Source organism: Heteronotia binoei, chromosome 1 (genome assembly GCF_032191835.1).
Source record: "Heteronotia binoei isolate CCM8104 ecotype False Entrance Well chromosome 1, APGP_CSIRO_Hbin_v1, whole genome shotgun sequence".
Classification (NCBI taxonomy): Eukaryota; Metazoa; Chordata; class Lepidosauria; order Squamata; family Gekkonidae; genus Heteronotia; species Heteronotia binoei.
Window position 1 is genome coordinate 24,996,927 of NC_083223.1, and position 72,089 is coordinate 25,069,015.

General features: G+C 45.2%; 1 protein-coding gene across 1 annotated transcript; it reads right to left on the reverse strand.

The window, feature by feature from the left end:
- Positions 1-24,898: 24,898 nt before the first annotated feature.
- Positions 24,899-36,206, reverse strand: BMP2 (bone morphogenetic protein 2). Its single transcript, XM_060232655.1, has 3 exons — positions 36,061-36,206; positions 33,311-33,666; positions 24,899-26,644 (listed from the first exon to the last, which is right to left on the reverse strand). Exons 2-3 carry the CDS (start codon positions 33,654-33,656, stop codon positions 25,800-25,802), a joined length of 1,191 nt encoding a protein of 396 aa, XP_060088638.1. The 5' UTR covers positions 33,657-33,666; positions 36,061-36,206; the 3' UTR covers positions 24,899-25,799.
- Between the last annotated feature and the right edge of the window lie 35,883 nt (positions 36,207-72,089).

Consider the following 72,089-nt stretch of genomic DNA (forward strand, 5'->3'; position numbering starts at 1 on the left):
ATTTGGGGATGGAGCCTGGAAATACCAGGGTTTGGGGAAGGGAGGGACTTCAGCAGAATAGAATGCCACAGAGTTCATTCTCCAAAGCAGCCATTTTCTCCAGAGATGTTGATCTCTGTCTTCTGAAGGTCCATCATAATTCTAGGAGATCTCCAAGCCCAACCTGGAGAATGGCAGCCCAAGTTCCCATTGAGAACAGTGGGGTATAAATATCTAAACAAGTAAATATAGTCTAGGTAATTTAAAAATTAGCACTCTTTTTTCCTTTATCCAATCACCAAGTCCGAATGAATGTACAATCCCTGTATCCGGCAGATGTTAAAAGTATTTAAGGAAGGATTTACCACTGTAAATCAAAAGCTCACTCTTTGTGTGATAACATCACTTCCAGATGATGTCATCATGCTGGGCACCTCACAGTGTGCTGGTGCTCTTGAGGGGCAGAGCTCCCCCACTGGCCATGGCAGTGGGATGGAGGCCCTGAAATCGGGTAAACCCCCAGTGGGAAGCCAGGAACCCGAGCAGGACTCAGCCACAATTCAGTATAGTAATTGGGAGTAACACCATGTACAGCCAAAGGCAGAGGTGGCATAAGGTATTCCTAATTACAAAATTTGTTAATATGATGAGACCACTGCTCAGTGAACATTGCAGTCTTTGCTCCTTACCTAGTATGATTCATGACCTTATTTTTGAGCAGGAATGCAAAGGAACGCAGTTCCAGCTGGCTTAGCATCATGGGGTATGGCCTAATATGCAAATGAGCTCCTTCTGGGCTTTTTTTTTTTGCAAAAAAAGGCCCTGGTATGATTGATTGGCAATGGTTGTTGTACGGAGAGGACAGTTGTTTAGCCTGCTTTAGGACCCCTTCAGAGACAAAATTGGGACTGTGAAGAATTAAAACTTGCAAGTTACATACAAAGAAGCTGGAGTTCAGTTAACAAGGGATGCTGGACAAGTAAAGGATTATGTAGGTGAGACCTTGCCTCTTGCCAGGGTCTTATTCAAATCAGGCCCAGCTGCTGGGTTGCTACCACTGTGTGGAAAGGATGTAGGAGTAATGGCAGCCACTGAGTAAAACACGCATTTCTGACTGCTGTGTGGACGTTACAGAAAGATGATTTTTGTGGCTCTAGTCTGAGCCTTCTGAAATCTCTTCAGGATGAAACCCCTTTTGAAGTTAGCCACACCGGAGCTTTGCTTGGGCTGTGGATAATCGCTGTGAGTTAACCTAAAGCTGTCAGTGACCTGAAGTGCTCCGTCATGCACAAACCCATAACAAGACGCTCTGACAACTGGCTGAATTTTCCCGTGCAGCAAGAATGTGGGTAGCTCAACTGCCTAAACTGTCCCACCTTGCCTCTTTTCTCTAAATATGTTAATTTAAGGAAAATTGTCGCCCGAGGCAATGCACCTGAATGTTTCCCCCTCTGAAACCACCGACCATGTAATTCACAGTTACATTCATTCTTTTCCTTTTATAGCCCCCCCCTAATTAGTTGGAACTGCAATTAACAAGAAGATTGGGTTTACCTTTGCATGATACACCTGTGAATACCAGCAGTTTATGTAGTCTCTTGTAAGGTATGCGTGAAGGGAGGGGGGAGTGAGTGGTACAAGAGGAAAAGGATTTGGGTGGGAGTTAGTTCTCTCTCAGAGGATTCTTTAAATTGCAGGTGGCAGGAGATACCCTGTGTTGGACCCTGAGAGCAGGAATCTAGTTGCCTGATATTCAGCAGCTGCTGTGTTTGATAGACCTCTTTGTGGGGAGGGGAGGGGCAAAGGATTGCTTTTGCATTGGGCTGATTTCTGCTATCAAGAGCTTATGCAAATGTCAGAGTTAACTCTCTCAAAAAGAAGACTGCAGATTTATACCCCGCCTTTCTCTCTGAATCAGAGACTCAGAGCGACTTACAATCTCCTATATCTTCTCCCCCACAACAGACACCCTGTGAGGAGGATGGGGCTGAGAGGGCTGTCACAGCAGCTGTCCTTTCAAGGACAACTCCTGTGATAGCTATGGCTAACCCAAGGCCATTCCAGCAGGTGCAAATGGAGGAGTGGGGAATCAAACCCAGTTCTCCTAGATAAGAGTCCGCACACTTAACCACTACACCAAACTGGCTCTCTACTACTCCAAACTGACTCTGTATTGCACACTTAAGAGTCCGCACACTTAACCACTACACCAAACCGTATTGCACACTTAAGAGTCCACACACTTAACCACTATACCAAACTGGCTCTCTACTACGCCAAGCTGCCTGTATTGCCTTTTAATCTGTTCATGTGTTTGAAACGGTTTGGCAAGAGACACCTGAGCAGTCCTGCGATGTTTGGAAAAAACTTTCCTTGAAGTGTGCTGACTTAGCATTGATGTAAGATCATCACTCTCTGCATGAACATCTTTTGTAATTAGGAATACCTCAGGCCACCTCTGCCTTTGGCTGTACATGGTGTCCGTCCTGATTCCTACATTGAATTGTGGCTGAGCCCTGCAGAGCCTGCCTCACCAGCCTTTCCCAGAAGTAGGATGACTTGGACAAATCCCCCCTCCCAATGTAACAAAAGTCAGTCTCACCCCTCAGGATCTTAGCAAGCTCTGAGCCCCCCCTCTGGTTTCTGAACCTCACATTCCTTCTTGCTTCTGTAGTATCGCTTGTCACTTGTGGTCAGGATTAGGGTACTCTTATGTTTTCGGGTTCATACAGTGGAGATGGGTATGCTTGAAACAGCATCTGTTTATTACCAAAGGAGATCTAAGGCCCCAAGGCCCTGGTTTCAGAACAAGGGAGCTCAGGCAGCCTCAATTTCCAGCTGACAAGCAGAACAAACTTGTGAGACTAAAGCAACTCACACAAATATCGGGGGGTCAGGGAGGTGGAATCAGACTATTCCATGGTTATCTCTGTAATAAATATGCCGTAGCTACGACTGCATTATAGATGTTTCTCTGCACCAGACATATTCTAAATACCAGCAATGTGATGAACCACTGCCGGTGGGGGGCGGGGGGAGTGGTCAGACCTCCTCCCTCCACCCCTTAGTGGCTACAGATGCCATCTGCTCCCCTTTTACCCTCCCAAGTGCTTGCAACTGTAACATATGAAGCTGCCTTATATTGAATCAGACCCTCAGCCCATCAAAGTCAGTATTGTCTTCTCAGACTGGTAGTGGCTCTCCAGGGTCTCAAGCTGAGGTTTTTCACATCTACTTGCCTGGACCCTTTTTAGCTGGAGATGCCAGGGATTGAACCTGGGACCTTCTGCTTACCAAGCAGATGCTCTACCACTGAGCCACCATCCCTCCCCTTTCTTTGCCTTTGTTCCTTCTGTAATGTTCTTACAACTGCTGAAATATGTCTGATTCTTCAGTGTCTGTTGCATAGATATTTGAAACATTATTTTTTTTTTAAAAAGTCAATAAAATAACTTATCTTGCTCTATCTGAGAGAATCCACAAGGCCATCAGAACACCAGACTTCTCTGTTTGGAATTTCTTCTAGAGTGCAGCTTGAGTTTGAGGCAGTTTCTGTCAATCAGATAATGCCCCCTAAGCTGGCATCATAGTGAGTGCCATAAGTCTGTGATTGGTCATCCACATCGCTAAGGCGCCACAACCATGGACCTGCTTTTTCTAAGCCCTATGGTGTGTGTACAGAAGCAGACAAGCGCACATGCACACCTGGCTGAGTTCCACAGAGGTGCTGAAGGAAGGAAAGGACATGCTGGAAACCAAGTAGAGCAATTACACTGCTCATGCGTTTCCATGGCATGCCCAGGTCATCAGACACCTAGAAACCTGCCATGGAAGCACTTTGTCAAGGCAGCCATTGACATTTGCCAGCAGCTATTCAATCCATGTGGGAGTCATTTCAGCACAAGGTAAGGGTGAGTGAGGCAAGGGAGCCATTTGATCCTGAGGGGAGGGGTGGCTGTGTTGGCTATGCTTGTGTGATTGCACCCATAGACCCAGGGCTTTTTTTGTAGCAGGAACTCCTTTGCCTGTTAGGCCACACACCCCTGATATATCCAGTCCTCCAAGAGCTTAGAAGGCTCTTAGTACAGGGCCTTCTGTAAGCTCCAGGAGGACTGGCTACATCAGAGGGTGTGGCCTAATAGGCAAAGGAGTTCCTGCTACAAAAAAATGCCCTGGTTATAACCAAATCCCAGATTTGTACTAGCAGTGCTCCTGTTACAGGATGACTTTCTGCTATTTTCTGTGCAGCCACAAGACACACTAATAGTCTTCTCATTAGGATAGTCAACTTTGGCATGGGAAATTCCTGGAGATTTTTTTTTTCTTGGAGGGAGGCAAGTTTGGAGAGGAGAAGGAGTTCAGAGGGGATTATCTAGAACTTTCATTTCTGCTGTTGCCTCCAAGGGAACTGGTCTCTGCAGTCTGGAGGTCAGTGATAATTCCAGGAGAATTTGAGACCCCACCTTGAGGCTGGTAAACAATCCTCTCATAGTTTGTTTCCACATGGACTATGGGAACCTGCCCCCACCCCAGCAACTGCTGCTAAATCTGGAGAGCAGTCACACAGAGAACAGTAAACTACTGAAAATAAACTGAGACAAAATTACTAAGCACTCTGTATCATAAACTTACAATGAAAAACTTCATATACTCATGTACCAAAGCCATGCAGAAACAGCCTCAAACAAGTCCAACCCCAGTAGCAGCAAGCAGCATGGAAGTGGGTAGGAACATGTTCTAGGGATGCCAGCCTCCAGGTGGAACCTGGAGATGCCCTGGAATTACAGCTCATCTCCAGGCTACAGAGATCAGCTCCCCTGGAGAAAATGGATCCTTTGGAGGAAGGATTCTATGGGATTGTATTCCACTGAGGTCCTTGATCTCCCCAAGCTCCATCCCCAAATGTCCCAGAGTTTCTCCACCTATATCTGGCAACCGTAGGCCGCCCCCCCATCCCCTGCCGGTGGTCAGGATGGCCTGGCAACCTTAGTATGTTCCCATTCTCACTCCTTCCCTTTCCCCAGTCATGTCTACACAAAGCACAGACATGACGGTCAGCAGCCATCAGGGCTTTTTTTGTAGCAGGAATTTCTTTGCATATTAGGCCACACACCCCTGATGTAGCCAGTCCTCCTGGAACTTACAGTAAGCCCTGTACTAAGAGCCCTGTAAGCTCCTGGAGGATTGGCTACAGCAGGGGTGTGTGAACTAATAGGCAAAGGAGTGGCAGCTACAAAAAAAGCCCTGGCTGGAACTCTCAGTGATCCTGACCACCCCCCTTCTCTTTGCCTTCTGTCTTTCTGCTGAGCTGTATTGTAATGCTACAACATGGCTTGGTGGGGGGAAGCCCTTCGGATAGGAGGAGGGGAAAGGTACAAGGCAACGAGCTGCCGCTCCCCTACACTATTTTAAATGTGGAACTTTGCTCCAGCCATGGAAGCCACATGGATATTCCCCCTCAGCCACTCTGAGGATTCCCCTTTGAACTGAGGAAAGACAGCTCAAAGGGAAAAGCCCTGAGAAGGAACATGGGCTGTGATCACATGCACTAAATAATGCACTTTCAATCCACTTTCAATGCACTTTCCAATTGGATTTTGCCAGTTCACACAGTATATGACTCCAAAAAAATTAGCAAAGATGAACAATAAGATGCCAGATAGGTGCTGGAAATGTAAAAAGCATGAAGGTTCTTTCTACCATATGTGGTGGACTTGTGAAAGAGCTAAAATGTTTTGGCAAATGATTCAACAAGAGATATCTAAGATCCTGGGATATGAATTCAATAAAGAGGCAGAGACTTTTCTGCTGGGATTACAAATGGAAAAATTTCCAAAAGAAGATAGAACATTAATATGGTACTTGCTCTCAGCTGCTAGGACATTGTATGCGCAGTTGTGGAAGCAAGAAAAAATACCAGAAAAATGGGACTGGATTATGAAAGTTATGTCATGGAGTGAAATGGATAAATTAACAAGAAAATTAAGAGACTGTGATTTAGAACTTTTTAACCAAGAGTGGAAGAAATTCAGAAGATATGTAGAGAAAGAGTGGAAAATAAAAGGACATTGGACAATTTTTGAGGATTAAGATTTTTAAGATAACAATATAACTCTTGAAGGGGGTTCTTCTTCCCTATGTTTCTTTTTTGTTTCGTTTTTTTTTCTTGATAGTTAAGGGTACCTTTAATATCTGTTTTTTTAAAGAAAATAACACTGGCGGGGGTCAAGTAATTGGGGGAGGGGTGGGAGAAAGTAAGATGTGGGGTAGAATGATGGTCTTTTTCTTAATATATATTAAGCTTTTTATAAGTTGTAGTTATAGTTCTACTACCATATGTTACTAATAAAATTGTTTATTCTGGAAAGTGCATTATTTAGTGTGTGTGATCACAGCATATGTCGTGCCTGGAAGAACCATAATATCAAGAATTTATATGTTTCCCTTTGATTCAGAGTTTGAGAGCCAGTGTGATGTAGTAGTATCTGGGAGACTCAGATATGAATCCCCACACATGCCACAGAAGCTCGCTGGGTGACCTTGGGCCAGTCACACTCTTTGTCAAACCTCACAGGGTGGTTGTTGTGAGGATCAAATGCAAGAGAGAACAGGGCAAGCTGCTTTGGGTCCCCACTGGAAAGAAAGACAGGGTACAAATGAAGTAAGTAAATACATAAATTGTGAGTGTCCCCTGTGTGGAAGCATCCACAGGATCTTCTTCATGGTCTCTGTGCAGTCCCACACATGGGTTATCCGCCAGGATCGAACCCGACCTCGGAGAAGTCAAAGCAATCTTTGAGCATTAATTTAGGTGCGCACTTCCTCTCGTCCCAGGGAGCCATCCATCGCGCATGCCCAGACGAGAGGGAGGCGCTTCACCCACCCAGTTTCTTCTTTACCGCCGCCCGGGATACACCGGGATACACCTACCTCGTTGCGTCTCCTCTCTTCATAGCGATCTTCATCCTTCTCCTGCAATTCCTCACTGTTTTTCCTCACGTTCATCTTCTTCCTCTTCAACACATTGGTATCATAAAAAAAAAAAATCTTACTATCTTCTCTTCTATTTCAGCTTCCTCCCTCTCCTTCCCCTCCCCCCTCCCCCCTGGGCAGATGGAAGGAAAAGACAAAATCACTTTTAAAAAGTGTGTTTGCTGCACCTCTAAAATCCCATCTACCGATGGACATTCTTTATGCCTTTTCTGTCTGGGTGAGGCCCATCGTACCAACTCTTGCCTGCATTGTAGCCAGTTTGGGAAGCAAGCAAGAAAAAACCGCGCAGCTAGACTCAGAAGTCACCTGTTAGAGTCCTCACTGCACCCTACAATGTCCCATACTTCGGGATCCCAAACCTTGCCATCTTCCCTATCTACTCAAAAGGGAGTGGCTCCACCAGCAGCTTCCATGTCCTCGGTTCCCAGCAAGCTTAAGTCCGGGAAACATTAGAAGAAGTCTGACGATTCTAGGAAGAGACACTGCACAGAATCGAAAGACCCTTTGACTTCGAAATCACCAAAAAAAATTATTATTATTATTATTATTATTAAAAAGTCTAAAACCAGCCATAGACCCTCGGAATCGAAGTCTCCAACAACGACTTCTGCATCGCACCCGACTATTGACACTGTGACCTCGGTACAGACAGCACCAACTCCATTGGAACCCTCGGTGCCCATCAATACCGTACCTCTCGAGGTCGTACATATTCCTTCACGGTCCCCTTCAGTTCATGGATCTTTACCAGACAAGATCCTCGACACCGAATCTCCAGATTCCAGCAGAAGTCAGCGCACAAACATTCTCAGCACACACTCATTCTGGGAGGTCTCGATTCCTACCAAACAGCAGATTCTGGCACCTGCATCTCCACTCCTAAGAGAACCCTCGACACCGAGCGAGCTATCCACTCGAGTTCGAGTCGAGAAATCTCAAAGTCGCCATAGGGAACGCTATTATTATTATAGCCTGTCAAGGTCCAGGTCACCATCTCCTTGCAGGTACCGAAGATATTACAGGTCCCCATCTTTGGATTCCCATCGATATCGATACCATGAAGACTCTCGGTACCGTGAGGTACTTTACCATCCCTCACATCGGGATCAGGCATATCGAGATAAACACCCTCGGTACCGTGAAACTTCTTCACATCCAGAGCAGGCATACTGTGAGGATCGTCCTCGATACCGTGAAAGTCCCTATCGTCACCCTAAACACTACTCTATGGTGTCAAAGCCACTGTCTCCAACCAAATCAACTTTGGTGTGTTCAGTCTCTCCTAAACAACCACAACAGCCTCCTCTGCTGACCAAACAAACTGCTACTGCTACTATAACCAAGCCTCTTGAGACACCTATCGACACCCAGGAAGAGTCCGAAGCTGAGCAATCCGACTCATCACACTCCACAGCCTCAGCTCCTGCTTCACCGGCATCTGACATCATCAAACCTGCTGACCTTTCACCCTCAGAGGGCTCCAAATCCTATCTGGATCTATTATCTAACATGGCTAATTCCCTTAACGTCAAGCTGACTACGGACGCACCTAGAGTTTCGGATGTAGTCCACGATTTAGTACACGCAGACATGCCAGCAGGATCTTTTCTTCCAATGCTCCCAGTTCACCTGGAAACCTTGAAAGAGGCTTGGGACAAACCTGCTTCAGTGGCACCCACATCGAAACGAGTTGAATCCTTTTACAAAATTCATGCCCCTGAATCTAAATTTCTTTTCAATCATCCCACTCCAAATTCCATGATAGTGCATTCGTCCTCCAAATCAAAACAAACAAGGCACCGAGTTCCACCGGAAAAGGAAGTCAAAAGACTGGATACTCTGGGAAGGAAGATCTATTCCCTTACCACTGCCATCACAAAAATCCACAATTATATGGCCTATTTCTCAGCATATGCTTTCAACCTCACCTCCAAACTTAACACCTTGGTTCCTTCCTTACCGGATGCAGCACAGAAGCAGGCTTCCCACCTCCTCCAAGAACTTACTAGGGTCAGCAAGCAACAAATCAACACAGTGCATCATGCTGTGGCATGTTCTTCTAGAACTATGGCCTCTTCAATTGCCCTACGCTGGCATGCATGGCTTAGGTCCTTATCACTGCAGCCTGACATCAAATTCAAAATAGAGGACTTACCTTTTGATGGTCATGGCCTTTTTAATGCCACCACGGATGACATTTTGACCACAGTCGACGACAGTAGGAAACGAGCGAAAAGATTGGGAGTTACTCAACCACAATCCCAGCTTATTCGGCAGAGAACCTGGAAGCCTTCGCTTTACAAACGTTCTCGATCCCCCCGACAAGCTGAATTCTGGAAACATAAGGCTCCTCCGGCAAAAAGCCTTTTCAGCAGAGAGCATGTCCACAAACCTCAAAAAAGTCAGCACTGACCCCAAAGCAGTCTCTTTGACTTCTTCCCTCTACCCCTCGACCATCCAGACACCACCACCAGACTACAACCATTCTACCCCATGCGGGAATCCATAACATCGGATTCATGGGTCCTGGCGATCATCCACAGGGGTTACACCATAGAGTTCGATTCGACTCCAAAATTCCACAGGTTCATACCTACACCCCCTCTCCTCCTCTACAATCAAAAATTGCCACCTTGCTGGACAAGGGAGCTATAGAACCAGTTCCACCGCAGTTCCATCACACGGGATTCTACTCCCATTATTTTCTGGTCCGCCCTATACTGGATCTTTGAACACTCAACCTTCATATCCGCTACAAGAAATTCCGCATGATTACTCTGCAATCTATTCTACCACTGATTCCAGAGCAGGCCTGGATGGCGTCGATAGACCTACAAGATGCCTACTTCCATCTCACCATCAGTCACCATCACAGAAGATTCCTCAGGTTTGCTGTCGGAGATCAGCACTATCAATTCTGTTCTCTCCCCTTCGGTCTCTCTACAGCACCGAGAGTCTTCACGAAATGTATGGCTGTGGTGGCAGCAGCACTCCGACAACAACAGGTGTCCATTTACCCTTATATAGACGATTGGCTGGTCGTATCCCAAACAAAGGAACAACTTCAGAAGGACATTTCATCTACCCTGTCCCTCCTGTCTGCACTAGGTCTTCAGGTCAATCATGCAAAATCCAACCTGAACCCCACTCAGAATATACAATTTATAGGAGCATGCCTGTCAACGATATCTCACAAGGCCTTTCTCCCAGCAGACAGAGTGCAACACATCCGATCCCTAGCCAATACGATCATGACACATCGTTCCCAAACTGCCCTCATCTTTCAAAGGATGTTAGGCCTTATGGCAGCCACCACCGCCATCCTCTGCTTTGCAAGGCTTCACATGCGCTCTCTTCAACTGTGGTTTGTCCGGACATTCCATCCACATCTGCAGCACCAAAAGCCCTTGCTTACGGTTCCATCTCACATTATCCCATCTCTAAGGTGGTGGACGGTGGATCATCATCTCCTGGCAGGAATGCCGTTCGTATGAACACCGCCCTCTGTGATTGTCATGACCGATGCTTCCAAGTGGGGATGGGGAGCCCACTTGGGAACACTGACAGTTCAGGGACAATGGCCCAATTACAAGAGGTCCCTTCACATCAATTGTCTAGAGCTTCTGGCGGTCCACAGAGCCCTGAGATCCTTTCTTCCATCTCTTCACAACCACCACATTCAGGTCACCTCTGACAATGTAGTCACCGTCTTCTACATCAATTGGCAGGGAGGCACAGCTTCTATTTGACTATGCAAATGAGCCCTATCCTTATGGCACTGGAGTATTGCCCACGGCATTTTCCTGACAGCAGTGCATCTACCAGGAGTCCAAAACGTCCAAGCAGACACACTGAGTCGCCATCTAGTCAACGACCACAAATGGGCCCTCAACCGTCGTTACCTGCACGCAGTGTTCCAGACCTTCGGAACTCCGACAGTAGATGTATTTGCATCTCCAGACAATGCACAGTGCCCTCACTTTTACACTCGAGGCCCTCCATCCCTACTATCGGCAGGGGACGCCTTCCTCCAGCAATGGTCAGGGACATTACCTATTCCCACCAATCCCTCTCATCACGAGGGTATTACAAAAGATAAGGTTAGATCAGACCAATTGCATCCTAATTACACCATGGTGGCCTCGTCAACCTTGGTTCACCACTCTTCTCCTATCAGACAACACATCCCTTTGACTTTGTCAAGTTCAGGACTTGATTTCACAATAAGAAGGCAAGGTTTTACACCACAACCCGGCACTTCTGCGACTGACTGCCTGGAAAATCGATTTCTGAATTTCCCTCCGGACGTTCGGCATGTCTTACTTAGCGCCAAAAAACCTGCTACCAGGTAATCTTATTCCTTGAAATGGAAACGTTTTTTGGCATATGCTGTTCTCCATAACTTTAAACCTGAACTCTCCACCATCACTCAGATCTTAACCTACACCTTATCTCTTTCTAACTCAGGACTTTCGTACTCTTCTCTAAAAGTCCACTTAGCAGCCATCTCTGCATTTCATCCGCATATTGGCTGCACTGTCTTCTCCCACTATGCTACTAAAGCCTTTCTGAAAGGAATCCTCCACCTTCATCCTCCAGTCCGCCAGATTCATCCCACATGGAGCTTGTCACTTGTACTGAGTCAGTTAATGAAGCCACCCTTTGAGCCCATGGTATCCATTCCTTTACACCTCTTGTCCTGGAAGACAGCTTTACTGGTAGCACTTACTTCTGGCAGGAGAGCTAGCTACATCTGCGCTTTCAGAGCAGACCCGCCATACACCATTTTCCATCATGACAGAGTCATTTTATGCCCTGACCCCTCTTTTCTACCAAAGGTGGTTTCAGCGTTTCATCTGGGAAAACCTTCGAGTTTACCTGCCTTTTTCCAATGCCCTACCAATACAGGTCAACGAACTTTACATAACCTGGATGTACGTAGAGCCCTTGCCTTTTACATCGAAAGGACATGCCAGTTCCAAAAAGACACTAGACTCTTTGTAGCATACGCAACCCACAATCAAGGCATCAAAATCTCAATGCAGAGATTTTCCAAATGGATTGTGGCTGCTATTACATTATGCTATAGACTGGCAAAACAGCCTATACCTGAACATTTACGAGCTCACTCTACTAGAGCCGTTGCAACCTCAACAGCCTTCTGTAGGGGTGTTTCAATGGAAGACATATGTGCCGCTGCGGTCTGGTCATCTCCATCTCCATTCGCCTCGCACTACACCTTAGATGTCCATGCCCGGCATGACACGTCCTTCGGACAGGCTGTCCTACAATCCATCTTCAACTGATGCTCCCAGTCGTCTACACTGTAAGTACAGTTTTGCTTTTTAGATGCATAACTAATCTTGTCCTTTGGTTATAGATCCAACACTCACCTCCGGACAGAATAGCTTGCCAGTCAGTTTGCCAGTCACCCATGTGTGGGACTGCACAGAGACCACGAAGAAGATAAACAGGTTTCTTACCTGTAACTGATGATCTTCGAGTGGTCATCTGTGCAGTCACACACACCCGCCCATCCTTCCCGCTGCTGGTTTCTTGTTCCTGAAGAAAAAATTTTCCACCTATGCGGCGGCGGGAAGAAACTGGGTGGGTGAAGTGCCTCCCTCTCGTCTGGGCATGCGCGATGGATGCCTCCTCCCTGGAACGAGAGGAAGTGTGCGCCTAAATTGACGCTCAAAGATTGCTTTTAATTCTCCGAGGTCGGGTTCGATCCTGGCAGATAACCCATGTGTGTGACCGCACAGATGACCACTTGAAGATCATCAGTTACAGGTAAGAAACCTGTTTTTTCTACAAACGCTCTGGATATGCTCCTTTGCAACAGATAGCATCACCAACATGCTCAGCAGGTCCTCCATTATGGTTCTGAGCAAAAAAAAAAAGAGTCGACTCCACTGTAGGCATGGGTGTGGTGACTATGATGAGCAGGCAGTCTCTGAAAGAGTGCCCTGGCTGATGTTTCTGGAGAAAAATGTCCTGGTGTATTATTTCCTCCCATCTTTCAAGAGGTGCGTGATCTTCAGGTCTGGCTGATCCAGCCCTTTTGCCTTCAAGTTCTCTTGAATGTTCCAGGACCAGGTTCTTGTTTTGTTGACAGATGGTTGTTGTTGGATCGTTCTGGAGGGGGTGGTTTCTGGTGCTATGGAGGGGAGGCGGAGGCACACATTCAAATCAAGGTTGTCAGGTCCCCCCCCCCCAGCCACCAGCAGGGGATGGGGGTAGATTGCCAGATCCAGGTTGAGAAACTCCTGGAGGGGTGGAGCCCAGGGAGGATAGAAACCTCAGTGGGTACACACCACCATAGAGTCCATCCTCCAAGACATCCATTTTCTCTAGGGAGATGAGCTGTAATTCTGGAGGGTCCCCAGGTTCCACTTGGAGGCTAGAATCCCTAATTCCAGTGTTCAAAACTCCAATGTTCAAAACCACATCTTGGTTCAAAACCAAGAGCCAGCATGTAGTTGGTTAAAAGTAGTGGATTCTAATCTGGAGAACCAGGTTTGATTCCCTTCTCCTCCTCTATATGAATTTCCTGCATTGTGCAGGGGATTGGACTAGATGGCCCTGGAGGTCCCTTCCAACTCTATGATTCTATGAAGCCTGCTGGGTGGTCTTGGGCCAATCACAGTTCTCTCAGGACCCTCTCAGCCCCATCTACCTCACGTGGTGCCTGTTCTGAGGGGAAGAAGGGAAGGTGATTGTAAGCTGCTTTGAGACTCCTTAGGACAGAGAAAAGTAGAGTATAAAACCCAACTCTTTTTTCTTTTTGTTATAGCAACACCTGGATACAGCAGGCATCTGAAATCTTCTTCCAGTGTTACTGGTACACTAACCTACCTTGCCCCATGTTAGATATTCCTTTTCTAAACGGGGCAAAGGACACTTTGGGCCTTGCACAGCCTGGCATGTGTTGACCTGTCATTATCTAGTCAATAGTTAGAGGTAGGAGTTAGAAGCTGTGAAAGTGGGGTAAAAGTAGGGTTGCCAGTGGACCTGGACGGGGTGGGGAAGCCCTGTCCCTTTAACAGACGATAAATAAGATGTTCTTTATCAAGTGATGTCATTTACTTTCCTGCCACCAAAAGCTTTCAATGTCCGTTTTCACACATTAAGCCTCTGTTAAAGGGAAGGGCCAATGTTGTCCAGGCCAACAGGCAACCTTAGGTTTGAGAGAGGGGATATGTCTGTTTGTTTATTTATGTACTTACTTATTTACTTCATTTATACCCTTCTCTCTTCCCAGTAGCAGCCTGAATAGCCCAGTTTAGACCAAGCTCATCAGAACTGGGAAGCTAAGCAGGGTCAACTACAGTTAGTACTTAGATGAAAAACAGGGTCGCCAACCTCCTGCAATCTCCAGACAATCCAGATCAACTCCCTTGGAGAAAATGGCTGCTTTGGAGGGTGGACTCTATCATGTAGGTTGCCAGCCTCCAGAGATCTCCCGCTTTTACAACTGATCTTCAACTGGCAAAGATCAGCTCCCCTGGAGAAAATGGCTGCTTTGAAGGGTGGACTCTGTGGCATTGTACCATGCTGAGGCTCCTCCCCTACCCAAATCCCGCCCTCTCCCAGATCCACCCCAAAGTCTCCAGGTGTTTTCCAACACAGACTTGGCAACCCTAACTCTGTGGCATTGTACCCTGCTGAGGTCCCTCCTCTCCCTTCCCCTGGCTTCACACCCAAAATATCCAGGTATTCTCAACCCAGAGCTGGCAGCCCTAATGGGAGACCACCAAGGAAGACTGGGGTTGCTATGCAGAGGAAGGCAATGGCAAACTACCTCTGCTTGTCTCTTGCCCACAATGCCCCATGGATGCCATGAGTCGGTTGCAACTCAACGGTAGTTTCTTCTTCTTCCTCCCCAATGGGGATCCAAGGTTGTTTACATCCTTCTCTTGTGCATTTTATCCTCACAACCACCCTGTGAAGGAGGTAAGGCTGAAAGTGGGTACCTGGTCCAGCGTCATCAGGCAGAATTCCATGGGCAAGTGGGGATTTGAACCTGGGCCTCTTTGATCCTAATCCAGCACTCTAAATAGGGTTGCCAATCCGCAGGTGCGGGCAGGGGACCCCCCAGTTTGGAGGCCCTCCTCCTGCTTCAAGGTCATCAGAAAGCAGGGTGGGGGTAGGGGAGGGAAATGTCTGCTGGGACCTCCATTATGCCCTATGGAGGCCAATTCCCATAGGGTATAATGGAGAATTGATCCAAGTTTCAAAAGGAGTCCAATTCTATGAGCCCCAGAAGACAGTGCCCCTATCCTTCATTATTTCCAAATGGAGGGAAGGCATTTAAAAGGTGCATGATCCCTTTAAATGTGATGGCCAGAACACCCTTTGGAGTTCAATCATGGTTGTCACATCCTTGCTCCTGGCTCTACCCCCCAAATCCCCAGATATTTCTTGAGCTGGACTTGGCAACTCTGACTCTAAAGCCCAACAAATCTGTTCCACAGGGGGGTGTTTGATAGACCGTGGGCACAGAAGGATCCATCCACCAGGCTACATCATTCACCTCTAAGTCAATTAACTCAGAATGACTAACAGGGTTCCAATTCTATATGCACAATCCTTAATGCAGATGAGAATCCCTGTACTGCCCACAAGTATGCATTGAATGGATTGGTTGGAGGGAGAACCCTCTTTACCGGGACAGGTTTGCTTGCAGGGTGTTGGGAGGGCAGTTGCTAAAGCCCATGATTTTGTGGCAGAATGGGGCCAATTCCTGGCCCTCCGGATGCAAATCCGGCTCCACCGCTCACACCTGTTCATGTGCCTTTGCAAACCCAAGCCCTTCCTTGCAATTCCTTGCCCTCCCCTCCCCCGCCCTGAAATGAAAGGGAGCTGAAACACCCAAGCCTTCAAAGGAAATGCTGCTCCTTCCAAATCTTGATTGAGTTTTGCCCTCATCACTTCCCTGAAATATCAGCACCTGTTCCTCCCTCCTCACTGACGGGAACTCAGGGAGAGTGCTTGCCTGGGGTTACACAAATGCGCACTGCTTTTCTCGCCTGGTGCCTGCATTATTGGAGGCACTTGTTGTGAGAACCTGGGAGCTGCCTGCGCTCAACCCTGTGGATCCTGCCTGGCTTTGACTCCAGGGGGCCTTCTGGCTTGCCCCAGGGCCAGGCCACCCAAGGAATTCCAGGGGAGGGGGGGAGTGCAGCGATCTTTTATCATTTAAAGAGCCAACCTGTGTCTAGATTCAGAGGAAGAAAGAGCCAGTAGAAGAGAATCCATTTGCATAACTGAAAGGTGTACAACTTCACCTTACTTCTAATTGACATGTTGATGAATAAATCCCTGAAGTCTCTGCAGCTCAAATGTGTGTGTGGGGGGTGGGGATGTCATTGCAAGACCCTTAACCCGGAGACGAAAGCATCTTTCGGCAGCACCCTGAACGACCAAGCAGCCTTATCTAGGGACAGCACTGCTTGCTCCACACGGAGAGGGGCCTAGAAAAGGTGGCCTAAACAAAGCTCGTCTCCCCCACCCCAGTTGGCTAGCCGCGGTCAACGGGCATCCTTACTTGCGGTCGAAAAATAACAACAAAGAAAAGGCATGCACCTGCCTCACAGGACCAACGCTAAATCAGACTTTTCCCTGCAGCCGCTGTGGCCGGACCTGCCTGTCCCACATTGGTCTTGTCAGCCACCAGCGAGCCTGCAGCAAACGTGGACTATTGCACCCTTCTTAAATCTTCGTTCGCGAAGCCAAGCCGAGAGAGAGAGAGAGAGAGAGAGAGAGAGAGAGAGAGTAGGAAGTGGGTGCACTTCAGCCATAGCTATCTCAGGAGTTGTCCTTGAAAGGGCAGCTGCTGTGAGAGCCCTCTCAGCCCCACCCACCTCACAGGGTGTCTGTTGTGGGGGAGGAAGATAAAGGAGATTGTGAGCCACTCTGAGACTCTGAAATTTGGCGTGGAGGGCAGGATATAAATCCAATATCTTATTCTTCTTCAGTCTTTGCCTGGCCTCCATTCACAGGCTGGTTCTTCTAGCATCCCACCCTCCCCAATATGCCTTAACACAGAAATTTGGATGGTTTCCTAAAGAGCCATCTGTGGTTCCAGCCTGGGCCCACACCTCATTCCAGAGCCATATGCTGACTTCTGCCTTGGTTGCTCCACAGGTCACAGCTTGTTCGCTGCCATGATGGCACAGGAGGTGATGGGCATCGCCCCCTCCCCCCAAGACCATGTGAGGTGACCAGTGAAGAGCCAGGAAGGAACGGGTGTAGCCTTGCTTGGGCTGACAGAACTGGCCCCAGTCTTCATATTGAACCTTCCTTACACAACCACCTCTGCCCCAAATGTGTAGATCACTGAGGAAGCGTCTCAGCTTCTATTCCTGCGTGAAAGGACGGGCAGCTTGGTGTGCTGGTTAGGGTGTCGGACTGTCACTGTCCTTGGCCGGTCGCTAACCCACCTCACAGAGCAGTTGTCATGAGGATAAAATAGAAGAGAGGAGAATGGTGTGAGCCGCTTTGAGGTCTGTTGGAGAGAAAGGCTAAATTAAGTAAATAAATAAATAACAAAATACACTGATTCAGAAGCTAGTCAAGGTCAGTGTGTTTAATGATTTCTTTTATACCCCACCTTTCTTCTCAGTGAGAACCCAAAGCAGGTTACCTTGTTCTTCTCTTTTCTGGGAGGTAGGTGAGGGCGAGGCTGAGTGAGTGTGACTGGCCAAAGGTCAACCAGCAAGCTTCCATGGATTCAAAACTGAGTTTTCCAGGCCCTAGTCCAACATTTTTTACTATTGCTGACTATTGCATCATACTGGCTTATAGAGTCAATGCATTCAGCACTTGCCAGATAGCTTTTCAAAAAGGTTAAGGGGCGGGGGGGGGGGTTCTGGCCTTGATCCTCAGTGAGAATCCTGTGTAGCAAAGAGTATCAGAAATGGGAGGGGACAATTAACCCAGATAATATCTCTCCATCAACAGAAACACCCTCGTGACTTCCTAGAGTTTGGGGTTTATCAGAACAGGTTTGGAGGCTTGGCTGATGATGTGACCGAAGTCATTTTTTTGCCGGAGAAAGGTTATTTGTATTTTAAAGCTCCACATCACAGCTCAAGGAAGCTGTCTTTCATTTTCTTTTCTGCTCTGCTACAGCGCCTTCAAGTCTTCAACTTTAACAAGAGAGATACACCGAAAGAATTGCCCTTGTGCATTTTGAAAAGACACATGCATGCATCGAGCTCCTCTTCAGCCCCCCTCCCCACCCCCGCATACCCTTGGAGCGGCTGCAAGGTGCAATTTGAGGTCCTCTGGTGATCCCCCAGAAGGTCCTTTTTGAAAAATGTAATCTCTAATGGGATTAACCAGCTTCATTAAGTTGTAAATCTGCCATATTCCAGCTGTTGTGGGAAACTGAACTTTCTGGATCTGAGCACTTTCTTCCCCTTTGACAATTATGCTTGAAAATAGCTTTCAGCCGCCTGCCTCTTTGTTGCTGCCTTCCAAAATACCCCAGATTGCAAATGTTGCCAGCAGGAAAACAGGGCCAATGGATCTAGCACGGCAAGGACAGCAGTATTGGTAAATGGGCAGGCCGCAGAGGACTTTAATCAGGGTGGAAACACAGGGAAGTTTTGGAAGAATGTCTGACATTAAGAATTATTTTGGTTTTAATAGAGAAAAAAAATCTAGTTAACCACCACCACCACCACCACCACCCCCCCGTGATTACTGTGCTCCCCTCCCCATTCTGTCAAACCTGCCAGATTCCCCCTAATTCAGGATGGAGTTTTCAGGAGCACTCTTATCCTTATTCTTAGTTTTAAAATACCCGACTAGGGGAGGAGGAACAAAGTAAATTAAAGAATAACAAGTTGTACTCAACTTCTTGAATTCTGATTCTAACATTTTGTCAATGTGTTATAGAGCCATGGGCTTAGCAACAGGGCTCTAGAGGTTTGTCTTGTTAGAAAATGATTTCTGTTTTTCCCATTCATTTAATTGAAGTCTCACCTGGAGATGCAACAACCACATCTAGCCAGGAATGCCTTGGGCCAGCCCTACCACACTCAAAGCTACTACTGTAAATGTGGACAGTCGAATGGCTTTTACAGCTAATAAAGAAATTAAATGCTAGAGCCATAAATGTGGGCACCTTTACAGTCAACAGGTGCACAACAGCAGCACCCATAAAGATACAGGCAAATGCTGAACCTTGTAGCAGTGAGTGCAAGGGATTGGACTAGATGACCCTTGGGGCTCTATGTGGGGGGCAGGTTCTGTGTCCAGTGAATGTTGAACAATCAAAGCCCTCAGAGATGCTATGGAACTGATAGAGATGCTATAGAACTGATTTCCTAGCTATTGTTTCCTCAAATGGCAATAAGGTTGCCTGGGATGTATGATTTGACATTTCTGAAGTTTCTGGGTTTTAAGCCTGCATCTGAGGATCTCCTATGGAAGAAGTAAAAGGATTCGGCAAAAGCAATCAAATGAAGTGGAAAATATCCTGCCACCTTAAATATCTAATATTTTAAATCCTGCCTCCTTCTTCCGTTTTATCCTCACGACAACACTGTTAGATAGATTAGACCAAGAGAGAGCAACTGGCCCCAGATCACTCAGTGAGCTTGATGGCTGAGTGGAGATCCAAACCCAGATCTCTGGAGTCTTAGTCTGATACTCATAATGGTTATGCTGCATCAGCTGATCTTTCCACACCTCCCCATCCATCCATCCATCCATCCATCCATCCATCCATCCCGGCATTAGGCAAGGCCTCATCTACCAAGTGCCAACTCTGCCTCCACTAGACTTCACTCTCCTATCTGCTAGGCTTCAGTTCTTGAATGCCCTGGCCCTGACCCCGGGATCTCAGGTTCTAGTGATCCTTAGTAGTTAGTTCTCAAAATAGACATTCCCTACATTTTTTGGTAGCAGGAACTCCTTTGCATATTAGGCCACCCCCACCCCCCGATGTATCCAATCTTCCAAGAGCTTACAGTAGGCCCTATACTAAGAGCCCTGTGAGCTCTTGGAGGATTGGCTACATCAGGGGTGTGTGGCCTAATATGCAAAGGAGTACCTGCTGCAAAAAAAAAAAAAAGTCCTGGACATTCCCAAAGTAACCCTGAAATAGATGCAGCTTCCCAGTACAAATCATGGAGGGCATCTCCATTCATGCTGCGGTAGAAAGGCAGCAAGGCAAAAAGCCTGCATAACGTAAGGTTGAGAGTATCAGACTAGACCCTGAAGAGCTCCAGGTTTAAATCCTCACTGCTGCGGAAGTTCCCTGGGTGATCTTGTGCCAGTCACTCTTTGTACTCCTGGCACTAAGCCACAGCCCCTCCGTTATCCATCTTGTGCTCATCTTATCCAGCAATGCAAAGGAGTGCTGAAGCAAAGGTAGCAGGAAAGGGGAAAGCTGTGAGTGAGTAATGAGAAATGTGTGTAATGCAGGATGGGAGTCGACTTTCCACACATTGGCTGAAGAAAGGTTTACACTCTTCAGCAATAAAAACAAACCATTAAGCCAGACCTACACTGTCAGGAAGTATAAAACAGCCCTTGAAACTCTGCAGTAACTATATATGGACCTTTTTTAAAAAAAAAAAATATATATATATATATATATAATGGGCATTAGAGAACAACGGGTTTTTTTTACTTCAACTGAAAGAATGTTTGGTTAGGTTCAAACGTCGAACAGCAGAACTAGCAATTAGCCGCTTCCTAACAATTTAGAGTTGGGGGTTCCTTGTTTGTTTTACCAAAAACACCTGATCTCTTGTAATTAATCTTTTTCAAGTGCAGCCTGAGAATAAGGAGTCTGGATCAGCTGTTGTTGTCTTTTTATTTTAAAAAAAATGCTGGCAATAACCAAGCAGATTATATCTCCAGGCCTCAGCAATGACTTTATAAATGAAAGGCATGTGGCAAAATGGGGTGGCAGAGCAGGATGCCATGACGGAAGTGCTGGTTAGTGTATCCACACCTCACAAATGCTAGCTAGGAAGGCCTCCGTTTACAAAGAAGGGATATTATGGCCATTGAGCATACACACAGTTGACAGAACCCTGCTGCTGGAGGTGCAGGGTTTATTCCCTCAAACCAACCTCACAATGAGGTTTGAGGATAAAATTGAGGACAGCGGAGTGATATTGTAAGCTGACTGTTGAGCCCCCACTGAAAAAAGGATATAAATAATCTAAACAAGTACAATTTTAAATGTGATAGAAGGATCCAATCACAGGTCTCCCAAGGTTCTTACCATCTTGACCTGAGAAGAAGCCATTACCAAAGTTGAACAAGTATGGTGCAGTAGTTAGAGTGCTGGACTAAAGATCTGAGAGAACCAGGTTCAGATTTCCACTTTGCCATGGATGCTTGTTAGGTGACCTCTGGCTGGTCAGACACTCTCAGCCCAACCTAACTGCAGAAACTGCAACAGGTGCAGAATGCGGCAGCTCGTCTGCTGACTGCATCACCTATATGGGTGAGCATACGGCCGGCGCTCCGTGACCTGCACTGGCTGCCTATCGAGTACCGGATCCGTTCCAAGGTGTTAGTTTTGACTTTTAAAGCCTTACTTGGCCTGGGACCAACATATCTACGGGACCATCTCCTTCCATATATGCCCCAGAGGTCGCTTCGTTCAGCCTCCCAGGATCTTCTGACAGTCCCCGGCCCAAAGGATGCCCATCTTGCCTCTACCAGGGCCAGGACTTTTTCGGTCCTGGCCCCGACCCGGTGGAATCAGCTCCCAATGGAGATTTGGGCCCTACCTGGCTTACTGGCCTTTAGTAGGGCTTGTAAAACAGAGCTGTTCTGCCAGGTCTTTGGATGAGGCAGTGGGCATCCATCTATTAGATTGGTTGGCCTCCCCTTACGCCTTGCTGCATCACCGTATTGTGGAGCTATACTATCTTGCTTCATATCATTTTGCTGAACTTACTTACTGTACTTACTGAATGTTGAACTTGTTTTTATTATGATTTTATTGTGATTTTAATTTAAATTGTTGTACTCTGCTCTGAGCCCCCCAAAAGGGGGGAGGGGCGGAATAGAAGTAAACTAATAATAATAACTCACAGAGTGGTTTCTGAGGACCAGAGGACAAGAGAATACTATAAGTTACTTTGTGTCCCACTGGGGAGAAAATTTAGGTATAATTGGTACAGGCTCTCTACCCGCTATGCCACCTTGCCTCTAAATGATGGGGTAGTTTAGCTGTGTCTTTCAGTCATTGTGCTTAAAAGAAACTTTATGAGTTCTGTTAAGCAGGCTGGAAAATTTAGAGTGTGAAGACATAAAAATTTAAAGTCCACTTCAAAAGCTGTCTGAAATCATTCTGTTTGCCTTCAGCAGCTTTTACCTCACACTTTCCACTGTCTTATTGTCATTCTTTCAGTCCAGCATAGGGATTTGTGGAGCCTTCACTTTAGCAGCCAGCCCATGGAGACTTTTCCATGCACAAACCTCTTGTCCATCTGGCCCCCCCCTCACCTGACATCTGCCCAGCTGTAGAGAATTCAGGACATTCTGTGGGCAGATGCAATCAACCACTTAATGAATTATTTTCTATTCAGAATGACATATATGCATCTGTCCAAATTGAACACTGAGGCAGCCCTCACCTCGATGGTGATTTTTTAACACCCCATCATAAAACTTTTCTTAATAGCCACTTTGCAGTGATGTGGTGATTTGGAATCCCGATTCACAGAAAAGGTATCAGAGAACCTGTTCCTCATGTTAATGGTCAATCTAAGCAGGAGAAAAAAATGTCACCAGGAGTGGACAATAAAAGCCCTTAGAAGTGGATACATGAAAGGTTGTCAGTTTTGATATCTGCTGGGATTGGGGATGTTTGCTGGCAAGGAACAAAGAAAAGCCAAGATGTCGCGTAACCTTGTTGAACATGAAGAGGGGAAATCTTATCAACCTCATAAAAGTAATTTTAAAAGAAAACTTTGTTGTATTTGTGTAGCAAACATAACCATTTCAGATAAAAGTTCTGTGTTGAAAACCAATCTCCTTATATTATAGATTGTTAGCAGCATGAAAATACAAGGGCTACTATCTTAATGTCAAAATGTTCAGAGGTAAATGTTTAAAATTAATCAGAAAACATTTGAAAGATCATTGGCTCACTTGGGGGAAAAAAGAGCATTGGTTCACTTGAATGTATAGAGATTAAAAACTTTTTAAAAGGAGGAAGTGTTGCAAAAATTCTCATTTACACTTGCTAGTTTGGTTTTTGGCATCAAGCGACACAAGTTTATACTAACAGACTCCTTAATTTTGGAGAAACCAAGCTGTAAAATCTGTAGGGATGTTCCTTTAAATAAAATATGAATGTGGTCCATTGGACACCCAATGGTCAGTGAACCAACTAAAAATATTCCGAACAATGTAATTTCAGGATTGTGGGGAATGGCATTGTTGGAGTAAGCTGACATCTCCTTGGAATTCAGCATGTATTACTGATATTTCTATTAATATTCTGTGGCTTATCTTCTTCTTTCAAGCCCTGCTAGAATTCTCAACTCTGGCACAAACTATGCCTATATGCCTTTGTTTGTTATCCTACAGGTAATGTGCTGTTAGCTTGTGTGGCTCCGACGCAACTCTGTGCAAAGCAGAAACACAAGAAAGTCTGAAGTAGCCACTTGCTTTAAGTCAAACATTTTTATCTCCAATTGCACAAAGATGTTGTGCAACTAATATCTGGGCACTATAATATGTAGGAAGGAAAGCACTAGATGTTGCACAAGATTTTGCACATATAGAACTACGTCTGTTTATGTTTCCACTTGCGCATCACTGGTTTCAGGCCATTGGACTGAAGTTAGCAAATACCATATGGTATTTTGTGTATCTACTTATGCAAGAGTTACAATAGCTATTTCTCTAAGCTCACAGGCAGCAAAACATGGGTACACAGCTCATAATTTGATGTTCACATTTGTACCCATGACATAGCATGTACATATAGAACTAAGTCTGTTTATATTTCCACTTGCACATCAATGGTTTCAGGCCATCAGACTGAAGTTCATAACATAGCATGTACATACAAGTACATTTGTGTAGTAGGTTCTGAGACTGTATCATGGCAAGCAAGGTAATTTGAAACTGCAAGGGCAGACTTAACCTGAGGGGGCGGGGCTTCTGAGCTCCATACTGCACAAATAAATGATGTTGCCCTTGAACTGGCTTATGCACCCTGTGCTGTACACACACATTTTTGTCTACAAGTTCAGCCATTGCTACATTGAAAAATCTTTAACTGACTGTATTGGCAATGATGTTTAAATGAAACCTCCATGTCCAACGGTACTATATCTCACTGCCAACTTTGAAGAAAACATGGGTGAATGATTATTGCATTCAGGCCCTGCTTGTAGGACACAGGACATTGGACTAGATGGATCATCCTGAGCCCTTTTACTTTCATTTTAATCATGCCTGCTATTTTCCAGCAGAAGTAAGAAATATTTTGCAAAAACAAACTCTTTTAAAATCTGAGTTATGATACATCATTTTGTATGAAAGCAAGAACTCCCTCCTTTAGTGGAAACAAGCTGACTCCCAATTTTGCAGCCTACATGAACTTTTTAAAAAAATCTCTCTACAGGTTTTACAGATGTGGGAGATAAGTTATTTCAGGGATGGTGCTCTAGTAACTCCTCTCCACCCTCACATCTGGATGATGTTGCCAAGGCAGCAGCAGGTGGGTTTGTACACACTGCTGTGTTCCACAAGCCACCTCCCTTTTCTCTAAACTCTTGTTTTAAAGCAAGGATCCATGGAATCTGAGTTTGTACACCCTTCTGCTGTTGCAAAGTAGCCACAGGGAAGGGGTGGTGGTGGTGTAAAAGAATCTGTTCTCACCCCTGTTAGGAAAAGTGAACATAAATAAGTTTTTAAAAAAAAAAACCCTGAAGAAATCTGGTATTTTTATTTAATATTTGGCCAGGACAATGGATGAACTACTTAAAATGGGAGGAACAGCATGAAAATATTTTGCTTTTCTGTAGATGTGGTTGAGATAGAAAGGGGGGGGCGGGGAAGGAGAGAAGTTTCTAGCAGCCCAGTTGGTGGTCACATCACACCTTCATGAGGAACCAGCCATTATTTCTCCTTGCTCAGCAAAGCCTGGTTCTTATCCAAACACTCCCCTCATCAAGAGGGGAGGGTGCCAGTTTCTCATGGACTGGGCAGCCCACCCTGCAGCATTCCTGAGAATTGTACAATATAATCTTAGAGTCAGCAGGGTGGATTAGCCACTTTTCATTGGACTTACACTTGTGACCCCTAAAACAGTAGAACTGCAGAAAGTAAGACGCGTCCCGCACCTTTGCCACAGTAACCCTTCCATGTACACATTTTCCAACTTAAATACACACAACAGCTACCATTTGTTTGTTTTTTAAATTATGTACAAACCCTATATTTTTTTTCTTCTGCTTTTTTCCATTGGTTATACATATAAATACAAATTAGCTATTTTTTTTCTAAAAAGTGGTTATAATAGTAAATAAATACAAAATAAGAATCTGACCTTTATACTTCATGTGCTGAGGGGGGGAAGGGGAAGAGGAGGGGGTTAAACCCATATAAAATGTACAACTAAAATAATGTTTAAAAATCTTTTTAAAGGAATAATTCTCTGATTAAAATATTTTTCCTCACTTTTCTGTAGACATAAATAGATTTTTTTTTCCAAAATAGTTATGTTTAATTCTCCATTTCATAACATAAATAAAGTCTTCATTGGGAAAATATTAAAGTGTCAAGTTATTTCTTTTGTATTTGTCTTTTTTTTTGCTGCTGCTGCCACATCAGCGACAACCACAGCCCTCCACAACCATATCTTGATAGTTCTTGAGTACCACTTTTTCATTCTCATCAAGGTAGAGCATAGAGATGGCGCTCAGTTCCGTCGGCACACAGCAAGCTTTGGGAATTTTGGAATTCACTGAATTGACCAGAGTCTGAACAATGGCATGGTTGGTGGAGTTCAGATGATCTGCCAGAGGAAAGGGACATTCTCCGTGGCAGTAGAAGGCACTGTAACCAGGTGGGGCCACTATCCAGTCATTCCACCCAACATCATTGAAGTCCACATATAACGGATGCCTTTTACAATTGGATTTAAGGCGTTTGCGTTGTTTGTGTTTCACTTGGCGCTTCTCTCGCGTATGGAGAGGCTGCCCCTTTCCATCATGCCCAAAGGTTACTAGTAGCGGCCTAACCTGAGACCAGCTAGCATCGTCCTGATGCAAAGACCGGCTGATCCTGACATGTCTCTTGGAGACGCTGCTCTCATTGTCCAAATGGACCACTTCTATCACAAACCCATGATTAGGCTGCCTGTGTGCAATCCACCTCATGATAGCAGGCGTGACATCAAAAGTTTCCCATTTGCTGTCATTGTGGTGCACCAAGCGGGTGTCCAGAAGTCTCGTGACAGGGTCCTGGGAGGCCTCGCTCTCCAGCTTGATGATTTCATAAATATTAATACGATGGTAAGAGCTACTGTTGGTTTCAAAGGCATCTTTGAGGTGTTGCCGAAAAACCTGAAGCTCAGCTGAAGTGATAAACTCCCCACTTGGGACAGATGTCAAGTTGAAGAAGAAACGTCGAGATGTCCTCCCATTTCTTTCTGGAAGCTCTTCTAGAGTTTCTGAGGGGGAGGGCGAAGCAAAATACAATCAGTAACTTAGATAAATAATTAAAAAATTGAACTGCTGCATTAAAGGCTCCTTTCAAATTAACATAACCATAAGCCAACACATGCATACTTTAGGGATTTGAAGATACCAACCGCAACAACAAAAAAAGGATTATCTTGTCTTTTTAAACATTTCAGCCAGTGTATGAAACACAATGTTATAGTGCTTCATTCACTGTCATGTCTTTGGATCTGAGAATTCCAAGGGGTCATAATGAAATATGAGGCACTGCTGTGGAATTCAATGGCATTAAAGAAAAAATGTATACTGGTTAGCATGGGCTCATTGAGAGTAATTAAAAAGTGACTGCATTTCTCTGAATTCTTAAAGCACTTTGCTATTGCTTTTATGTTGCTCAATTAAGACCTCTTCCAGAAGTTTCACACATGACGGGTTTTGCAATTTTTAAACTCCCTATGCAAAATAAAAATTGAGATTGGGGTTAGAGGAGAGCTGTATGGACACAACGGACTACCAGAAAGACAAAACAAGTGGGCTCAAAATCAAATCAAGCCTGAACTCTCCCTAGAAGCTAAAACAACTAAACTGAAGCCATCACACGGCAGTCACATTTCTAGAAGACCAGAGTCACTGGACAAGACGATAATGCTAAGAAAAGTTGATGGCAGTAGGAAAGCAGGAAGACACAGGGCTTTTTCTATTTTTTTGAGCAGGAACGCACAGGATCACAGTTCCGGCTGGCTTGGCATCGGGGGTGTGTAGCCTGATATGCAAATGAGTTCCTGCTGGGCTTTTCCTACAAAAAAAAAACTCCCGTCAAGGATGCCACAGCCTTCAGTTTGCAAGGCTGTTAATGACACAGCATTTTGGCGAATGTTAATTCATAGGGTCGCCGTGAGTCAGAGAAGTGACTTAATGGAACTTCACACACATCCAAAATAATGGCTTGGACCCTGTGGTAACCTTCTGCAGGAAAAGATGATTTGTACCGATTTCCCCCTCAACCTTCATCATGCTGTTCCTTGGGCTCCCCTGTTCCTCATAAAGCAGCATTTCAGGGGTTCTTTGGGGCTGGAGGGAGTGGGTGAGGCAGTTCCACTCCACTCCAGTCTATAAACAAAGATTTGCAGTGGATCCAAGCCCATGTATCTTAATCACACATCTTTTAATGCAATACATACGGTAGTCCCAAGGGGCAAATAATCTGAACCAACCCTTGAAACTGCATCTTAGAGTCCAGTAGCACCCTTAAGACCAACACTTCTTCAGATAAAATGTAGTTTGAATGGTTTTCTTCCACTACATTGTATCTGAAGAATTGTGTTGCACACAAAAGCTCATCCCCTGAACAAAAAGTTGGTCTTAAAGGCGCCAATGAACTCTAACTTTATTCTAGTGCAAACTTTTGCCGAGTTGCTACAGTCTAAGCCTATCGATTTCAATTTCCATGGACTTAGATTGGAGCAGCTCCTCATAGGGCTATTTTGTAAATTACAATGTACATTGTAAATTAGGCTGAATATAAGAAATTCACCCCAAAACACACTATATGTTTTAAGAGTGCATGCATAAAATCTTACTAGCTGTGTTTAAATTTAGGCACACTGTGAATGAATGAACTGAACCGCCATACCGACTAGCTAGTGTATTTATTTGGAAGTCTCATGGGTTCTACTGAGATGCCAAGAGAATGAGTTTAGGATTACAGTCATAACAGTTACTGCTAGTGTCACTCTGTGAAAGCCAGCCATAATTCACACTTCTCCTTGTCCTCCTGTGTCTGAAGGATGCCTAATTTCCTAGCCTCCCTGTCCTTCTATCATGTCAATCTAAAGAGGAACTTGCATTTAGGTGCATAGTAATTAAGTAGCATTAAAGGAAGGATGGAACCAGTGGCAGTTGACAAACATTACCTGTAATCGGCTTACTACAAAATTCAGCGTGCTTTACTTCTGTATTCCCATCTACCCCAGAACTGCTTACCTACCTGTGCATGATGAGCTACCTCCCACTAAATAACTCTGGAAGCATCCTTTTAAAAATCCCACCCAATAGACAGCATGTTCAAAGTTATATTTTTATCACTATGTACCCACATCCTTTCCCATGATTTCCAGCCCTTTCTAACTCCTACACCCTAGGCTTTTTTGTAGCAGGAACTCATTTCCATATTAGGCCACACACCACTGATGTAGCCAACCCTCCAAGAGCTTACAAGGTTCTCAGTAAGCCTACTGTAAGGTCTTAGAGGACTGGCTACATCAGGGGTGTGTGGCCTAATATGCAAAGGAGCTCCTGCTACAAAAGAAGCCCTGCCTCTCTACCTCTTTAGAACTGCCTAAACCCAGCCCCCTCCTTCCCTGCTTTTGCTATCATGCCTTTCCCGCTCTCATCCAAGCCTTCCCTCTGCGTTTTCCCATCTCTTCCCCCTCCTTGACGCTTCTGTGAGGTTACAGAAGCCCAGCCAATTTCAAGGGAGTGTTCACCATGACAAGCTACAGCCAGGCTGTGTCAACTTTGGCTTGTGTTCATTTCCTATACTGTCTTCATGGACTTTGCTTTGATATTTTTATTCATCTCTCAGTGGCCTCAGTACCATTCATCTCTCAGTGGCCCCCTTAAACACAGTAGGCTTAAAATCCCTGAATGTGATATGATGTAGATGGCAATGTGGTAGAAGTACTCATTCAAATCTAAATAAGGGCACTTTTCATAAAGCAATTTTTTTTTTGTCAATCAGGTTTTTAACACTATCAAAACAAGTGAAATTGGTATTTTTTCTCTTCTCACACAGTAACGAAAGAGCATGAGGTGTTTTCCACTGTTCATCGATATTCCCATTCTACTTTATTATACGTCACACCTTCTCCACTACTGTGGTGCCACGCAAGACATTTTCACAACACTGGCTGCTATCCAAGTGGCTTTGCTAATATAACAGTGCCCGTCCCCGTAGCTGTGACTATATGACTTCCAGGGTGGTGTTGGTGGATTACTTGTGCCTTGTTTTAAAAACCATTTGCTTCCATTTGCACCACATGCAGACGTAGGGTCAGCTGAGAGTGCTCATCCAGGTGAACATCCTAGTGGTGTGTGTGGTGATTTTATTCAATCTTAAATGGAGATAATGCCTAAATGCAAAGTTTTATAAAGTGGGGTTGCCAGCCTCCAGGTGGGACCTGAATATCTCTCGCTTTTACAACAGATCTCCAGCTGGCAGAGATCAGCTCCCCTGGAGAACACAGCTGTTTTGAAGGGTGGATTCTATGGCATTGTACCATGCTGAGGCCCCTCCCCTCCCCAAATCCTGCCCTCTCCTGGATCCACCCACAAAGTCTCCAGGTATTTTCAACCCAAACCTGGCAACCCTAGTATAAAGGCTCAGACAGTATGTTAAAACAATGACAAAACATGTTGCCATTTCTGCTCTCAACAGCCAATAATAAGTTAGTATTTGAGAGCCAGCATGGCACAGCTTTAAGAGTACTGGACTAGGGTCTGGCTGACACAGGTTTGAATCCCGACTCTGCCATGGAAGATCATTAGGTGATATGGGCTTAGTCCCTCTCTTTCATCTTGGCCTACTTCAAGAAGTGGTAGTTCCGATGATAACATGGGGGGCGGGGAGATGATGTAATCTATTTTGGTGTAAACTCCCATGGGGAGAAAAACAATTCCTTTTAATTGCTAAATTAATTAATGGAGTCCTCTTGCATCTTTCAGGTGAACTGGCTGCTGTGCTTAAAGTTCACCCTGAGAGACCACAACTATAGATACATCACTGGAGCTGAACTCTGCAGACCTGGATTCAAATCCTTCCTGAGTCTTGAATCTCACTTGTTTTCAGTCTAACCTCTCACACAGATATGTTGAGAGTACAGACCTAAACATACACCATTCTTAGCTCCTTGTATGAAGGGCAGGTTACCAATAGAATCCTCGGTGTGACACACAACTTAAATCCTGATCATGATAAACTGTCACTCAACCACGTCTTTTTGTTGCTGTTTTTTTTTTAAAGGGCACAGCTTTAACAAGCCTGTTCAATGCTGGTTCAACCCAAGACAGGGTGGCTAAAGGTGGCTATAAAGCCCCAGCTGAAAGGGGTCTTCGGGCACCATAGGACTTTAGTTCTATGTTGGCAGAACAAGATGCTGAAGGCATTCCTAAAAGGGTTTAATTCTAATGATTACGAGGACTTTAGACAAATAATCAAATCCGCCATAATAGAACATGAAGGAGCTCTTTTGTTGGCATTAGATTGACTGACAGTGCAATCCTATGCAGAGCTGCTCCAATCTAAGCCCCACTGATTTCAAGCAGGGCCTGGGCTGCATTTACTCCACATGGGATTGCGCCATGAGTGCTATAATTAAGCCAACCGAAATACTTAGCAGCCTTCAGCCTCACAGATGTATGTTAAGAGGTGTTTTGGCACAAATGAACTATGTGCGGTGTGTTCTCCTGTTCCTTACTTTCATATATATACACAAAGCAGCATAAACCACAGTACAAGATTCAATTACACCACTAATCTCTTGCCTCATTAAGACTTACTATTAGTTAGTATATTCAGTGTTCAGACTGTTGCTTCTACATCAACTTAATTAAACAAAGAAAGCAAAATGCGCTTTTTTCCTTGGTGTTCCTAGCTTTATCCTATTGTCTGTATCTCCCTCCCCCCCCCTTTTTAGAAGACTACAAATGCGCCAATAATGAAAACACCAAGGCTGAAACTCTGAAATCCTTGAGATCTTTCTGCAGAAAAAAAAAAACAGGGCATGCCTTCTGCCTACTTTTCTGTTTCTGATTAAAGTAGCTGCGTTATGAGATATAAACAGATCAAGAAACAGCTAGATATGCATAGGTTACAAATGGTTAACAGCATTACCCAGAACCTGCTCCTGTGCTCTGGAAAGTCCTGTGGTTTCAGAGCAACTTCTGTGCTTACTAATACTGTCAAAGGGGAGGAGAATAGTGTAGTGAAAACGCAGAAACTTTGTGATCATACATTTGACTGAGGTGCTGGGCAACCAAAAGCATTTGCAAAATAAAGAGCAAGCGCTTTGTACCAGGGACAAGTTTGTTCAAGTTTAAGGAGCTTTGACAGGAGTGTTTTCCATAAAATTTCAGGCAAAATGCCTTGGAATTTAGGAAATACAGCCTTATTCCAAAACTTCACAGATAAGCGGCAACAGTGGATCTGAATAGCATGCTGCTCATCACTGGTTAAGTATGTATTTGCCTGTGGCTTCTAATTTGGGTGACCTAAAACCCCAGGTGCACACAGCTGCTCCAGAAAGTTATCAGCCTTGCTTTCTGAAGGGCTTACCTCAACACTATGCTAAAACTAGATTTAAAGAGAAGACAAGAGTCTCAGGGGAAACAATGCAATTGATTGTTAAATTGATGTCTCACGGGGATTAGATAGGGATTAGAAAACCTTCCAAGTGACCCTATAGTCAACTGTAAATTAGAAAGACTTTTCTTGGAATTTGGCTTCTTTTTTAAAAAATGGAAATTAATGGTGAGAACTCATAATTTGTACAGAAAATGTGCATTTAATAAAAATAATAAACCTGCTTTCTGTTGCTGTGGAGTAATCCAGGTGACTTCAAAATAATGTATATTGCACAGTGTGCACTCAGAGGTTTTAGAAATATATATATATATATTTAAAGTTGTAATAAAAATTAACTATTAAAAACTAAGATTACTAGCTATTGAGAGGAAGTAAAATGACTTCTCTTGTATCCTTCCTCATTTTTGTTTCAAAGGTGTTTCATAAAATGCTGTATACTTAACACCTTGAGCAAGAACTGATCCCATACACCTTTAAATTGTGACCACCCACAATGCAGTACAATGAAACACACAATAATGCAGAGGCAGGGAAAGTGGATTCTTTCATCTTACTGCAATATAACTGCCAGAACAAAATTTCATAAAAGTATTACGTCGTGAGAATATGATTATTTTTAAAAATCAGGGTTTTAAGCCAACTGAAAATAAGTGATGCTTGGGGTTTGTTAGCTGTCAAGACCACAGGCTAAAATAATGCTTATAACTCCTTTTCCTATTTGCATGAAGACTCGCAGCTTAGTGGGAGGGTGCACTGAGTTTCATAGTTCTTTAATTATTACTATGTGCCAAGATTTCTCATGATTTCTAATCCTCTGTGCCAACAGAATTTGATTTCATTCTAGAGTCAACTCCATCTTCACTCATGACTCTTCCACTTCAGATATTATCTTAGGGGATTGGATTGAAAGGTTCCCATTCAAAATACTGTTTCGTATCAGAAGCCTTACAGATTGGAAAGAACACTTGGCTAAACCAATTCCAAGTCAACATGGATGGGTTTGGGCCATTAGTTTTCGAATGATAGAGGAACTTTTGATCTTGTCAAAAAAATGTAAGATTTACTCTGCAGTGGGGCCCAAGCATTACCTATTAGCCAGGCAACTAGGAGCAACAAAGTTGGCATAATAAGAAATGTGCACAAATACTTAAATAGCAAGCACAGCCATCAATGAATACCAAAACGAGTAAATCCACAAGTGTGAAACATCTTGGTGAAACCCTTGAATTCAGATTGGCATGTTGCAAGCACATGGGTTGATTTCCATTCCAGCCAAGGCATCGTTCATCCTTACCTTCATGGTGGAAGCTTCGGACAGTGTTGGCTCTACTGGTAGCTCTCTCCAGGTTGTAGTCCATGGAGCTTGGCTTCTGGCTAGTGTGCAGGTGGTAGAGCTCCAACATATAGGGAGGGATGATGGCGTTCCTGCTTGGCATGGGCCGCCGCTTAAGACCAAACATATTTAGGAGGCGCAGCTCAAATTCACGCAGGATCTCTTCTGAGAGTTGCAGCGGAGCAGCCTGGATCAAATCGCCACTGAACCTTCTCCGGTCGCCCACCTCTGGGATGAGGCTGGCTGAGCCACCCAACAACACCTGATAAAGCAGCAGTGCTAGAAGAGAATGGGTCCCGGCAATCATGGTCAGCAACCTGTACAAACAAGGGCAAAATCAAAAGAGGGCGAGTTAGGACAAAATGGTGGCGGTCAGACATATCTACAGTGAAACCCAATGTTCAAGATTTTTATAGGGCCAAGATCTCAAACTGATTCTTTCCCAAACTTTCCTTTCCCCAAAAGTCACCAATATGAAAAGGAGTCCTGACTTCAGTGGGAATGTTCTTGTTTTCACACAGGTGTCATGGATAGATATCCATGTTATAAAAGCTGTGCAGGTAGGTGATGGTGGCTAAAATAAATAGCAAAAAAAAGGCCTTGTAGAGGAAATGTCTGCAGCTGAAAACAAAGATGTAAGCCAAGAAAAGACAGTTCCATTGATCCACCCTCTTCACGTAACATGTTCAGGAAGATAGTCCAAGTAACATTCAACCTTCTCCCCACCCTGGCCAATTTTGTGATCACTAAGCAAAGCAGTATCCTCATGAAATGGGAATGTTCAGAGGAGACAAACATCCAAAATATTCTGCCGCTGCCACACCATCAGTAAGCCAGATTTTGGCGGCTCACCTAAAAACACCACCTGGAATTCCTTGAAGAAAGGGTGGCGGATGGAAACCTACAGTGGCTTCTGCCTTCTTTGGGCAAAACAATACCACAACTCACTTCATGATGTAAGGAGTGGGGGGGGGGGAATCTACACTGATAAGTGGCAAGAACTGCCCAAGTACCCTGTAGCTCCTGGCCCATTTAAGTACAGCCGTTCACTGAGGGAAAAAATCTCCCCAAATGCATACTGGGAACAAGGCAACAGTGCATTCTGGGAGCAAGGCCATGGGACTGCATCTTAAAGATTTGTTGGCTTGCTGTAAGGAGAGAAGATTGCTATGCCCTGGTAGAATGGGAGGAGAAATAAGGATTACGTGGAAATGGGGGGGGGGTGTATAGTGGGAGGGAGATGTATGAGAAGCAGTTATAGGAGGCGGTTTCTGGGGCAGGACTTTGCAAGGGGAAAGGTGTCTGTTTTTGACTGGACAGAAACATCTTTCAGTCTTGGTTGTGAAGCAATATGCTGAGTTTTGTAGCCTACTGATTCTCCCAGAGGCTCTGAAATACCACTCTTTTAAAAAAAAATTTCCTGCCTGTATAGTCTGCTTTTCTCAAGATAGTGAATTATTGACAGTTCAAAGACTGATGATCAGTCAGAGGCCACAACCCAACACTGTTAGGCATACTTAAAAACTGCAGGGTGGATCATAGACCAGAACTGCTTCTAGTCTTTTGAGTATGTGAAGTGGGCAGAATCCTTCTCCTTAGTCTACCAGCCTCTTTATATACATACAACCTTAACTTGCTCTAGATTAAGGAGAGCTGGGCTGCTCCTCATTTCAATGATTTGTTTTTGATACTGTAGAAACAGGACTATCACGTGTGCCACCCAGTAAAAAGAGCACGAACCCAGTGCCTCATTTTTAACTGCAGGAGTTCACAAAAGAATACTCCAAGGCACATTTTTCAATGATATTGTTTCTCTACAAAGTAAATGCCAAAATGTTTCTCTCCCTTTGCTTCTTTTTAAGCCAGTAAACAATCTGGCAGAACTGTTTATATGCTATTCAGTGGTATGAAGGAGGGGGTTACATGCCGGTGATAAAATTGAGGGAGGGAGAAATGTACAAAACTTGTGTGCCAAAAAGGGCCTCTGAGCTCAAGAAGCATGAGAGAGGAAAGAAGGAAGAAAAACACACACCAAATGTGAAGATAGGCAGGGGGGGGGGAGGGGGAAAGAGCAAGGAGCTCTTAGAACCGCAGTATTCCAACAGCAGCAGAGTAGTTAAAAGGGGAGGAGGATCCTACCAGCTTGTAATATGAAGTGGAAAATCCGGCTAAAGCAACTTCAGTCTCGCAGGTAGGGCCAACCTCACCGAGCACGCTACTCTACTGGAAGCGGCAGTATTTTTCACAGACAGCAAGGAAGCGAATTGTGCTCTCCCGCCCCTTCAGCATGATCACAGAGGATGCCGGGGCACAGTCTGGTGGTGGGGCAGAGGCCACCAGTGGGGGGGGGGGGGGGCATCCCAGCCCAGTCTGCCAAAGGGGAGCTGCTCCGTATCTTGTCACCAGGCCGGGGGGGGGGGGGGGGAGAAGGGCTACATTTCATGTATCTGGTTCCTCAAGTGGGCACGATGCCATCCAGATGGGGATGCTGGGACGAGCCGTGCTTCCCTTTGAAATCGAGGACGGCTCCTTTGAGGTACCCTAACAAGTGGCTCTCTGGGAGTTGGAAGAGGCGTCGTTAGTTTAGTTGGAAGCGGGGAAGGAGGGCAAGTGCCGGGGGTTGGAAGGTGCCTGAAGAGTGGCCCCCCTCCCCTCTCTGCCGACTCCGACAGGAGCCCCCCCCCCGTCCCCCCGCTTCTCCTTCGAGCTACCTTTAGGGTCCCGCCGATCGCCTAAGAAGCAGCAGCAGCAGCAGCACACACGGGCACGTCCATCGAGTCCACTTCCACATGGAAACCCGCCCGGCCGACGAAGGGAGGTGCCAAGCGGATGTAGCGCCAGCCGTCCGGCCCGTGGGCAGGAGGTGGCCGGGGCTGGGGGCAGAGGGTCGAGGCGAAGAGGCGGCAAGTCCTCGGGGATCGCGCGGCGGCTGGAGAAGGCGCTGGGCTCGGCTCCGTCCGCCTCCTTAGGTGCTGGGCCGCAGCAGCGCAGGGCTCCTCGGCGAAGGCACCATCCCTCTCCAGGCTCAACCTGCGCGCAAGGCGGACGAGGAAGCGGCGGCGGCGGCGGCGGCGCTGGCTGCTGCCTGCCGCATCTCACTGTCGGCGGGAAGGGCGCCGCCCGGAGCCACAAGCGGGGGGCCCCCGAGGCGCGGCCGGCGTCCTCTGCCTCGCCACCATGCCCGGCGCCGCCGCCGGCGGAGAAAGCGCGCCGCGGGGCAGTGGCCCAGGCGCTGCCGCGGCCGGAGTCGACCCCTTCCCCGCGCTCGGGGGCCGCTGGCCGCCGCGGTGCCCCCTGGCCGAGAGCCGCCCGCTGGGAATCCTGCCGAGGGCGACGGCTGTGGGCATCAGCGGGCGCGGCGGGGAAGCGCAGTCCGAGGCCGCCGCCGCCGGCTCTCCTCGGGCCCCGCCAGCCTGGGTGGCGCTTCCCTTCCCTTCCCTTCCCTCCGCCGGCTGCCGCACTCGGGTCCTGCGGGCGGGCGGGCGGGCGAGCGGCGGCGCTGAGAAGAGCAGCCCGGCTTCCTCGGCGAGCGGCGAAGGGGCGCGCCAAGCCCCGCTGCGGTGTGTCCGCCCAGGCGAGCGAGGGGCTTCGAGGTGCCGCTGCTGCTGCTGCTGCCTTCCGCGGCGAGCCTCACCCCGCGGTGCTTTTTGTTGCTCCGCTGCCTGCTGATGTCACGACTCCGGGGGCTTGAGGCGGGCGCGCCAATCACAGGGCGGCCTGGCTGGGAACCGGGAGCCAAGCAAGAAGGAGAAGGCGAAGAGGCGGCGGCGGCGGCTGCTGCTGCTGCTGGAAAAGAGGCACGGCGGGGCGGCTTTTAAAGGGAACGCCGCCCCCTTTCGCCTCCCTCTCCCCCACCCCGCCAGCCAGCCTGCCCGGCCGCCGAGGGGTATTTAGCGCGCGCGCTTCTGTCTCTCTCGCTCTCCCCCCTAAACTTTCCGGATTAGGATCAGTAACGCTGGCAGGGAGGGAGAAGGCGGCGAGAGCGAGTCAGGAGGCGAGAGCGAGCGAGGAGGAGGAGCCCCGGCAGTTGCCAAAGCTCCAGCCCTCGAGAACTTTTTCTCCCCCCCCCCCCGTCCCCGTTTCCAATCCATCTCGCTCTTGGGCCGCCCGGGAGAGAAGAGAGACGGGCGGCGATGCCTCGTCTAATCCGCCGCAGCCCCAGAGCAGATATTTAAAGGGGGGAGGGGGGCATCGCTTGTTCCAAGGGAGTGCTGCGCGAGGGCAAGAGAAGACGCGATGCATTCTCCTGCACTCCACTCCCCCTGCAGACTCCTGCCCCCGCGCTGAGAGCCCCCATCCCTGAAGCAGCAGGAGCGCGGCTGTGGCAGGAGGTGCGAAGTGAGAATGTCATGCTGGGAATCCTTTTGTCAGCTGTAATTCTGAGCAGAATCCAAGATGAATTCTCTCCCCCGCCCCCACGTCCAAGTCAGAGCGAAGTTTTGAGACGGGCTTCGCGATGTGGCGATTCGGAAGGGGTGGGGGCCGGTCCGTCTGCCGTTTGGCGGCTGAAAACAGGGGTCGTTTTGTAGGGAAATAGGTGGTGGAGCTCCTCCAGGGATTGTTATGCAGCTGCACCTACTATTCAATGGACAAGGTGGGGAGGGGGAGGGGAAACCTCAGAAAGGTTCAGGAGCTGTGCTCCTCTGAGCTCCGCTGAATCCAAGGCCTGGCTGAAAAGGAGATGGAGGGCGAGTTTGGCGGGCGGGGGGATCCAATTAAGAGCCCCCTCCCCCGCTTTCCTGGGCCCTTTTTTCCATCCCACCACTAGGCCGTCTGTCCGATCCAAGTTTCTCCTCCGTTGTTACATAGGTGTGTTGGGATCTCTCTCCGAGGGGTACTGCTGGCATTGGAAAGGGAGGACATGGCCCAGGGAAATTTATTTATTTTTAAAAGGCTATTCTCTTCTCCAATCAAGAGTTTCCCCTCGGAGGACCATACTGTCGGAAGGAAGGAAGGAAGGAAGGAAGGAAGGAAGAAAGAAAGAAAGAAAGAAAGAAAGAAAGAAAGAAAGAAAGAAAGAAAGAAAGAAAGAAAGAAAGAAAGAAAGAAAGAAAGAAAGAAAGAAAGAAAGAAAGAAAGAAAGTTAAGTTCAGACCAGTGGAATTCTGAACATTATGGGGACTCTGGTCCCTAAGGGAAAGTAATTTGCAGGTTCTGCCTGTGCAATTCGAATTAGCTCCATGCGGTAGGATTGAATTGTTTGGTGGCTTCAGAGGTGTGAAGAAGTTCCAAGGAGGAGGGAGAATCAGGACACTTGGAAAGAATCCGTTCCCAGAAAAGGATAGGATCTTGCACCTGTGCATGGGATGGGATCATGCACCAATTATATTCACCACAGAATTGGGATGATGTTGAGAACAGCCTCCCAAGCACCTTATTCAGAAGACCCTAGAATTTGAAATGTGGTCCCAACCAACACCCTCCAGTGTCCTGCAGCTTCAAGCAACCCTCCCTTGGGCATTTCTGCCCTGTTCTGTCCAAGGGGCCATCCCACAGCATTGTGAGGCAGGTTAAGCTTGGAAAGAGCGGCAGAATAACGTAGTGGTCAGACTGCCAGACTAGAGTAGGGGAGAGGCAAGTCTGAATCGCCACTCTGCTTCAGAAGCTTGCTGGGTGACCTTGGGCACTCTCAGCCCAACTCGCCTCACAGGATTGTTGTTGTGATGATAAAATGGAGAACAGTGTTGTAAACTGCTTTGGATCCCCCATTGGGGAGGAAAGCAGGGTGTAAATACCGAAGAACATAAAAAATAGTTGTGGTTGGTCTGCTAATGGCTGTCCAACAAGCTATGTGGCTGAGAGGGGAATTTAAATGCTTTACTGGAGCTACTGCCTTTTACCTGAAATAAATGGAACTGGATTGTCTGAAGGAATCCAATGATTTCCACTGCCTAGTTTCATTGTACACAGTGGAGAAATCCGGTTTCTCTAAAGTGTCAGATGCAGAGAGCTTTGTATGTTCAGACAACCTAGCTGTACTCATTGAGTAGAAATGGTACTCATGAATAGAAACCAGCACTCCATCAATATAGTTGCCGTCTCAGAAGTTGCACAGTTTCAAAAATGGTGTATAAGTGAAACTGTTGTGTTGTGGATCTCACCAAGCAAGTGATGGGGGCATTACTCCAAAATAAAGCTTCTGTAGCTGAAATGGAGAATAAGAGCCACACTAGTTAATAATCCTCAATATGTAGCATTTTACTATGTGAAGCTATTGACCATTCCCATCCACAGTTTTTATTATTCCCATTTTCCAGACTGGCAAAAAAGAACAAATTGGGCTCCATCAAAACTGTCCAGTGGATAGAGAATCTGGATTAAATTTTAATCCACCTCTGAAGAATGCTGTTGGACCATCTTTCCTATCAGGGTCTCTCCTATAACGTTGCCTCTTTTCTCACTCTGCCACTTGCAGAAATCACAGTCCAGCTGGATTTCACTGGTAGACCTCTAAAGAACTACGCAGTGGTAGTAACTTTGGCAGTACCTGCAGAGAGGGCAAAGTACTATGAACTTTCCCATTGATGGGGCTTTTACCCTTCATGGTTGATCTAACCTGCTGAGAGAATCTTAGCGCACACAAAAAAAGAGAGTTGTTGAGGTTTGCAAGAGATCAGCTTGGCATTTCAATGAACGCTGGGTAGATGCCATTTAAAAAAAATATGTCAGATGCAGTCTGAATTCAGGTGACCGTTCTCCTGCTTTCTTATTAATTTATTAAAATTTATCTTATGGTATAATCCACCTGCAATGGGCTTTGGTGAAGGAGGCAATGCACATTTAAAACACAGGTCGCTACCTTCCTTGTAGCTTTCTATGGCAAAAGACTCTCCATCCAAAAGCAGTTGTCTCTTTTGACCTGCATTGTCTTAATGTTGTTCATTACAATGAAAATCAGTGGAGAAGTCCTCATACTTGCCCCTTAACTTTCTTCTGCTCCTGGTTTGGGAACAGCTGTTAGAGTGGGTAATCATTATATAGAAGGAACAGCACAAGAGAGAGTCCAGGTTTCATTGGTATCTCTACCAAGTGTCCAACTTTATAAATAGTATTTATGGTTGGGAAAGTTCCATGTATGTGTGTTTGGGGGGGGGGGGGGTCACAGAACATGAAAGGGCCAGGGCTCTAAAAAGTTTGCTTCTTCATGTGGGATTTGACCCCTGGCTCTCAGTTGTTCCACAGTGCTTTTCAGTGATGCAAGATTTTTCCCCCCTTTTCTTTTAGAAATGGCTGCCCTCCTGTGGTGGAAATGTGTCAGAACACATCAGTGGGAAAGAAAATCCCAATTAGCAAGTTTTGGGAGCCAGGCCCAGACAATTCACTTTCAACACTTGAATAAACCTTTCCGCTCACTTTCATCTCACTTCTGTGCACATGGAAACAGTACATCAGTTGTGATTGTGAAGCTTCAAAATTGTAAGCTACTCATGTGAAAAGCTGCTCTGCTTCCATAATCATTTCCCCATGTTGTGGATGTGACACAGTCACAATCTAAAGATTTTCATACAATAACTTAGATAAGAACATAAGAGAAGCCATGTTGGATCAGGCCAATGGCCCATCCAATCCAACACTCTATCACACAGTGGCCAATATATATATTCCCAAACCAGGAGCAGAAGAGAGTTAAGGGACAAGTATGAGGACTTCTCCACTGATTTTCATTGTAATGAACAACATTAAGACAATGCAGGACAAAATAGACAACTGCTTTTGGATGGAGAGTCTTATTAGGCAGAGACTGGATTGAATGCAGAAAGCTGAAGACAGGAATAGATAAAGTTAGGGTGACTATTGAATGGGAAGGGGAGATCAAAATAGGTGCCTTCTGGGCAGGGGTGAAATTCTAGCAGGAACTTCTTTGCATATTAGGCCACACACCCCTGATGTAGTCAATCCTCCAAGAGCTCACAAGGCTCTTTTTTTGTAAGCTCTTGGAGGATTGGCTACATCAGGGGTGTGTGGCCAAAAATGCAAAGGAGCTCCTGCTAGAATTCTACCCCTGCTTCTGGGACATTATATTACATTATATTACTGTTATTTATTTTATTTTGTTATTATTAGATTATATTACAGTTTGATGTAGTTTTTACAGTGTCAGCCCAGGTACATGTCCTGGTTTTATGTGGGAAAGTATCTTTTGTTTTTTATTTATTGTTTCATTTCCCAGTCTATCTATCCTGGATAGATTTGTGATGTTTATTAGGCAGAGACTGGATTGACTTGCTCAAGCCTGCCCTCCCAACTTTGTTATCTCAAGGAGGTCTCCCATCCAAGTACTTGCTAGAGTCTGCCCTGCTCAGCTTCTGAGATCTGACAAGATCAAGCTTGCCTGGCCTATCCAAGTCAAGGAGCAAGTTCAAGTTTTGTGTTTTTCATTTTCCCCACAATTCATCTGTTTTTGAAAACTAATCAGTTATTTTTTTTTTGGGGGGGGGGGTAGTTAGCCTTGCATAGGGTGCCAAACAGTCTAGGTCTGGCCCTGGCTATGACATTTTGTAATCTGGAAGTTATGCTTCTGTTGATACACCCCAAGATGGCATTTGCCTTTTTTTGTCACTGCATCAAATTGGCTGCTCATATTTAACTTACAGTCCACCCAAATCCCAAGATCTTGTTCACACACACACTGCTATCTGGAAGTGTATCCCCCATCCAGTAGGCATGTTCCTCATATCTGTTACCCAGGTATAGAACTCAGCACCCATCCTTGTTAAATTGCATCTTGTTCACTTCTGTTGAATTCACTACTTGTGGAAGTGGAGGAAAAGTTGAAATTTGCCAGGCAAAATTATTTTGAACATGCCAACAAACCGGGAAGATGGCTAGCATATAGATCGAGAAAGGAAAATGCAAAAAAAAAAAAATTAATAATAACGGTATTGAGGGATGAAAATAATAATGAGAAATTTAAAAGGAAGGAGATAGGCCAAATCGTGGAACAATTCTATAAAAAGCTATATGAAAATAAACAAGTCCCAAATGAAGATCTAGAAGAGTACCCTAAACAGAATAATCTTACCAAATTTACAGAGGAACAACAGAAAATTTTGAATAAACCAATAACGATAAGAGAAGTGGGCGAAGCAGTCGCATCCCAGGTGTAGAACTCAGCACCTATCCTTGTTAAATTGCATCTTGTTCACTTCTCCCCACTTTTCCAACATGTTCAGATCTCACTGAATTCTCTCTCTGTCTTCTGGTGTGTTTGCTGCTCCTCCCAATTTGGTGTCACCTGCTAATTTAATGAGTAGCCCCTCCACACCCTCATCCAGATCATTCATAAAAATATTGAGAAGTATCAGGCCCAAAACTGAGCCCTGTAACATCCTACTGGGCACCTTCCTCCATTCAGATGTAATGTCACTGACAACTACTCTTTTGAGTGCGGTTCTCCAACCAGTTCCCTATCCACCAAAGTATCCTGGAGTCCAGTCCACAGACCTCTAGTTCACTCATCAGAACATCACGGGGAACCTTGTAAAAAGCTTTACTGAAATAGAGGTAAACAGCATCAACAGCATTTCAATGGATATGTGAGTTATGGCTTTTGTAGCTTTCCCTATCAGACAAGGCTCAAGACCAACAAAATTTGAGTCCAGTGGCACCTTTAAGACAAACAAAATTTAATTTGGGGCATAAGCTTTCACGTGCACTTACACTTCTTCAGAATTATGAGCATATACTCAAGTCACACAGCCCCCTAACTTTTTAGGCATGTGCACAAACAGCAGTTCTTTTTAAAAAGCAGATGAAATATGGTGGTTATGCAGGGCCTTGTGATTCAGCAAGATGTAGGTGCTCGGCAACCCACCAGGGGGTTCTGACCTATGGTTTGAAGACTCTGCCCTACCGGGTTGGACCAAAATGTCTTCAGAATTAGGGTTGGGGGATGGGGATATGGGGGACTTGAGTCTGAGTTTTATTATAACAGTTAAAGACCAGATAAGAAGTACAAATCTATCAGATTTGCATATTATACAGCACAGTTAAAATGTAGATGAAATTTTAGTACATAGCAGTAGTCATTTGTAGTAGCTCCACAAAGTCTACACCAAAAGAAAAAAGTTTCTATTATTTAAAACTATTTGTCTGTTTGATCACTTGGGTGCAAAACCTATTTCATCAACCAACAGTTTTCCCAGAGATACCTTATCCGTTAGCACCCTGGGAGACTTGTGATGTTGGTGATGTCACTTCAAGACACAATCCTGATGTGACAAGGGTATCTAGGAAATGCCATTTCCAATGATTCCTAGAGAGGCCTATTGTGACTCCTAGCTACAGACCAGCATAGAGGTTGGCAGCAGTGTTCCCTCTGAGCTGCAAAGTTTTGTGAGCAAAAAATTCTACTTCGTGTTAAAAATTCTACTTTTGTATTAAAGTTGTGAGCTACTGGCATTAAAGTTGTGAGCTACTGCATAAATTAGTGTGCTCTGGGGTCATCCTTCCTGAGCTAAGACAAAAATGTGTGAGCTGGAGGCTAAAAATCTGTGAACTATCTCACACTAACTCAGCTTAGAGGGAACACTGGTCAGTAATTTTCCCCTCCCCCTCCCACACTACTGTCATTCAGAGTGGTGGGCAGGCAATGGAGAGCATCAGCAAGAGGCCTGGCAAAACATTCCATTTCCAGCAGTGGGCAGTCTGGTGTCTCTAGGAAGCTTCCAGAAAGCATAGAGACTTCTCCTCTCTTACCCCCTCCCCACCATCCTTATAATGTTTCAGCCAAATAATCCAACATCTGTATGCAGAAATGGATATATTACCATAAACCACAAACAAATGGGACTCTTGTGGCCCTATAAAAACTAACACCTTTCTTGTAACATAGGCCTTTGTGGTCTAGAGGCCACTGTCAGATCACCACTTTGTTGTTGGCTATGGCAGCAAACTATGTTGTTGACAATGAAGAGAGTTGACAGGAAGAAAGTGGATTCCTTTGAAATGTGGTGTTGGAGGAGAGTTTTATGGATACCATGGACCACCAAAAAGACAAAAAAGTGAGTCCTAGACTAAATCATTATATTCCAATCCCAAAGAAGGGTAATGGCAAACTATCGCACCATTGCACTGATTTCACATGCCAGCAAGGTCATGTTAAAGATCCTACAAGCTAAGCTTCAGCAGTATGTCGATCGGGAACTACCAGAAGTTCAAGCTGGGTTTCGGAGAGGTAGAGGAACTAAAGATCAAATTGCCAACATTTGATGGATTATGGAGAAAGCACGAGAGTATCAGAAAAAGTCTATTTCTGCTTCATTGACTATGCTAAAGCCTTTGATTGTGTGGATCACAACAAACTGTGGCAAGTCCTTAAAGAGATGGGTGAACCAGACCACCTCACATGTCTCCTGAGAAACCTGTATAAGGGTCAAGAAGCAACTGTCAGAACAGGATATGGAACAACTGGTTTAGAATAGGAAAAGGAGTTCGACAAGGATGTATATTGTCACCCTGCTTATTTAATTTATATGCAGAGTACATCATGTAGAATGCTGGCCTGGATGAAGCACAAGCCGGAATTAAGATTTCCGAAAGAAACATCAACAACCTCAGATATGCAGATGACCCTACTCTAATGGCAGAAAGTGAGGAGGACCTAAAGAACCTCTTGAGGGTGAAAGAGGAGAGCACAAAAGTAGGCTTGAAACTCAACATCAAAAAAACTAAGATCATGGCATCACACCTTGGCAAATAGAAGGGGAAGACATGGAAGTAGTGACAGACTTCACATTTCTGGGATCCAAGATTACTGCAGATGGTGACTGTAGCCATGAAATTAAAAGACGTTTGCTCCTTGGGAGGACAGCTATGGCTAACATACAAAAGTCAGTATAGTCAAAGTGATGGTATTCCCAGTAGTAATGTATGACTGTGAGAGCTGGACCATAAAGAAGGCCGAGCGCAGAAGAATAGATGCTTTTGAGATGTGGTGCTGGAGAAGAATCTTGAGAGTCCCTTGGACAGCAAGAAGTCCAGCCTGACTGTTCCCTGGAAGGTCAGATGCTGAAGCTCAAATACTTTGGCCACCAAATGAGAAGGGAGCACTCCCTGGAGAAGATCCTGATGCTAGGAAAGACAGAAGACAAAAGAAGGGGATGGCAAAAGATGAGATGGCTGGACAGTGTTGCTGATGTAACACACACAAATTTGAGCAGACTTCGGAGGATGGTGGAAGACAGGACGGCCTGGTGTGACTTTATCCATGGGGTCGCAAAGAGTTGGACTCGACTGTGCGACTGAACAACAACAACAAAGACTAAATCAAGCCTGAAGTCTCTCTAAAACGGATAAACTAAAATGAATAAATATATAGACATTATGTATTTTGGTTACATAATGAGAAGACAAGAATCACTGGAAAAGATGATAATGCTAGGGAAAGTTGAAGACAGCAGGAAAAGGGGAAGAGCCAACATGAGATGGTTTGACCCAGTCAAGGAAGATACAGCTCAGTTTGCAAGCTTTAGGAATGACCAGATGTTTTGGAGAATGTTAATACATAGGGTTGCCATAAGTCAGAAGTGATTTGACAGCACTTAACACACACATTTCTCACAAAAGTTTGAGACTCTTCTTGTTATGTGTATGTTTGCATTTTCTACAGCAAACTAACCCTCTAGAGCAGCATTTGAATTGCAAATGTAGGAATTCTGGCTTTCATACTCGTTTCTGTAGCTTTCTGTCCCACCATGACCACTGTCAATAAATGAAATGTATCTAGGCTTAAAAAAAAAATGAAGTTGGCTGATCTTACAAACAAGAACCGAGACATTATTTTTATAGAATCCAGTCTGTGCTAGGCCAGTTTTTACTGCTTTCTGTAAAGCTAAGCATGAGACTTTGTAGAAATAGTTTCCTTGCTTTCTTGTGTCTTCTTTTTAAATTATTGCTGCTTGTGGAATGTTAAACTCCTATGTGTACCTGTATGGAAAACAAGTATGCTAGAACTGGGATATTGTAGTTCTCTGCTCAGGAACACCTGTGCAACCCAAAGAGATCCAACAATTATCCTACAAAGATTTTAGAAAAGCAGTGGCTTTTCATCCAAACTGAACTGTTCATTTGGCAAAGCTCCCCCCCCCCCCCAAAAAAAAAAAAATACTGTTTGCAAGCTTGACATGGCTTTGTCTAAAGTAGTTCTTGATGGGGAGATTGACAGAAGAAAAATTATTGTCCTTTTAATGGCTATGGATGTTTCCTGAATTTTCTATCTAGATGTGGGGTTGGGGGTGGGGGTCTGGAGACTAGTGTGCCAGGTTGGGATGGGCACAAAACGCAGAAATGGTGGTTCATTGGTTTGCCCAATTCAGTGATTCAGTTTGGTTCATTATATATGTGGTTTGTTGGTTCATTGGTTCAGGAGGGCTAGAAAGTGCCAATGCGCTGCAAACATGCCCGGTGTAATGACATCACCCAGAAGTAACACTATCACACCAGGCACGTTTGCTGAGGTGATGTTCCTGATGTGATAGCATCACTTCCGCGTAATGCTATCATGCCAGGCATGTCATGGTGCATGCAGAGGATCTCCCCCAGGTAATGACACAGACGAAACACCCAAAAAACAAGCCATTTCTTTTTGTGAGTCGTGAATAGTGCAAGTACCCAAACCGATTCGGAACAAATCATGAATTGGCTATTTTAGGCATGAATCATGACTTGTGCTTCAATTTGTTCCCATCTCTAGTGCCAGGGTTAGAAATGGCAGCTGAAAATGTTGAATGGATAGAAATTGAGACCTGAGTTTTCTAGCTGGAAACTGATATGTTCTGTGTTTGTCTGGGGAATCACCACACATGCCCTCTCACTGAAAACATGAAACATAGTAACATTGCCCATGATGCTTCTCACAGCTGAGAACTGGAGGAGCCTCTTTGAGACTTCTTGTGTTAAGCAAAAATGATTGAAAAACAACCTCAAGTAGGAAGGTTCAACCCCTTTCAAGAGTATATAAAGGTAAAGGTAGTCCCCTGTGCAAGCACCAGTCGTTTCCGACTCTGGGGTGACGTCGCATCACAATGTTTTCACGGCAGACTTTTTATGGGGTGGTTTGCCATTGCCTTCCCCAGTCATCTACACTTTCCCCCCAGCAAGCTGGGTACTCATTTTACTGTCCTCGGAAGGATGGAAGGCTGAGTCAACCTGGAGCTGACTACCTGAACTAGCTTCCGCTGGGATCGAACTCAGGTCGTGAGCAGAGTGCTCTGACTGCAGTACTGCAGCTTTACCACTCTGCGCCACAGGGCTCTTTCAAGAGTATATACAGGTCCCCTAAAAAAGAGACCTGATTGAAAAAGTATTTTTCTGTAGCAATATAAGGGACTGAGATCCAGCATGGTGCAGAGTCAGACTAGGATCTGGGTGATACAGATTTGAATCCAAACTCTGATATGAAATCTTGTTGGGTGATCTAGGGCTAGTTACACACGCACAGCCTAACCTACCTCACAGGGATATTGTGAGGATAAAATGGAGGACAATGTAAACTGTGCTGGGTCCCCATTTGGGGGGAAGCAGGGTATAAATGAAGTATATAAATGTTCTTGCAGCTTTTTGGATTGACTGTCCGGTGCCACCCTCTGACTCTTCATCCAGGTTTGTGGCTCCTTCATTTTTTAGTAACTAAAGCCTGACTTGTTCTTATTAGGTCCTCTTTCGTCAGTCCATGTACACAGATAGCATTTATCTATGAATCTTTAATAATCACCAGACCTGAAATGCTTGCTGAATGCACTGGGCTAAGATTATGGCAAGAGTGTGGTAGTAATACTGTTTAATATTGATTCAGTTGCAGGTGGATGCTTTAGAAATCTCTGCCCTGAGACTAATTAAAATGATGTTTTATTAATGATGATTACTTTACTACCAATTAGGGTTGTCAGTGCTAGACTGGTAAATTCCTGGAGACTTGGGGAAATGACAGTTGTGGAGGAGAGGGTGCTCACTGAAAATGTCAGATCATGTCTTGTGATGTCATGTCCAGGTTAAAGATCAGCTCCTTCCCTTCCTGTGAAGTCACTTCACCCAAATTCAATATTTTAAATTCTTCATTTCATATAACTGTCCTTTTCTCCCACACCCACTTGTAGGATTCTGTGTGTGTGTATATATATATATATTCTGTGTGTAAGTATGTATATGTATGTGTGTGTGTATTTATTTATTCTGTAGGTTATAGTAGCCCTTTGATCCTAAGCATTTGTGTGGTATAACTGATATCCAAACCTCTCAAAATTCATTTTTAGTTAAAGGAGAAATTCACTCTGAAGGCCCACAGGAGAACACCAAATAACAGTAGTCCTTTCTGTCCCTCAACCCTCAACTAGTCTCTGGCCTTCTATGTCAGTTTTTTTCTTGTCTCTATGATATATTGTAGCAGGAATGGAAGTCCCAGAGCATTCACACTTTGTAGCCATTCCAGGACTTCCATTTCTAGGGAGGGAGAGCCAGTTTGGTGTAGTGGTTAAGTGCATGGACTCTTATCTGGGAGAACCGGGTTTAATTTCCCACTCCTCCACTTGCACCTGCTGGAATGGCCTTGGTTGGCCATAGCTCTCGCAGAAGTTGCCCTTGAAAGGGCAGCTGCTGTGAGAGCATTCTTAGCCCCACCCACCTCACAGGGTGTCTGTTGTGGGGGGAGAAGATATAGGAGATTGTAAGCCGCTCTGAGTCTCAGATTCAGAGAGAAGGGCAGGGTATAAATCTGCAATTCTTTTTCTTCTCTTAGACCCTCCAAAGGGATATCCTATGGAGTGCCATTGCCTACAGGTGAACTAATCGGCCCCTAAGGTCAAGAACTTGGGAGTATTCCTAGAGTCCTCTCTCACAATAGAGGCCCAGGTAGCAGCCACTACCAGATCCGCCTTTTTCCATCTTTGGCGGGTACGGCAGTTGGCCCCCTTCCTGGAGCATGCCGACAGCAATGGTGATCCACGCTACGGTCACCTCGAGAATAGATCACTGTAATGCTCTCTACATGGGGCTACCCTTGACTCTGACTCGGAAACTACAGCTAGTGCAGAACACTGCGGCACAGCTGTTAATGGGGCTCCCTCGTTGGGAGCACATTCAGCCAGTGCTGAAAGAGTTGCACTGGCTACCTATTGTGTTCCAAGTCCGTTTCAAGGTGTTGGTATTGACCTTTAAAGCCCTTTAGGGTCAGGGGCCTGCCTATCTACGGGACCGCCTTTCTCAGCATGTTCCCCAGCGAGCACTGCGTTCAGGGACACAAAATCTACTGTCCATCCCTGGACCAAAGGAGGCCAGGCTATGCTCCACAAGGGCTAGTGCCTTCTTGGGGGCAACACCAGGAATGTGGAATGCCCTCCCGGAGGCTATAAGGGCCCTGCGGGATCTTTCTACCTTCCGCAGCGCCTGCAAGACAGAACTGTTCCAACAGGCATTTAACATCTGACCCGGGAGAAGACTGCCACCCCACATCTCTAAAGAGCTATGATTACTATCTGATCACCATCAGGAAAAGAATCCGCCTATATTAAAGACAGCACCATAGAATTCTTTTTTAGAACGTTTTAATCATAATTGTATTTTATTGGTTTTTAAATTGTGAATGTAAATATTTAAATTGATTGTTAGCCGCCCTGAGTCTGCTTGCGGAGAGGGCGGGATAGAAATTTAAGGTAAATAAATAAATAAAATAATCCCAGTAATCAGGAGACCAGTGGAATTCTAGGAGAACTCTAAGCCTTGTCTTGTGGTTGGTAACCATAAGTATCACTGTACTCCTTGTTTGTTTCTCTTGTCTCAATTATCTGGAGCATCAGAACTCCAAAGGTATTTCTAAGTAGTCTTATAAAGGGCAATGCCTTAGTTATTGCTTTCAGAAGTAGTTGAATCAGGAGGTTTTTGTAGTGGCTTCCTTGGTCTCTTTTGTCCAGGTTATCTGCAACTCTTGGAAGCAAAGAAAAAAAAAATCTGAGATCTTTAAAATATGGTATTGACTGGAAAATGTTGGTAACATTTAGGGTGTTAGCCCTACATCACAGATCACTTGCATTTCACTGTTGTAGAGATGTTGACGTAAAGAAGAAAAAAGAAGGCTGACGAAGCTACGCACATTGTCTTAAGACCTGCATATTTTAGCAGTGAAATGTGATATCCTTTTGCAATTAAAACAAAATAAAGACAAGCATGACGTTCTATGTAAGCAGATTGGCTGTATGAAGGCTTTATTGTAACTGCAGATTTAGAGCCCATGAAAAGGTTTTCTGTGCTCAGTTTCAGAATGAAGGCCATTGCATCACCGGGCATTTGTGTTCCTAAAGGTCTAGTTGCCAACTTTCCTGTTTGTAATGAACCCCTGCAAACTTACAAATCTGTAGATAGGATTGCGATGCACAGTGTTGCCAACTTCCTAGAGAAAAAAAGTCCTGTCCAGTTAGTAGAGGCTTGATAGGGTAGTATTTAGCGGAAGATGTTATTTGCTTCCATCCTGTGTAAAGCTTCAGCTGTCCATTTTCACAAATTAAGCCTCTGTAAACATGGAAACATAGAGCTGGAAAAAGACCTCAAGGGTTATCTAGTCCAACCCCCTGCACAATGCAGGAAATTCACAACTACCTTCCCCCCTCCCACCTCTAGTGACCCCCTGCTCTATACTCAGAGGAATGCAAAAAACCCTTCCAGGCTCCTTGGGCCAGTCCAGACTGGAGAAGAGTTCTTTCTAACTCCAAAATGGTGATCAGCATTTTTCTCCAGACCTGTTGGTAACCCTAGATGACACATCATTTCTTTCTCTGTTTTTAAAGTAGCTTAGATTTGACAAAGAGGAGAAAATAGATATAACTGTAGGAAGTAATTCTGCTGTGAGCCAGCAAGGTCTTATTCATTCCAGGAATAATTCTTCTCATACCAGGGGTACTAAGGCAGTCTTCCATAAGGGATATAAAGCCGCCATTACCAATATACCATAATTAAAATTCTAATAATCTATTTAATACAGGTATGGGAATTTATGTAAACACACATGCATTCTTGTGATCAAAAACTTGTAACAACCCCCCAAATTGTCCAATTTCCTATCCTCCTTGTTCAGGATTCTTCTATTCACTTTCTATTCAACCTCTCCCACCTTGGAATATGGGTGTGACTTTGAAGTAGGGTTGCCATCTTCCAGGTGGGGCCTGAAGATCTCCCACTATTACAACTGACCTCCAGCTGGCAGAGATCTGGAGAGAATGGCTGCGCTGGAGGGTGGATTCTATAGCACTGGGAAGGGTGAGATATAAATAGAATAAAATAAGAAATAAGGAAGGAGTTGGGCAGTCAAAGGAGGGAGCAGAGCATGCGTTTAGGCTCAGGAAAAGGCATCTTGTGAGTGTGGGAAGGAGGAAAATGATGGCAGCCGGGGCACGGGAGTGTGCAGAACTGTCCAAAAGAACTCTTGTACAGTTTGGTGAGGATAAAAGTTTGTTAACCTCCCATCCTGGTGTATAATTGGGGGAAATGGAGACCCAGCTTCAGTCAAGCATATTAAAACAAGCAAGACTGGCCCTGCAGATTGGGCATGGGACCCTGGAGGGGGGTGTTGGTGAGGGGTTTTTTTTTTTTTGCCATCTTCTGGGCTTTGAGCAGGGGTCACTAGGGGTGTGGAGGGGAGGTACTTGTGAATTTCCTGCATTATGCAGGGGGTTGGACTAGATGACCCTGGGGGTCCCTTCCAACTCTATGATTCTAAATTCGGAATGGTGCTGTAGTACTCCATAGCAGTATTATTATTATTTATTATCTATTTTATCTAAAGTCCACCTTTCTCTCTTGGACTCAAGGTGAATTACAATACAGAGTGAATGAATACAATCAATACAATGGGACAGTCAATGAACAATGCAATAGGAATTAGGGTTGTAGAACCAACCAGAAGTCTAAACCCCAGACTGAAACATAGTCTAAGTAGACATTGAATGATGCAAAACATTACATAGTAGGATCTTAGTTTCAGCCAGCAATACACACTACTATAGACTGCAATCCCTTATAACTTATCCAAATAACTTTGTGAGACATTCAGTACAGTGCAACAATATTGCCTGCATAAAAAAGCCCACTTCAGTTATACAGTTTTGCATCGTTTCTAGACAGCCAGAAGAGTGGGAGCCTTCTTGACCTCATGCAGACCATTCCATAAAGTGGGGGCTACAACAGAGTAGGCACTATCTTCTTTCTGTGTACAGAGTTTCAATTTTTTTTAATCAAGAGAGAGCCTTTCAAGTTTGTGATACCCTAACTGTAGTCTCATTCTTCATAAGAATGGCACTTTATGACTCCATTGTTTTAGGAATAGAGAGTTTCATCCCTTTTGTGTGTCCACTCACATTTCTTTTATCATGAACAACTGGAAGCATTAGTTGTTTGAATATATAGAAATACAAACTTAATAGAAATTTGTGGATGCATATTGGGTCACTAAATTCCACTCCACATTCAAATAAACTTTACCAGATGAAAACTCGTGTATAATAGTGGTTAAGAGACAGAGCTAAAACAAAATTCAAGGAAGTCCTTGCTTGAATTTAATGTCTGTCATGAAATCAACAGAAGCTTTAAGCAAGTAAGCTCCCTCTCCTCCATGTGATATGATAATTCTGATCTACCTTGCAGGGTTATTGGGAAAGTTACAAGATATGACATTGCTATTGATTGGAACACTGTAAAGCAGGGGTGTCAAATATGCAGTTTGGGGGCCAAATCAGGCCCCTGGAGGGCTCCTATCAGGCCCCCAAGCAACTGGCTGTCATCTGCTTCCTTCTTCCCCTCTCTTGCTTTCTTCTGCATAACAGCTTGCTTTGCCAGGCTTGCTCAATCACACAAGAGCAACAGAGCAAACTCTCTATTTTCTCCATTGGCTGAGGGTCCTCCCTTGAGGAGGAAGGGGGGAAGGCAGAGCTTGTTTTGCCAGGCTTTCTCAATCGCACAGCAGAGCTACTGAACCAAGTTTCTCTTCATTCTATTGACTGAGGTTCCTCCATCCCTGTCCCCTGGGGAAGGAAGGAAAGAGCCACAGTTTCCTTTGCCCAGTTTCCTGGATCCCGTGCGAGAAATACAAAGAAAGCACCTTTAAGACCAACAAGTGCTAACATTTTAAACATGTTTAAAGTTTTTTTTTAAAAAAATAATTGTGTTTATCTGTGTGCTTTAGAAAGTTTATATCTCTGCTACCTAATCTTAAATAGGTACACACATGGCCTGGCCTGACATGGCTCAGCCCAACCTGACATGGCCTGGCCCAACAAGGTTTCATTTATATCAGATCTGGCCCTCATAACAAATGAGTTCGACACCCCTGCTGTAAAGCATTAAAATAAGCTAAGAGTTTTATATTTTATTATGATTACTATTTACTTTACAAGTTAAATAAAGTAACTGTAAAATACTTGAACGACGTTTGAGTCCAGTGGCACCTTTAAAACCAACAAATATCTGAAGAAGTGTGCTTGAACACAGAAGCTTATACTTTGAATAAAACTTTGTTGGTCTTTAAGATGCCACTGGACTCAAACTTTGTCTTGCTGCTCCAGAACAACACAGCTACCCACCTATAATGTACTTGTAATTTTTCTAATTTTCTAAACACTTTTTTTCTTGCTTTCCTCATCCATCTCATACCAAGCCACAGCATTCCGCGGGTCTGAGGAGATTTCCGGCAATCGGTTGCTCTTAGAGGATAACAGTCCCCAAATATTTTCCTTTGTGTCTATCCTCTCACAAAGACGTCAAGAACATGAATCGGGTAAAACAGGGATTACTGGCACGATGCCTGGGATTTGCTAGAATCAGACCTGAATCTATTCTTTTTATGTAAGTGACCCATAAGAGTTAATGCACCAATACAGGCCACATCTCTGAGAACACTTACGTCATGTTTGACGCTACTTCTGTGAGGTCACATCTCTTCACGAGTAGACTTTAAATATCTGAAGCATTTGGATCCCAGATTTAATATATCTATTGTGACTGGTCCTAAAAGGTCAAACATTTCTTATGAAATCTAAGCTGTTGTTTATGATCAAATATACAGCTGTATTACACCACTTAGGGTTGCCAAATCCAGGCTGGGAAGTTCCTGGAGATTTGGGGGTGGAGCCTGGGAAGGACAGGGATCTCCAAAGGAGATAGAGTCCATCCACCAAAACAGCCATTTCTCCCCCCCTCCCCCAAAGGAGGGGGGGACCAGTTGAAATTCTGGGAGATCTTGGCAATCCTATCATCACTCCGTGCTGAGGCCTGGTCTATGGAACAAGTGACAAAAAGGGTTCTACCACTTCAGGTTATGAATAGAATTCTCATTTTTAATGCTCCCCCATGAAAATTCCCTGCAGGTAAATTAGTACATCAGTCAAAGGCTTTAGTTGCATATCATGCTAGTTCTTCACATGACAGGAAATCATCATCATAATCAATTTCTTGGGAGGTGGTGGTCTCTCCTTTCAAGGTTTTCAAACAGAGGCTAGGTGGCCATCTGACAGCAATGATGATTCTGCAAACTTAGGCAGATAATGAGGAGGGCGGGAAGGGCTGCATCAGTGCTTAGTTCTCGTGGCCCTTTCTTACACACCCAGGGAAATGCTGATCTCCACTTTGGGGTCAGGCAGCAATTTTTCTCCAGGCTAGTTTTTCCAAGGGTCCTGGAGGGATTTTTGGGTTTATTTGCAATCTTCCAGGCATGGAGCCAGTATCACTGGGGGCGTTTTCGCACTGACCTTCAAGTGGTGCGACCACCCTCCTCACGCCGGCGGATCTGCAGGGATTTCGCACCAGAAGCGCCGGCGCACCCAAAAGAGCCGGCGACTTCTGTCGCGAAACCAGCTCAAACGGAAACCGCCAAGAAGCAGGAAAACGTTTGAGCTGGTTTCGCGATGGAAGTCGCCGGCTCTTTTGGGTGCGCCGGCGCTTCTGGTGCGAAATCCCTGCAGATCCGCCGGCGTGAGGAGGGTGGTCGCACCACTTGAAGGTGAGTGCGAAAACGCCCTGGGAGTGTGGGGAGGGAGGTATTTGTGAATTTTCTGCATTGTGCAGGGAGTTGGACTAGATGACCCTGGAGGTCCCTTCCAACTCTACAACTCTATGATTCTAGCCACAGAGATGGTGAGGACCAGATAGTGTGCTGAGGCTTGTTTTTGAAAACAGAGAGGTTATGAACACCAGTGCTCAAAATTGGGGAATTTTGAGCACTGGTGTTCATAACCTCTCTGTTTTCAAAAACAATTGTTAAATGGTGGCAATTGAGAAGCAGTTGCTCCCAGTCAAGTGTAAAGCTATTGTCTGATAACAGACTAGTAAGGATAATATTCCTGCTGGATTATGGGTATTCTTGTTGGTGTCTTTTTAGAACTGGCTGGTTCTAACTTTTAATTAGTCCTTTTTGTGGCAAAGGAATTCACAATAGCAGTCTGTTTTTGTTAGAACATATACAATGAGATAATAGCAGAAACCAATAAGTAACATGTTAGCATGGCAGCTTTATGGAGGGCAGGGTTAGGGGTCAGTTAATTTGTTGTCATTCAAAGCCAATTGACAAATACTGATGTGTGCTAAGTGCTTAGTGAGTGCCTACAAGCTGTGAAACTGTTAGTTTATTCACATTGAAGCAGCGGGAAATAGTGTAGATGTAGATGTTATGCAGTAAGATTCAAAAGCCTCTTTAGCTTAACAGGCTTCTTTCTTAGATTAATGTGAATGGCTTGCAGCCATTTTTACTTTTGATAAACACATTTTCCCTAGAGCTAAAGTGAAGTTGCCCCCTAAAACATTCCTTGGTAAACCTCTAACATTTAGTATTGCTCTGAATATTTGAGCGTTTGCAGAATGTTTGATGAAGATTTGAAATCTGTTTGAAGAAGAAGATGATGAAGAAGAAGATATTGGATTTATATCCCGCCCTCCACTCCGAAGAGTCTCAGAGTGGCTCACAATCTCTTTTACCTTCCTCCCCCACAACAGAAACCCTGTGAGGTGGGTGGGGCTGGAGAGGGCTCTCACAGCAGCTGCCCTTTCAAGGACAACCTCTGCCAGAGCTATGGCTGACCCAAGGCCATGCTAGCAGGTGCAAGTGGAGGAGTGGGAAATCAAACCCGGTTCTCCCAGATAAGAGTCCGCACACTTAACCACTACACCAAACTGGCTCTACACCAAACTGACAAGAAATTACATTTGATTCTGATATTTGATGGGAGACAGGGCTTGATAGACATCATTTGTTTGAATTCATATTTGAAAGTTAAAAGCTTCAGTTTCCATGTGTGGCACCTGCCAACATCAAAACAGTCAAAAGATGCCACAAGCACTCAAATTCTGAGGTAAAATTTGCCTGAAAGTGCCAATTTTGTTCACATTTGTTGAAATCTGGATATAACTGTACACTTTCTGTTCCAGGCCAAAAATGGCTCACTTGTCATCCATACTGACCAAGTATTATTAATTTAAATACATCTCTGCCCCACCCTTTCTCTAAGGAGCTCAGGCCAACTTGTGTTTATTTATTTATTTAAAACATCTATTGGCAGCTTTTCTATTTTACAGGAACTCAAAATTGGTTGCAATATGTTTTTCAACTTTCCTGCACGTTAACCATACAACTTTGTGTGTTAGATTAGTCTGTGGGAGGGTGATGGAGTTCTTTTTCTCCGGTGGTCCCTGGGAGTGGGATGGTCCAAAACTGTTGGGAGTAGGCTCCTCCTCCGGAAACAGGGTCGATCGTTTGATCCGGCCTGGGGGAGGGGCCTCTCCGTTGGAAACTCTCCAGTCCAAACGGCCCTGTTACGAGACAGGACGTGTTCATCGTGCGTCGGAGCACAGTGATCCGCAGAACGAGGTCTCCTTGTGAGAAAGTCTCTGCCACCTGGTTCTTCAGCCGCAACAGTGGCGGGCAGAGCATTTTACCGCCAGCGTTGGATTTTACCCAGCAAAGGCAGCACAACTGGGGACTGCCGCGGAGAGCGAGGTCGCCCCTCCTAAGCCTGCTGAGGCGGGGGGGGGGGAGAGCAGCAAGTCCAACTTTGCGGTCCCATGCAGCGCCGATAGGCGTAGTGCAGACGACCGAAGTCCAGCGCGGCCAAGAGCAGGAAAACTCTTGGTGGTTCACTCAGACAGCGTGTCTACTCAAGAGGAGGTGGTAAGCAGTCTGAGGGAGAGCAGGAAAGCTCTTTGTGATGTGCGGACTGTTTTTTGCCTGGGACGGGCTCCACTGGGATCAGGGAAGCCCACCGGGTAAGTTATAGCAGTTTCCCAGGACCCCGCCTGAATGGGATGGGGAAAGGCTTATGCCGTAGCAGGCCTCTCCATCTCAGGCACAGTTAGGCGGCCTGGGGGGGGGGGCGGTTCCTTGCTACACAGAAGGGGTCGCCATTTCAGGCAGTTAGCCTGGTAACGGAGGCTTCTCCCTCTCCCCTTTCACTTTCATTTCAGCCTTCTGCTGTACCTGAGATGGCTGGCGGACAGGGACAGACTAGTGAGACAAGCTTAACTTACTCACTTGGTTAAAAAGAGAATTGAGCAAGGAGCTTGCCCCTGCCCGTGGCTCTACTGTGCCTTCTCACCCCCAGAAAAGGAAGATACGAGCAAGTATGAGCCTGGTCTCTCCCTGTGCGTTTCTCAGGAGGATGAGGAGCCTGACTCTTCAATAGACTCCTCTGCAAAAGAGGAAGGGGAACTATCTGGGGAGGAGGGTGCTACTCCTTCAGTGCAATCTAGGAGTTTTCCAGTGGAATATTATTCTAAACGCCTTCCTAAGGTCCTCAGGGAACTGGATTTTACTGCCATACCCAGAGAGAAGGCAGGACCCTGACCTGCCTGCAGGCTCAGGGAAGATGATGCCCAAAGTGTGTGTGTGGGGGGGGAGGGGGGGTTTCAGACCGGTGTGCCCTTGACTGCCCCCTTTTTTAGTCTAATTAAAGCGGAGTGGGAACACCTGGCTAAGCCAAAATCTAACCCACATCTGTTTTCCAAACTGTACGGGTTGAGTCCAGAGGCTGCTAAACGGTTGAAATTGCCCGAAGTGGGCAATCCTGTAAATAGTTTATTATCCACATCTGTGCTTCCTATGGATGCGGATGGGCTATCCAAGGATGCCAGCGATAGACTGATGGAACAGAAATTACAAAAGGACTTTGAGGCCTCGGCTTGGTCCATCCGGGCATCTTCAGCGGGGTCGCTGTTTGCACACGCAGTACATACCTGGGCATCCAATTTGGCCTCAGCAGATAGGGATGCGCCAAAGGAATTCAAGGATGAGCTTAAGAAAATAGCCTAGGGCACAGCATTTATTGCAGATACGACCCTAGATGCAATGCAATTGTCCGCAAGGGCAGTGGCTTGCAGTGTGGCAGCGCTCAGGAACGTTTGGCTCAGGACTTGGAATGCGGATGCAGCGGCACAGGCTAGACTGGCAGCTGTACCATTCAAAGGTGTTAGTCTCTTTGGGGATGAACTGGAACGCTTCCTGATTGAGGGGAAGGACAAGAAGAAAGTCTTGCCTTCTAAGAGCAAGGATTTTAAGCCTAAAAAATCCTTCCAGCCCTTTCGGGACTCCAAAAAATTCTCCTGGCCTTCGGGTTTTAAGCCTTTCTGAGGGAAGTGGCAGTCTCGCAGTCGGAATGCTGAATCCTTTTCTAGCCTAAGCAACAAGGGAAGCAAAAGTGACTCCAAAAAGGGATGGTCACAATGATTATGCCAGAAGTCCAGAGCTGCTTCCTATCGGGAGGCGGCTACAGTTTTATGCAGACCAATGGTGATAGACTCGGTATCCAAGGGCTATGCATTAGAACTGGAATCTTTCCCACTTTGGAGGTTTCGTTCAGTGTCGAGAAAACGAGATCCGACCATACACCAGGGGATGTTATGCCCATCCAGCATCTACTGGACATCAAGGCTATAGAATCCGTACCTGTGACTCAGAGGGGTCAAGGGGTGTATTCCATCTTATTCCTGGTGCCAAAGAAGAATGGCGGTGTCCGGGGTCTGGGCCATTCTAGACTTAAAATGGGTAAATCGATTTGTGACAACCAAAAAGTTTCGGATGGTGACGTTGCGTTCCATTCTGTTGGCAGTTCAAGAATGAGTATACCTGGTGTCCATCGATCAGTCCTAGGTGTATTTGCATGTCCCCATTCGACCAAGTCACAAACGGTTCCCCAAGTTTGCGTGCGACGGGAAGCACTTCCGGTACTAGGCTTTGCCTTTTGGGCTCAAGTCTTCCCTGCGAGTGTTTACAAGGATCCTAGTGGCCTTGGTAGCTCCTTTACGGATGGGTGGCGTGGCTCTATCTGGACGATCCCTTGGTCATGGCCCCTTCCTTCCAGCAGAGCCTGGAGGACACCAATCGGACTATTCAAATACTGCAGGACCATGGTTTCGTGGTCAACAGGACAAAGAGCAACCTTACCCCAACGCAAGAACTAGTGCATTTGGGTGTCCTGATCAATACTCAGAGGCACAAAGTGTTTTGTTGGAAGTACGACAGGTGTACCTCTGATCCTTGTGGGAGGAGGTATTGTCCCTGAATCGGGTGCTTGTGATGACTCTAGCAAAGCTTTTAGGGGTTCTGGTGTCGTGCCAGGATGTACTGTCTTGGGCGCGTTTTCCACCTACAGCCCTTACAATGCTTCCTGATGCCTTATCAGCATGTAATAGCTCGCAAGCTGCACAAGCTAGTGTTTCCTCCACCGGAGCTGCGGACGCAACTTCAGTGGTGGCTGGAACCATCCCGTTTTCAGCAAGGAGTGTCAATGAAGAGCCACAGAGGTTTAGTGGTCACTACAGACTCCACCCTCTCTGGCTGGGGAGCACATTCTCGAGGGATGATGCTTCAGGGTCAGTGGTCCCTGATGGAGTCCCGACAGAGCATCAACCTGTTGGAGTTGAGGGCGTTTCGTCTGGGGTTGTTACATTTTCAGACGACGCTGCAGGGGGTCACGTCTTAGTGAAGACAGACAACGTGACAGACAAAGCTTATGTCAACCGGCAAGGCGAGACCAGAATCAGGAAACTGTGCAGCGAGGCCAACAGCTTACTGCATTGGGCAGAGAAGTATCTGTTATCCATTAAGGCTATTCATGTAGCCGGGAAGGACAACAGGCTGGCAGATTGGCTCAGCAGACAGAGGCTGGATCAGACGGAATGGTCGCTGGACAAGGTGGTGTTCCAGTCTCTTCAGCGCAGATATGGCAGTGTGACTGTTTGCAATTTTGGAACATCGTCAAGTGCGACTTTTTTGCCAAACAGAAGGACAATCAGGCGGAGGGCATAGGCGCTCTCCACTGCGACTGGCCATACGGTCTTCTGTATGCCTTCCCACCACTGCAGCTGATTTCCTGGTTGGTTCACAAGATTCTTCAGCAAAAAGTGGAGCTGGTCCTGGTTGCTCCCTTGTGGCCGTGATGGGGGTGGTTTCAAGACCTCATGCGGCTGTCGACGGAGGAGCCTAGGTGTCTCCCAGCATCCGAGACATCAGTAAAATGAGTACCCAGCTTGCTGGGGGGAAGTTAAAAAGTCTGCCGTGAAAACATCATGATGCAACGTCACCCCAGTCGAAAATGACTGGTGCTTGCACAGGGAACTACCCTTACCTTTTTTTTTTCTTTAATATTTGGGGACAGGCAATACTTGATATGTTTTAACCAACATTTGACACTTAACAATGTCAGATTTCACATGCAACACCTGTTAAAATCAAAGCAGTTAAGCTATACCAGCAAGCACTCCAATTTTGAGGTTGTTTTTTTAAAAAACTGGCTGCTCTTGAATTCTATAAAAGGGGGGGCGGAGAGAGTCATTAGAGATTTACTGTATTTCAATTCAACATCATTACTCACTAGAAGCACCCATAACTGTGGTCTCTTCCCTACTTCTGAATGCTGACTATTTTAAAATTCACTTAATTTGCGTATTAACTGCACAGGGTAAAGGACATTCCTTTGCTTTAAAAGCGTGTGTATCTTTGTAGTTATGCTATTTCTTGCTAGAGTTAAGTCCAGTGAGAAATAGTAACAACTATTCTTAACATACTGCTTTATTTTGCAGTTTAGGCCCTTTCTGCATCAAGTTCTGCTCCAGATTTTGTGAGCACTCGATTCATCTGCTACAGATCCGCACCACCTGAATTGATTCTGCATTTAAAATATTGCTTCGCACCTTCCCACAGGAAATAGTTTTATCGATGGATTTTTACTTTTTTGTTGTTGTGTGTGAATGAGTTGGAGAGTGGGAGTGCTGGCTACATTGGTCTCAATAATGTCTCGAAGTTCCACTCCAAACAAAAAAGAGAAAGTATATAATTTTGTCTAGGAAAGCATCTGCAATGCAAAAATAGTGAAAATGAATCAGAAAGCAACTCTCAAATAAAGAAAACAATGGAAAGTGGGAGAAAATAATCAACAGGAGGTGGAAGGGCAAAAAGACAACAATGAAAAGTGGGATGGAGCTTTGGAGAGGAGTTTGGAAATGCAAAGAAAAAGTTCTACCATTCAGACTTAAATTCAGATCTGGGGAAAAGTCTGGACCAAATCAATTTTGAGAAATGCAGGGCAACAACACGGTAGAGCTGGTGTGGGTACACATTTGCAGAAAACAAATGTAGAAGCTAAAACAAGGTATGAGGTGATGAGACAGAAGAGAATGCGGTAGGCAATGTTGAAGGTTGCTTTGGGATGCACACAAAGAAAACAGCAAATGGCTGGTGTAGAAAGGGCTCTAGGGGTGCAGTCAGATGCAACATTTAACCTGCTCATAAGGTGCTGCTGGTTTTGCCTGCCCTTTCTTGAAAGAGTTGCCTAATCAGATATCCCAACTTTGATCCACTTTGCCTCGTACCTGTCCTGTCACTGAGTAATCAGATGTTCCCGACTGAAGCGCCTTTTAAAAAAAAAGAGAAGCCTTGAACTACCCGCCTAGATATCCTTGTCTTCCTTATTAATAAATACCTCGTGATCAAGGAGACATGAGAACCCAGGCAGTATAACAACAAAAGAAGTTTATCATTAGTGCTCTAAATACAATAAGTGGATGATAAAGATTTAGTGAATATGAAACAGTAAAGGTTGGTATAAATAAACAAAAGCCCTGACACATTTAGCTGTACAGTCCCTACTCTAATACCAAAACTCACCACACTTCCCTTAGGTGAGAGATCTTCCTACTGCCTGTTCCAGAGAGCAGTCTTTCTGTCTGCAACCTCTCTAGACAGAGAACCTCTCTGCCTGCAGCCTCTTCAGGAAAGAACACACCATTTTTGCTTGGCCTTTTTTATGCTCTCTTCCCAGGTCCCACCCCTCTCTGGGCTAGTTTCCCTCCAAAACCTTTCTACTCAATCAGAGGGACAGAGGGGATCCTGGGAAATGTAGGCTTTCCCCAGTAACTCCTAGGCAGGCTTCTCTGGGGCCTGCAAGCCTCACTAGGCTCAGGATCATGACAACCCCTAGTATTAAACTTTTGATGGTGTTTTATTGTGAATAACACAGGTTTGAAAACACAGAACCATGAACAACAGTTATCTTTGTGTTATCAGTGAAAAACACATCACATCAGCATGAAAATAACCTGAGAGGAAAAACTGAGTGGGGTATGTTACTAAGGAATGCAGAATAACTTTGTCCACATAATCGAAGGTTGAAGTCTTCCCACCCACCTAGGCTTCCCAATCCCCAGGTCCCAGCGGGGGATCCCCCGGTCTTACAGGCTTCCCCCCTCCCCCAGCCAGCTGGCCAGCGGGGGAAGCCCCTCCCCCACAGCCATTATGCACCTCCATGAACAATTCCCATAGGGAATGATGGGGAATTGATCTGCGGGTATCGGGGGCTCTGGGGGGGCTGTTTTTTGAGGTAGAGGCGCCAAATTTTCAGTATAGCATCTAGTGCCTCTCCCCAAAATACCCCCCAAGTTTCAAAAGGATTGGACCAGGGGATCCAATTCTACGAGCCCCAAAAGAAGGTGCCCCTATCTTTCATTATTTTCTATGGAAGGAAGGCATTTTAAAAGGTGTGCTGTCCCTTTAAATGTGATGGCCAGAACTCCCTTGGAGTACAATTCTGCTTCTCACACCCTTGCTCCTGGCTCCGCCCCCAAAGTCTCCTGGCTCCACCCCCAAAGTCTCCTGGCTCCACCCCCAAAGTCCCCAGATATTTCTTGAATTGGACTTGGCAACCCTACACCCACCCCAGACCCATAGCACCTACTCTGAGGGTGAGTAGGGACTCTTTGGCCGTTTTCGCACTAGCGTTTACTCCGGCGTAGCACCCCATTTACCTCCGGATCTTTTCCTGGTTTTCCCACCTGTCGCTCCGGTGCTGCGGTTTGCTCCGGCGCTGCAGGGGTTTCACGCCGGAGTATCTAGATCCACCTCCTTCCGGAGTTTTTGAAAACCTCCGGATCCACTCCGCGGAGTTTTCTGTGGGAAATCCATCCACGCCGGATCGACTGCTGTGTGGGCGGCACCCTCTCCCTTTCCGTCCTCCCACCCCATCCACCCCCTTGGCCAATCATCAGCCTTTCGCGGCGCTTCCCTAAAGTGCCGGCACGGCCATTTTTTTTAAAAAAACTTCACAGTTTTGCGTAATAGCGATATTTCGAAATTAACAAATAGAAAAAAAAAAACCCTCCTGGAATAGCCTCAATTGCCACTTCAATTGGTTTCGTTAGAATTTTTTATTATTATTATTGACTTTAGTTGCGTTATTTCGCTGTTGCGTTATCTCGATAATGCGAAAACGACCATTGTTGGGGGGGGGGAATCTAGTGCCGGTGCGGGCCAAAGCGTTCATGTGTGTGTGTTTTAAAAAGGGAATGCCTCCCTCAGCTGTGCCACCAGGATTTCTGGACCTGCACAAAATCGACATGTATAAAATGGGAAGTCCTGCATTCTTCTCCCTGGCTACATTCCGCTCGGTTAGAAAATAGACGCGAGCTCACTCTTCACACGCGCCACAGAAGGGGAAGGAGAGAATGGGGCGGGGGGGGGGGAGCTCTGGCAGCAGGAATCAGTCAGGTCCCCGTTGCAAGCGCCAGCCGGGGAGGGGAAAGAGAGCGGAGGAAATTTGGGGGGGGGGGGAATCTAGTGCTTCAGAATTTGGGGGGGGGGGAATCTAGTGCTAGGATTCTCCACTGTGAATGCTTCTGTTAATACATAAAGGGCTGTGGAGGATTCTACAGCTGCAGCCAATCCATAAGCAGCAGCAGCACACGTGATGCGGTTTGTCCACGAAAAGAAGGGGAGGGAACAGCTCGATGTTACGTTAGTACGTTAGTACGTCATTACGCAACCAGACTTGCGCTTAAAAAAAAAATGATTGACAGGGCATCGAACTCAAGTCGATGCCAATGGGAAAACGATTTGAGCCGGGGCTTCAGGGAAGGCGACTCCGCAAAGAGTCACTAGTGGGAAAACGAGAAAAATGATCCGGACATAATTGCGCCGCGGAATAAGGGGAGCAAACGCTAAGTGCGAAAACGACCTTTCTCTTCATTGCACAATGGGATTGTTGAGTCTTGGGTGATCTTCTGGCACCATTGGGGCCACCACGGGAGCACTCAACATCACCTACAAACTCAATGACATCTGTGGATGTGCCTGCCGCTTCCTAGGGTTGCCAAGTCCAATTCAAGAAATCTCTGGGGACTTTGGGGGTGGAGCCAGGAGACTTTGGGGGTGGAGCCAGGAGACACTGGGGTGGAGCTAGGAGCAAGGGTGTGACAAGCATCACTAAACCCCAACAGGAGTTTTGGCCATCGCATTTCAAGGGACGGCACACCTTTTTAAATGTCTTCCTTCCCTCCACCCTCCCCTTCTCTGATTTCACCTCAGAGGCAGAGCGGAGTGGGCGATGCCGCTGCGCTGCTGCCGCCTCTTCACGAAGGACACAGATTCGCGGCTCACCACACTCCTGGCCTGCCTCCACCCTCCCCTTCTCTGATTTTACCTCAGAGGCGGAGCGGGCAATGCCGCTACGCTGCTGCCGCCTCTTCTCCGGTTCACCTTAGCTGCTCCTCCGAGATGGGGCGGCTCGCCACGCTCCTTGGAGAGCGGGGGAAGAGGCTGTAAATCATGGGGTCCCCCGCCAGGGCGGGAGGGTTGGGAACCTACCCTTTCCACTGGTTGATGGGGCAATGTTGGTGCCAGATGTCTTGATGCTATAACCTCCACCAGGGACACTAGCATTCTGGAAATGTTACCCATTGTTACTGTGGCAGCCTGCATAAAACCCTGAACATTTTCCCATGATGCTCTCTCCTCCTCTATGGAAGCCTTTATCTCCTCTATGAATTCCCTGTGCTCTGCTCTCCCAACATCTCCTTAGTCTCCCATGTACAGTGCTGAGTCACATGCTCCCCAACCTTCTGGATGACAGAAATATGCTACTTGCAAGTGAGTCAGGACTTTGTTGACAGTTCTGTCATCACTGCCCCAGGAGGTATTCCTTGTGGAACAGTGTAATGTTACCAGGGCATGCACTAAAATGGCAAGATATTTTCTGGCTAGAAAGGCCTCAGTTGGCTCACCAGCTGAAGCTGGTGAAAGGCACCCCTGGCCACTGTTGCCACCTGTTTACCCAACAGGAAGCCAGGATCCAGGAGCACCGAATTACAAACCTGCTCCTTTAGGGAGAGTGCAACCCATCCAGAACAGAGGATAACCTATTACCTTCCCCCTATTAGTAGTACCTCAGTTTTGTTGGTATTAAGTTTCTGTTTGTTAGCCTTCATCCATCCAGACACCTGTTCACAGTTTCCACAGCCTCCCTGGGATCTGTTGGTAGCGTGAGATAGAGCTGAGTGTCATCTCCATATTGTTGGCAACTCAGCCCAAATTTCCCAGATCTAGGAAATTTCTTAATATCTTTTATGTATGAGAGCATGATGAAGAATGAAAATTACATAACTTTTAAATATGGGAGTATTCATGACAAATGAAAATTACTTGGGGGGTTCTTTCCTGAACTAAATGACTCTGCCACATCAAGGCAAGCTGCATCTTTACTATTGTCATTGTAAGTGTTCTTTCTTCTTATTGCTGACTTTTAAGGCATTGTTCTTGACAAGCAGGGAAATGGAGAACCAGGGCTGAAGCGGAATTCAAGTGGAGGCAAAAGATTGAGGGGGGGCGGAACTCTCTCTCCTCCTTCAAGGTTTCTAAAAGTTTCTGCCTATCTTGGTGATATCTATAATACCTGCATGAGGAGAACCACACCAATCTTTAGTTGTAGAAGAGACTTGATGGCTGAATTTAATTGATTTGTTTTAAACTCCCTTCTGGGGAAAAAGTTTTGACTTCAAAAAAGTTGTTTGTAAGCATATATGGATGTGATGGACAGCTGGCTTAAAAGCAATTTGAAGCTTAAACTGAAGTGCTCTGAATGAATTTATATGAGCTCCAACTTGACCTTTAAATGCTGGTGGGCATTATATATTGACCTATAAGACACAACAGGATCTTTGGTTGGAAGAAAAATATTTGTGCCAATTTCTAAAGTGGATTATAATTCCTTGATGTTGGATGTTATGAATATAACCCTTTAATTTTGCTTTTACCTTTTTTTTTCTTTCTACTTATGGTTGGAATATTTTTGATATAGTTTGAATATTTTTGACTTGGATTCATTGTTTTCACCCTTCCTCTCTTGGCTTATCAAATTTGGAGTTTTTTCCTTATTTTTATTACTTTTTGCTTTTCTCTTTGGGAGTGCCTGGTTTTGTTTTTCTCTTGGATTATTTGTTTGATTTTAAATTTTTGATCTCATTCTTGGATTATAAATAAATAAATAAATAGGGCATTCAGCCCTGGATTACAAATTTATATCTTGAAGTAGTTGGAAGATCCCATAGTGACTTGGATTTTAATTGAACCATCATTGGCAGAGGACTTGTTATAGTGAATTGTTCTTGTTGTAGTGAATTGAATTGTTTTGCCTACATACTATTAAGCGTGTCTTGCTAAAAAGTCTTTGTTTATTATTACTCCTACTATTGTTTTGGGTATGACAAATTGTTGATAGAAGCTAGAAGGCTGTTTTCCTTTTAAAACCACTTAATAACAATGGCATTGCCTGGTGGAGATTAGTTTATCTGTTATAAACAAACTCTGAAGAGGCATCATACAGACTTGGTGGCTGTGAGGGCATTTATTCTAATCAGAATGGAAAAGAAAGCTGCAATTGGTTTTAAAGAAATGGTTAAAAAAAGAGAATTGAGAAGGAAAACCACCTATATCTTCACCTAGCGCTCCATCTGGGCTAGGGAAATTTACGATCATGCAGGGAGACATTAAAGAGATGCAAAATACCTTATTGACTGCCATAGCACAGCTGACTAGTAAAATAGATAATATTGGTGAACATATGGCAGAGATTAAACAAGAGCTTTTGGAGAACAGCAAACAGACAGCAGAGACCAATAAAGCCCTAAAAGTATTAGATGCCCAGGTGACAGATAATACACAAAAGGTGGAATAACTGGAAAAAGAGCAGAACATACATGAATCTAGACTCTTGCAGTTGGAAGTAGATAGAGCTGCCTATATGTTGAGGTTTCAAAACATACCAGAAGAGAAAACTGAATATTTGCAGAAAATATTAAATATTTTACAGGTGACTCCTCAAAAGATGGAAGAAGAGTTTGATCAAGTTAGACGAGTGCCATCAAGTTATACAAGATGAAACAAATTACCTAGCGAAGTCCATTTGAAGCTTACAAGAAATGACCAGAGATGATATTTTGAAGCAAGCAAGAGACAAACCTATGATGATAGCTGGAAACATGGTGAAAACTCTAAGAGAGAGAAAGAGAAATACCCTATACATGATTAATGCCGGAAGGCCTTCTTTTTACTTACCAGGAGTAAACTTACAGGATAAACTCCATTTTCAAAGCTCAGAATTTTCTGGATAGAGTGAAGGGAAAAGAAGGCAAGGAAAAGGAGGAGGATGGAGAGGAGGAAGAAAGCTCGGGTGAAGAGAACCTAAATCAACCACAGAGATATCTGACAAGACAGCAAACCAAAAAAGATAAAAAGGATAGTGATAAGCAAAATCCATAATGGATTCAATAGTCTCTATTAATGTGAATGGACTCAACTCTCCTGCCAAAAGGAGGAAGACTTTCAGATATTTGATAAAAATGGAAATGGACATAATTTGTTTGCAAGAAACCCATGTTCTAACTAAAGACCAACATCTTCTGAAAAATAAAAAACTTGGTAGCTTATTCACAGAAACAGATATGAATAAAAAGAAAAGGGGAGTGGCAATATATATTAAGGATAAATTTAACCCACAATTGCAGTATGCCTCTGAAGATGGAAGAATTCTATTAGTGGAGATTACAGTAGACAAAAAAAAATTCTACTGGCAAATATTTATGCTCCAAATGTTCAACAAGAGAAATTCTTTCAAAACTTACATCTTAAACTATCAAATTTGGAATATGTAGAATATTGTTTAACAGATTTTAATGCAGTTTCTGATAGACAAATGGACAAAAAAACGCAGACTAAAAGCAAAAGTCTTCAATTGCCAATAAGTTTTTGGAAACTAGCAGAAGAATTGGATTTGATTGGTGTATGGAGAACAAGATACCCAAATTCTCAAGCTTTCACCTACTTTTCCCCTAGCCACCAGACTTGGTCAAGAATTGATATGTGCTGGCTTTCTACAATTCTGGTCAAAGATCTAGTTGAGACAGAAATTCAAACAAGAGTTATCTCAGACGATAGTCCTGTAATGATAAAGTTTAAAGGTATACCAATGAGAAGATTATGGAGGTTAAATACCTCAATTCTGAAAGATAAAGCCTTTCTTTAAGAATCTGAGGTTGAAATGGAATCCTTCTTCAAACAAAACATAACGCAAGATGTAAAGATACAAATAGTATGGGATACTGCTAAAGCTTATTTCAGGGGCCTTGTAATTAGATATGGTATCAAGAAAAAGAAAGAAAGAACTGAAAATTTTCAAAACTTAGTGTCACAAGCTGGAGAAGCTGAATCTAAAAAAACAATCAACAAGATAGGAATTCCAAAACAAGGTGAAAAAAAATACATCACCAATTGAACTTGTTACTTATGGAAGAGATGGAGATAAAACTGAGGTATGCTAGACAAAAATTTTTTTAGCATGCCAACAAGCCTGGAAGGTGGTTAGCCTATAGGATGAGAAAAAAAAAGGCCAAAAGAATAATTTTGTTCCTGAAAGATGAGAATAATAAAGAGAAAGCTCAAAAACAAGAGATATGTCAAATCGTGGAACAGTTCTATAAAAAATTATATGAAGATAAGCAAGTACACAAAACAGATCTAGAAGATTACATTAACCAAAATAATCTTAACAAATTTACAGAGGAACAGCAAAAATTTTTAAATGAACTGATAACAATAAGAGAACTTGGAGATGTAATGGCATCCCAAAAGAATGGCAAAGCCCCGGGCCCAGATCGACTGCCTGAGGAATTCTATAAAGCTTATGAGGAGTCTTTACTGTTACCATTTAAGCATCTCATTGAAAAGATTCAAGACTAAGGCCAAATACCAGCTTCATGGCAAGAAGCTACAATATCCTTAATTCCAAAAGAAGATGCAGATTTGAAAGATATTAAAAATTATCATCCAATCTCTCTTTTAAATGTGGACTATAAAATCTTTGCTGCAATATTGACACAACGTTTGAAGAAAGTTCTACAGTCTACAATACATCAAGATCAGGCAGGGTTCCTTCCTAGAAAATACTTGAAAGACAATGTTAGAACAGTTTGTAATATTTAGGAATATTATCAAACTCATCCAGAGAAACAACTGGCTCTAATCTACTTGGATGCTGAGAAGGTCTTCGATAATGTTTACTAAATACTTGGATAAAATATAAGAAATATGGGGACGAGAGAAAACCGCTGTGGATAGTGCCAGCAGAAGTAATAAAAATAACAGCTGAATCCGATGAATAATAATAATAACTTTTATTTCTATCCCGCCCTCCCCGCCTAGGCGGCTCAGGGCGGCTAACAACAACTTACACGTTAACATAAATAATAAAACTTTGAATTTAACAATTAAAATTAAACATATAAAAACCAGTCAGTTAAGTTAAAATACATAATTTACGTTACACTATATATATATAAATATATCTGGCAGCAATAAAACTGTTATGGCGCTGGTTCTGCCAGTTTAGATAATCTTATAGATGGCGGTTCTTTGTACCAGGCAACTCAGCAGTCAGTGTCATTATAGGCTTGTCTAAAAAGGGCGGTCTTGCAGGCCCTGCGGAACTGGTCGAGGTTCTGCAGGGCCCGCACTTCCTCCGGAAGCTGGTTCCACAGTGCAGGTGCCGCAACTGAAAAGGCCCGTACTCTGGTGTTTTGGAGTTTGACCTCTCTCGGCCCAGGGATGGTCATTTTGTTTTTACCCACTGACCTCAGTGCCCTCTGGGGTTCATATGGGGAGAGACGGTCCCTTAGGTAGGCTGGTTCTCGGCCATATAGGGCTTTAAAGGTGATAACCAACACTTTGTACTGGACTCGGTAGATAATTGGTAGCCAGTGCAGTCCGCGCAGCCCCGGTCGTATGTGCTCCCATTTCGAGAGCCCCAATAGTAGCCTGGCCGATGCGTTCTGCACCAGCTGTAACTTCCGGGTTCGGCACAGAGGTAGCCCCAAGTAGAGGGCATTACAGTAGTCCAATCTTGAGGTGACCGTTGCATGGATCATTGTTGCGAGGTCGCGGCGTTCCAGGAAGGGGGCCAACTGCCTTGCCCGCTTCAGATGGAAGAATGCTGACTTGGCAGTGGCTGCTATCTGGGCCTCCATTGATAATGAAGGCTCCAGTAAAACACCCAGACTTTTTACCTGGCGCGCTGATTCCAATGGTGCGCCGTCGAAAGTTGGGAGAGCTATTTCCCCTCCCAGAGCGCCGCGACCCACACAAAGGACCTCTGTCTTCGCTGGATTCAACTTCAACCCACTCAATCTGAGCCACGTCGCCACAGCCTGTAAGGCCTGATCCAGGTTCCCTGGGGTGGAGCCAGGCTGGCCATCCATTAGTAGATAGAGCTGGGTGTCATCTGCATATTGATGGCAACCCAGCCCGAACCTCCGGACAATCTGGGCAAGGGGGCGCATATAAATGTTGAACAGCATTGGGGAGAGAACTGCTCCCTGAGGCACCCCACAATCAAGTGTGCGCCTCTGGGATCGCTCACCCCCAATGGCCACCCTTTGTCCCCGATCAGAGAGGAAGGAGGAAAGCCATTGTAGGGCCAACCCCCCAAACCCTATGTCGACGAGGCGGCGCTTTAGCAACTGGTGGTCGACTGTGTCAAATGCCGCCGACAGGTCTAATAACATCAGTACCGCAGCGCCGCCCCGATCCAGATGCCGCTGGAGGTCATCCACCAAGGCGACCAGCACTGTCTCCGTCCCATGGCCCGGTCCGAACCCAGACTGGCACGGGTCAAGAACGGAAGCGTCATCTAGGAACCTCTGTAGCTGCAGGGCCACTGCCCTCTCAATGATTTTACCTAAAAATGGTAAATTAGACACCGGACGGTAATTCGCCAATTTGGCCGGGTCTGCTGTACATTTTTTTAGGAGAGGGTGAACCAACGCCTCTTTCAAAGGCGTTGGGAAATGCCCCTCTACGAGGGATCTATTTATGAAGAAAGAGCATTGGGAAAGGCGTTGGGAAATGCCCCTCTACGAGGGATCTATTATGAAGAAAGAGAGATGTCATATAATCAACTGCTCA

Coding starts and splice junctions, on each gene's coding strand:
- BMP2 (XM_060232655.1), bottom strand. CDS start 33,656: ATGATTGCCGGGACCCATTCTCTTCTAGCACTGCTGCTTTATCAGGTG. Junction 26,645..33,310: donor CCGAAGCTTCCACCATGAAG/GTAAGGATGAAC, acceptor CCTCCCCCTCAG/AAACTCTAGAAGAGCTTCCA.